This window comes from Prosopis cineraria, unplaced genomic scaffold (assembly GCF_029017545.1).
Source record: "Prosopis cineraria cultivar Desert tree isolate PC_DT_omini unplaced genomic scaffold, ASM2901754v1 PC8, whole genome shotgun sequence".
In the NCBI taxonomy this organism is placed as follows: domain Eukaryota; kingdom Viridiplantae; phylum Streptophyta; class Magnoliopsida; order Fabales; family Fabaceae; genus Prosopis; species Prosopis cineraria.
In genome coordinates, this window is record NW_026555339.1 from 9,639,927 (window position 1) to 9,712,015 (window position 72,089).

Below are 72,089 nucleotides of genomic sequence, written 5' to 3' on the forward strand. Positions count from 1 at the left end.
GTTACATCTATTACCTTTTTTATTGAATGTTTTGGCAAAATGTACTATCTTCAGTATATATGTCTTTTACTTAATATTTTGATAAAAGAACTCATTCTTGTTTGTAAAATTATATTATGTTGGATTGACAAGAAATTCATAAGTGTTTGAATAACTTTATTCAATGAAGTAATGCAAGGAAATTTGGTGAAGAAATTTTGAAATGTTAGTTGATTTTCATGCATGTTTAAAATTTTTTGATTAGACTAAATACAAAACGTTGGTTGTTAATAGTAATCCTGTTAGTCTTTGGCACGTTATGATACACTTAGTTAGTAGGGTAATTGTAGGACGTGCTAGCCCTATGTGAAGGCTAACACATATGAAATGAAGAGATAGTAATTCATGAGCACTGTACTCACGCTTGTTTCTATAAGCCTTGTGCCAATGCTTGTTCCGTGGCTTTTGGCCGTACTTGTTCATTTCGTGGCTTCTAGTCGTGCTTGGTTATTTACTCTCGTGAACCATGTGTCCATATTTTTTAATCGTTCTAACCAAATCCTATTAAAAAGTGAATTTTGAAACTTAAGTTTTCTTTAAATTTGATCTTTCAAAGCAAACTTTTATTTTTACCATATTTGAATTTTATATTGAGTTAAATAATTCTCAAAGTGTTTATACATATGTTAATGTTTGAAATGGAACTTGAATTTCTAATAAATTGTAATTGAATTCATGCATTCATGGTTTTTACATTTACATAACTGTTGATATATATATATATATATATATATGAGGTATGTGCTTATATGATTATTTTTAATTGATTATTTTATTATTTTATAAAAGACTCATTGATGTTCTTTTTATTATTTTCATCAACTATAATTGAGACTTTATTCATTGAATTTTTTTTGTCAAATTGTATAGCTGATCTTATACCTTCAGATGATTATTAAGGGGTTTATTGCCAAATTGAAATTGGAGCATTATTCAAGTTAGTCGCTATTCATTGTAAGGCTTGAATTTATATATTACATTTTGTAAATTCTATTTCATTTTAGGTACTCTACATAAACTATAGTGAAGGTTCTCATTTACTACTTATATTGTTAGTTTGCTGATAGGAGCTAACCTCTTTGTTGACATTTTTAGTTGTCAAATGTTATTGTAGAACTTTCAGAAAGTTCAATTTTTTTCAAAGGAATGTTTTATCAAAATTTCTATTAAATTTATGACTTTGTTAGCATGAAAAACATATATATGTAATAATTTTATCCTGTGCTAGTCACCCCTAAGTTTTGGGGCATGACGGTGCCAACCTGAATAAGCCTAAAATTTTTTTGTAGTAGGCTTGAGAGTTAAATATTTTTTTTACTTTGATCTTATTTGGGCTATTTAAATAAGTTTAAAAAAATTCAGGCCAAGCTAAACCAGATTAGGCATAGCCTGAATACTCGTATTCTTTTTTATTATTAATAAAATTAAATTAAAATTAGATAACAATTGAAAAAAATCATTTTTAAGATGAAAATTAAAATTAACTAAAATAAAAGGTAAAATAAATAATATTTTAGATTTCCAGTATTTGGACAAGCTTGAGAAAGCCTATAAGTCCAAGTTAATAGGGCCAAAGTTTGTTATATGGCCTCTTTTATAAATTTATTAGGTTTCCATATACTGTTGTTGACTTAAGGATATTGTAAGTTCTTGGATAAAAATCTTGTGCGTGTTTTTGCACCTTATATTTGCTTTCTTTTTATTTTTGACAGTCAACATTAATGGACATTAGTTTAATTTAACAGTTTGAGCACTTTTGCACCCACATCATCAATATTTTGGGCACTCTTACACCATCCTTCACATTAGGCACTATTGGAGAAAAAAGTTGTGAGTATTTTTACCTTTTAATCCTTATTGTAGTTAAGATTTATGAGATTTTTAATCTAGATTTTTAAGATTTTTGAATTGTAGATTTTTTTTTGGGTAAGAGAAGGGGCTAAAGCCCAAAGAAAATAAAGTACAACTAATTAAAAAAAAATCAACCCCTCTCAAAGCCAAATCCACACTCGTCAACTAAGTAAAGAAGACCATCTCAAATTTTCTCTCAAATCATCGCTCCACTCCTTTTTTCACAAAACCATCAGCATGTAAGCTCTTTAAGTAAGTGGGAGATCGTGAGTCCGATCCCATTTGTAATCTCAAATCATTAATGCCTGCCTTTTAATTCAAGAAAAAAAATTCTCATATTCCTCGCTTTCCATAACACCTAATAGGTCACACCAAAAATCATTCTCCATTCAAAACCACATCCCTCTTTCTTTTTCTCCCACAAATTCACCATTACCTACTCCCCAAATTACAATTCAAAATAATTGCTACCATAAGTAACTCAGCATCCAAGACAACTATACTTCCCTTTATTAGATGATAATAGGAACAAATGATAATCATCTGTTCCCATTATCATCTGATACCCTTGCTTTGCAGCAATCACTCATCACATGAACTACTGATTTAGTTTGACCATAAGCTTTACACTCAGAAGCAGCTCCCCACCTCCTCTACCTCAATATAATTCTGCAGCGTGAAACCTCTCCTTGATCATTAACCAATGACCACAAAAACATCTAAATCCTCTAATACCAAGCTATTTTCAAATTGATTGCCAAATTCTATCTTTACTACCCCACAACTGATTCATTAGTAACTTAAAGGTATTTTTAATAGAAAATTCACCTTGTTGACCTCCTTTCTAACACAATCGATCCCTCTTCTCCCCAACAACAGGTTTTACCACAAAAAGCAACTTGTTTCCAGCTTTAATAGGAATCAAACCACTTAGCAAATCCCATTTCCATTCACGTTCACCTACCTCATTCAAAGTATCGCATACCCTTCACTCCGTTTCTTCAAAGAAGCACTACCACTCCATTTTTTATATAAAAAAGGAGAGGAAGAAGCACTACCTTTCCTCCCTTTTCTTTTCTTTTTATTTTTTAAAGAAATAAGAGGTAGTGCTCCCTCTCTTGACCCATGCATCATCTTGTAATGCTTCTCTTATAATCAAAACACTATCTCTAGTTTTAAATAGTTCCAGAGCTTGTGTGATTTAAAAAAAGCATTACGAGAGCCTTTTTTGTAGCAGTGACGTCTTTATAATAAATACAAGAGGAAAAAGTATAAACAATGTAGTTAGTGTTGAAATTGTTTGGAGTTCTTCACTAAGATTGCTGTTATAAGTTTCATAATATGATGGTGGAAGATTTTTGTGGAAGTGGGTAAACTATATTACATGCACAGAATCATAGGATTCAAAATCCTTTGAGATATTATCAACATTATATATAATACATGTAGGCAACATACAAAAAAATAAATGTCACATGTCTTCAATTTCATATGTATTCAATATGCCACATGTCATCATTTGGTCCATTTCTACAATTAAATGGCTAAGATCTGCCTGCCACCAAGACTTCAAGAAATCAAAAATTTATAGGATCTGAATGCCAAAACAAAAATAATAATAATAATAATAATAATAATAATAATAATAATAATAATAACAACAACACAGGACATCCATGAGTCACTCAATTCCCTTAAGAAGTTCAGTATGCCATCATCAGTTGTCCAAGTATGATGGTGTCCAACTGGTCTACTAAATGAGGCTTTCTCTTCGTAAGCTCTGCGGATGCATGTTTCATAGTTGGACGAGAATATGGATTTTCATTCAAGCAAGCAAGTGCTAATTTTGCAATTGATATCACTTCACCAACAACTAGGTTTGTAGGTGAAAGACATTTATCCACCACATCCTTTAATGGCAACTCATAGAATGTTGGAATCTTTGTCAAAGAACAAACAAACTCACTTGGATGCCTTCTTAACAAGATTTCCCATGCAAGAACTCTAAAACTATAAACATCACTTTTCTCATTTGCTTGCATAGTGAATGCAATCTCTGCATTATACATTTTACAGTATGAAAATTGTTATATTACAATGTAAAGAATTATAACACAAGTTGTTTGGATACAAAGAAATGGTCCTAACCTAGAGTAGCATAACTAAAGGTGCCAACAAATTAGGTCATGTTTGAGTCAAGCTTTAAAAACTTGGCTATTCCAAAATCAATGATGTGACCTTCTTGATATTTTGAATCTAACAAAATATTCTTGCTTGATATGTCATGATGGATTATAGGACATGAGAGATTATAATGCAAATAGAATAATGCATTAACCACATCTTTAACAATACTCACCCTTTTGTTCTAATCAAGCGCAATTGCATGCTTATCATTCTTTAAAATCTTATCCAAGCCACCACCTTTTAAGAACTCATATACGAAGAAGGAGAGTTGTGAGTTTGAAAAAAAAACCAAGTAACTTCACTATGTTACGATGTTCGAGTTCTATCAAAACTTGAATTTAAGTTGAAAATGCTTTAAAATTGGATAAATTCGCATTAGAACTTATATGAAGTTTTTTTAAAAAAGTGATCAACTAACAACTCATCCTTGTAAACACTTCCTTGTCCTCCCACTCCAATGAGATATTTTTCATGAAAATCCTCTGTAGCTTCAACAACTTTTTCATGCAATATTTCCCTGCCAAAACCCCATATGGAGGAAGAAGCTATAGTAAGTGCCTTCCGATGATGACCTTTTGTCCCTTTTAAGTTTTGAATCATAATATATGTTGAAATTCTAATAGCTACAAGCAAAAGAGCACACAAACAAAGTAGCAACGGCATCAATAATTGTGGTATTTTGTTATTGCCAAGTTTATTGCAAAATTGCAAGCCTGTGACATTACCATATAAACTTGTGTTGTTCCTCAGTGCTTCAAATGTAATATTTTGAAAGATTGGATTGTTTGGTAGTGAGCCAGCTAGTTGTATGATATGTCGACAAATAACAAGCTTGCCATTTGTTCAAAACTAGATAGAATGGTGTTAGAGAGAATATTATGTGAGAGGTTCAATATTTCCAACATCTTTAAAGTTTCAAGTGTTGTTGGTATTCTTCCTCCCAATATGTTCTCACTTAGGTCAAGCTCTTAAAGAGCCAGTAACTAACTAAACTCTAAGGGAATGCTTCCCTCAAATTTATTTTTACTCAAATTCAAGTACCATAGCTTGTGCAATCCTCCAAGCTCTTAGGAATGGAGCCAATAAAATCATTTGCTTCCAACTTTAATTCCTCAAGTTGACTTAGTGATCATGTTTCTATAGGAACAATGCCTAACAGTCGATTATGACTCAAAAAGAGTCTATTCAATGAGTTTAACTTTCCCAATTCCTTTGGAATTTCTTCAGTCAAGTGATTTGATGAGAGCATGATTTCACCAAGATTGATGGCATCTCTTAACTCTGGAGGGATCCTACCTGAGAGATTGTTGTTGGAAATCTTTAGGATTATGAGATTATGGCACTTTCCCCAGTTGGGTGAAAGTTGACCATAAAACTCATTACTGCTTAGATCAATGAATTGCAAATTTAGGTAATTACCAAAATCACTTGTTATGTTTCCAACCAATTGGTTATCTTTAAGTTTTAGTTTAAGCAAACTCGAGCAATTTTTTAATGTTCTTGGAATCAGACCAGTGAATTTGTTTGCAAAAGCATCAAAGGTTTCTAATGATCCACCAAGGCAAACATTTTGTGGTAAATGGCCAATGAAATTATTCTAAAAAAGGAGCAACATACTTAAGTTGGTAACTTTGTTCATCTCCATCGGAATTCTACCACTGAGTTTGTTCATACCCAATCTTAGGAATTTGAGCTTTGTCAAATTTTCCAAGGAACCAGGAATTGGACCAAAGAGACTATTATTTCCAAGCTAAAAGGCTTTTAGATTGATCAGATTTCCTAAAGATGAAGGAATTGGTTCGTGAAGTCTGTTAGCCCACAAAACCAACCAGGTGAGATTTGTATGGTTTCCAAAGAAAAGGGGGATAGGTCCATATAATAAGTAATTATGTGCTAATGAAAAGTAGGTGAGAGAATGGAGTTTCTCAAATAAATTTAGAAGGAATAAGACCTAAGAGTTTGTGGTGTTTGAGGTTTAGAATTTGCAATTTGGTCAAATTTCCAATTGTGGAAGGGATACTTCCACTAAAAAAATATTTTTTGATAAATCAAGTGTTATGAGTAACACTATTGTCGAATAGTACTAAAATTAATAAAATTAGATTTTGTAATAAAACACAACTTATGTCGTCTTTCTAAGAGTCAATGAATTAACTATTTGAATTATGATTATGAAAAGATAAATAGTAGGGGGATTTTTTATGATGGAATTAATTTAAAAAACTAAATTAAAATTAAATAAATAAAAAAATTCAACCGAGAAAATTATCAAATACAAGTAGTACAATCAATTACAACCCAATCACTTAAACTTGATCTTCCTCATCCACAAAATAAATTAATTTTATTTAACTTTATTATTCTTGTTTCATTATATATTTCTCAAATTATCATTCAAGAATTGAACAATAAATTAAGTTATAGATTAATTAAAATCTCTCTTAACTAATAACCTAACAACTGTTCTAAGTTAGCCACATCAAAAACAAAGCATGAATATTCACTCAAGCCAAGCCAAATTACTTTTATGATGCTATATCAATCAATTATAGCAAGTAAAACCTCAGATAAAATTTATAACTCAAAAATCATACAATAAAGCTACTCTAATAAGCAATAACAATTAAAGCATAAAATTTAGAGGTACAGAAAAGAAAAGTAAATTGGAATAAAACTAAAATGAAATATTTCTTGAATGTCAAAGAATTTGATTAAAATTTAAGATGATGGTTTATGATTGATCACACCAATAATTTAACTCTCCATAAAACTAAAAATCAAACAGTATAAGATGAGAGTGTGAGAGGCCATCGCCTATATTGAAAGAAAGAAGAATTGCTTGTGTGAAAAGTATTTTTATAAAAAAATTAAAAATAATCTATATAATTACTTTGCACGTCAACCAACTATTGCCATCAAAAGTATTGTCATAAAAAAATAAAAATAATTAAATTTTTTAAAAAATATTTTTATAAAAATTAATTTACATAATTACTTTTAGTAGCAAAATTTATTGCCACTAAAGGTATTTATAGATAGAATGAGAAATAAATTATATATAAGATTAATAATGATTACTTTTAAAAATAATGACCTTGTTAAGCTAGTATTTTAATAATGACAAAAAGTCACCGCTAAAGATATATGATCACCACCAAAAACTAATGATCAATGTGTGTGTGTGTGTAATTTTACTATTAAGCATTTTATTTTGTTTCCTTTTTAAATATGCATTCATACTTTGAAGTTTTACTTCATGTAAGATATTTTTCTTTTTACTTACTCCCTCCGTTTAAAAATTTAAAATATTTTTAATTAAATTTTACCTCCAATACAGTACTTATCTACTTTCAAACTAATCCTATACTTTCATATCTACTCTTATTAAATACCCTATAATAAATATAAAATTATTCATTAATAAGGACACTTTAAAAAAAATAATAATTACACATTGAAAGAATAAAAATATCTTACATTAGAGTAACCATTAACCTCTGTAAGGAGATAGATTATTTAAAAAAATAAATTACACTATCCATGAGTTATATGAAAAATATAAAATTGCATATATATGATCACTCCAAATTCAAAAATGAAACTAAGTTTTTTCGGATGAGACTACCTTTGAGTTTTTATCTCTACCCCTTCTCACGCGAATTATCATGATTATTATAAATATTTTGCCGACCGATTAATATTATGTGTCTGTTAAAATTTCGTTCTAATTTTTTCCTTTACTTTCTCAACGTTAGCGGGTGCTACCTCGTTTACCTTTAGGAACATTACAGCGACCCAGAGAGAGGAATAGTGGGATAAGCCTTTTGGAATACTGGCAAAAAAAAAAAAAAAGGCCTTTTGGAACGTGAAATCAATTATTTGGCCCCTTTTTATTATATTAATTAATGTTGGATTGAATATATAACAATATGGTAGACAGTGTAGGGGGATTATGACCTGAATAATAATAATCTTGGAGCAGGATCTACTGTGTTTTTCTCTAATAATTTGAATAAATTGGGTTGATTTGACTAAATCACATGTGGTCCTTTTGTTTTGAAAATATCATTTCGCATGAGATTTTTTTTTAATGAAACCTACACTAATTATTTACTTTCTTTCAATAAACGTATTGTTTTACACAAGATGTGTTCTCTTAAAAATATTTTTTGCAAGTGAAAAATAAAGTTACCTTGTCATACCATTGTCGCTATATTAAAAATATATTAATTGTCAGAGCTGCCACTAAACTCAACTGTTGTTCCGATCTAATTACATGATTGTTAAAAACTGTAAGCTATATTAGAAATATTTCACAACTCACTAGAAAATGCAAGGTAAGCCAGTTAAAATTATATTTTGTTTCCAGCTGCATTGTGAATGTTTCTAACCGATACTTTTTAGTTTTTAATAGTCAAGAAGGAAAAGTACTTCTAATAATGATATGGACTTTATGAATCGTGGATTTAGCGCAAATCACCACGGCGTACGTTAGTAACAAAATGTCTAGTAGGACTATTAGAAATTCATTTTACTGCTTACAAAAATGAGATGAAATTTTAAAAAGTAGATGAACGATTAAGTTGTAGTAACTTTAATTCAGATCCACGCAAACCATAATTCAAGCCTTCAAGTAACTCATACATGATACAGCTATATAAGATAAGCTTACAAGGAAATTAGACTAGAAATGGAACACAATGTATACTAACAATCAAGCTAAATAAATTACTAAATAAAAACATCAGCTTTCCATTAACTGTCTGATTGTGATTGTGGGAAACTGATCTGCTAAAGGAAATTTTGGCATCACAAGGCTCGTGGATATTTGTTCCATCGTAGGACGATGTTGTGGGCTTTTGTTCACACAAGAAAATGCCATTTTTGCTATCAACATCAGCTTCTCAATCTCAGGTTTCTTGGCTTGAGGAAGACGTGGGTCCAACAAATCCTTCAATGGCAAATCGTAGGTTGTTGGTGTCTCCATCATAGAAATAATAAACTCCGCCGGATGCATTCCCATAATGATTTCCAAAGTTAGTACTCCAAAGCTATAAACATCACACTTCTCATTTGCCTCCATAAGAAAAGCAATCTCTACAATATATCAAAATAAAATAAGCAATGATTCTAATTAAGCACACGTATAAGCAACATAGAGTTGATAATAGTAAAATAAAATAGGCCTAACCTGGAGCAGCATACCCAAAGGTTCCCACAAATGTTGTCATATTTTTTGAGTTTGGATTCAGAAACTTAGCGGCTCCAAAATCGATAAGACGAGCTTCTTGCTTTTCCACATCTAGAAGAACATTTTTGCTTGATATGTCGCGGTGAACTATAGGAATTGAACATCCATGATGCATGTGACATAAAGCATCAGCAACCCCTTTTACAATGTTCACCCTATTGCTCCAGTCAAGTTCAATGGCTTTGATGTCATTCTTCAATATGCTATCCAAGCTACCACCTTCCACAAACTCATAAACCAGAAAAGAGAATTGTGCTTTTGAACAGAACCCATACAGCTTCACAACATTCTGATGTTTGACTTCTGTCAAGGCTTCAACCTCTCTTGTAAATGCGTCAAGGTTCAAGATTTCTCCATCTGGCATTGAATGAAGCTTCTTCACAGCAACAATATGACCTGTGGGAAACTCTGCTTTATAAACACTTCCATGGCCTCCCTTGCCAATGAGATATTTATCATCAAAATGATCTGTAGCTTCAATGACACTTTCATACATTATTTGCCTATCAGATCTCCAAGTATAAAAGAGATCTTGAGTTAATGCTAATTCACCTTCGCTTCTTGCTTTTCTTGTCTGTCTGTAACAAATGTATGAAAGTCCACTAACCACTACTAGTATCAGGAGGGCTAGAGAGAGGAACAATATCAGCAACTTGACTCTCCTGCTCAGACGGGAATGGTGAATCTCGTTGAATTCATTACAAGGATTTAAGCCAGTGACATTACCACATAAGCCCTTATTGTTCCTCAATGCTTCAAATGTAATATTATGAAAAGCTAGATTGTTCGGAAGGGAGCCCTCCAATTGGTTGTATGATATGTCAACAGAAGTCAAAGAATACATCTTTTCAAATATGGATGGAATGGTTCCAGAGAGATTATTATGGGAGAGATTCAATGATATCAGTCCTGCCAAGTCTCCAAGATGTGTTGGAATTGTTCCGTTCAACAAATTCTCATTAAGATCAAGTTCTTCAAGGACTTTTAGTTCACCTAACTCCGAGGGAATGTTCCCCAGAAATTTGTTTTTCCTCAAATTCAAGACCCTTAAACTTCCTAATCTCCCAAGCTCTTTTGTGATTGAGCCTCTAAAGTTATTTGCTTCTAACTCTAAACTTTCAAGTTTAGTTAGTTTTCCTATTTCACTAGGAACCTTACCGGCGAATTGATTGTGGCTCAAAGAAAGTTTGGTCAATGAAACTAACTTTCCCAATTCTTTTGGAATTTGTCCTTTCAAATGATTTGAAGAGAGGTTAAGCTCAACAAGATTGGTTGCTTCTCCTAATTCTGGGGGTATACCACCAGAAATGTTGTTGTTGGAAATCTTGAGGCTAGTAAGATTAGCACACTTTCCCCAACTTGGTGAAAGCTGACCATACAACAGATTGCCACTTAAGTCAATGTAATTCAAATTTGGGTACATACCAAAATCATTTTCTATATTTCCAACCAATTGGTGACCATCAAGCCTGAGTCTAAAAAGGCTAGAGCAATTTTTCAATGATCTTGGGATTGGACCAGTGAAATGGTTACGTGGAGAGGCACTAAATCTTTCTAGTTTTCCACCTTGACAAATTTGGTGAGGCAAATGACCAGTGAAATCATTTTCAGCAAGCTGTAAATATTTCAAGTTGGTAAGGCTATCCAACTGGGGTGAAACGCTACCACTAAATTTGTTGCTAAACAATTGCAGAGAAGTGAGCTTTGTCAAGTTTCCTAGAGCGGAAGGAACATGCCCGGAAAGGTTGTTTTGAAAGAGGCCAAGTCTATCCAAATGGACCAAATTTCCTATAGAAAAAGGAATCGGTCCAACAAGATGGTTTTGTGAAAGCAACAAGGTGGTAAGCTTTGTCAAGTTCCCTATGGAGGGTGGAATTGGACCGCTGAGTTCATTATCACTCAATTGAATGTCAGTCAAGGAATAGAGGTTTCCAATTTCATCAGGAATGGGACCACTGTGACTGTTGTTGTATAGGTAAAGGAATACTAACTTGCTCAAGTTTCCAATTGTAGAAGGGATTGGACCCGATCACAACTCATTGTCAGACAAATCAAGCATTAAAAGACTACTCAGCATTCCGATTTCTTGAGGAATGGAGCCAGAAAGATTATTACTTTGAAGGCTCAGGTCTGTCAAATTTCTCAAGTTCCCAATTTCTTGGGGGATTGACCCAGAGAGATTACAATGCCCAACATGAAGCAGAGATAGAGAACTCAAAGCCCCTATTTCTTTAGGTATAGGACCGGCAAGAAAATTATAGGACATTTCAATTTAGCCACACTAGTCAAGTTACCAATCTGGGAGGGAATATTTCCAGAAAACAGATTGTGACTTATATCAAAGTAATTGAGGGTAGGGAATGATGAGAAGTTGAGATTTTGAAGCCTACCTTGTAGCTCAAGACTTGTAAGATTGATCATGGAGACTGACATGGACTCGTCACATGTAATCCCTTTCCAGTTTCTGCATGGACTGGTGCCATTTTTCCAAGAAGACAATGTGTTCTGGCTTGGCTTGTCAAGACTAGCTTTCCACTTCAACAAAGCACTAGCTGCACTTTCAACTTCGTCGGCTTCAGCAGAGAGATTTACAAAGGCACAGAAGAATATGAATAGAATCCAACATGACGCTGGAAGCTTAGCTGAATGATCACTTCGAGACATGGCTCTTTTGGGTGATTGAAAAGATTCAAATGTTGAATGCTTGAGTTGGTGGTTGTAAATGGCAGGTCTTAGGTGCTTTTATAGAACGCGTTTAATTACTGTTATATATGTAACGTGATCAATGTATGTGAAATTAAAAAGCATATGAATCCGTCAACTTTCCTATTGCCGTTTGACCGTTTCATATCGATAATAGAGACAGAGCTAGAGACAATATGTGATCTTTTGGAAGCTTAGGCTGAGAATATACTTCGCTTTCATCTCCTGAAGCATCTTAGAATGAAGAAAGCTTCAAAAGACAAGGTAAAATGATATGCAAAGAACGTAGTGAAACTAGTGATGAATGACTGCTAGAGGAAATTTATATCGTTAAGGATTAATTATTGTCAAAATCTGAATGACAAAAAGCCTGAATAAACTATTGATATAGAATAAGTTATTATTAAAATTTAAATGGATACTTGTTAATAAAAAATTAAATCAAATTGACAAGTATTAATTCGAGTTTTGACAATAAATAATTCTTGATTGATATAAATTTTTTCTAACGACTCTTAATTAATATTTTTCCTAGGAATCTATTGACATGATTGATGAGATATAGCAATTAATCACACATTATAGATTGATAAGGTATATTAGGAAGTAATATTAATTAATTAAGAAGCAACGTAAAGTAAGGAAAAATTACTCCTCTAACTTTACATAGTGTTTTAGTTTGGATTCTTAATTTTAAAAAGTATTTTTTTATCCTCTAACTTTAATATTATTAGTTTAGTTTCATTAATTGAAAACAATGATATTGTAATTTTAAATGCTAACGAAAAATTTACAAATAATTATTTTTATACTGATCATTATTATTTTATTTTATAAATTAAATTTAATATATCAACACTTGAGACTGCTTTGTTAGCATTTAATATATAATGCCAATATTTTTTTATTAATAAAGTTAATGATGTTAAAGTTGAAGAACTGAAAATATATTTTGTAAAACTAAAAGATCTAACTGAAACCTCATGTAATATTGTGTTGTATAGAGGTGAAAATCAACTTTGAAGGCTAAAACAATGGTTTTATGAAAATATATTCAAATATCCGTATTACATCTTAAAGTTAATTATGAATTCAAGATTATTGTTTTTTTTTACTATCCAAACACCCCTATAATTAATTTTGGCATGTAACATGGGTGGTTGAATATATTTTTACAAAACCATGATTTTATAAGATTTTTAATTCTACTTTTTTAATTATATTCAAAATCAATCTTATTAATCAATTTCAGAAATAAACTATATCATAAAAACATAATCAATTATATAAATCAATTTTATCCTATCTTAATCCAAACACACCTATTAAACAATCATATGCACTTTTCCTGTAAAGTTATTTCATTGTAAGGAATGTAGTTGAAATAGGAGAGTTTATTTCAGTTTTGGTTTGTTTATACATGCAGGAAATGAACAGAGCCCGACGCGTTTAGCCTCCATGTAACCAGAATGTGAAAGTTAAGAAGTAAGCCGAGGAAAAGACAGAAGCAAGTGGCCGTTAAACACCAAACAAATTAGAGGAAACTCATCTGTCTTTTCATAGAGTTGTTAAAGCATTAAAGGAAACTCATCTGTGTTTTCATAGGGTTGTTAAAGCATTATTTTTTTTTTTTTTATATACATGTTAAATTTAAGAGGCATCATCCAGTATTCTGAGGGAAAATTTGGGTTCTTTGCCTGCTCCACCCCCAAACTAATATGAATTCTACTTTAAAAAGATCTCACAGCATTATAGATATTTATAAAAAGCATTATAAATATCTATAGAAAGCTCTTTAAAGGCTTTTTCATCGCTACTGCACTCCTCAAAGATTGAACACACGATCTCAAAAAATGTTGACCGAGCCCCAGCCACTGTGGCCCAGCACCCATTGGTTGTTAAAGCATAATTATTATTATTTTTTTTGGACCAGCGTTAAAGCATTATTATTCAGCCCAATTTTTTCCAAAAATCTGCTTTGGTAACCCGTACGGCCACTTTCTCATGGTGTTTCATATCACTTTAGTCTACAGTACGTACACTCTTGCGATAAAACGTACACCAAAAGTCAGATATAATTGGAGAGAAACAGCGCGATCTTTAAACTTTTCAAGAGAACTTAAGTTGGTAGAGTACAACATATTATTTATAATTTGTTTAACAAAAACATAGCATTTAGATAATATTAAATATAAATTAATTTTAATATTAATAATAGTAGAGAGAGAGAAAAAAGAAATTCAATATACATTTTATTATAAAAATAAAATCAATTAAAAAAATGATACATAAAATTTTATTTAAATTACTTAAAATATTTTAATTGGATAGACTACAAATGATGTAGTGCACCTAATCTCATGCAAAGAATCTATCAAAATTATTGAATCTTAGTGGAATCAATTTGTGTGAAACTCACACATTTGGATCTTTTCCATACTTTCTTAATATATCTCTTCATATATAATCTCATCCATTTATTTAATTATTATTTTGGCTTAATGGTGTGAGATGGCTAATTATAACATTAAAATAAATATGTTATTCACTATCGTTACTTTAATACTCTTGAAAATAAGATCACAATATTTATTAATGATAATCATTAAATGAATATTATATTTATTTAAATATTATAATTAACAATCTCACACTATTAAATCAAAATATTAACTAAATGAATGAATGAAATTGAGTATGAAAAGATGTTTTGAGAGAGAGAGTATGAAGAGGATTTAAATATTGAAACTCACCACTTTAATAGAGAACACTACTTTTTTTTTTCTTTTTCAAGTAAAATGTACTTCTCAAACATTGGTCAAAGCATTAATCAAATAAATTTTGTGGGACAAAAACTTGTTCTCATCATTTCTTTTAAGGACACTTTTTTGAAAAGTCAAAAGTAACCAAAAAAAATTCCGTAACCACCTTAATTATGATTTTACATTGACCTAATTATCCTCACATCTATAGTTTTTTTTTTTTTCCTTGGCACCATGATCTTTTTGTTGGTGGTTTGCGTTGTGTAAAATGTAAGAAATAAGTCGTACTATTCATCGCTCATAAATCAGGTGAGTCTTGTTAGAAATTTTATGTTATATATAAATATATAAATTGAATGATTAATTTTGGGTTCATGTTTATTAAACAATACTTGCGATTATTTCATTCTATAGCAATTCACGTGTCACATCGAGTATTCTCATTGGTGAAATTGAATTTGTAAAGTCAAAGAGATCTCTCAACCAATAAACTATTTCAGGAGCTTTGGACTTGATTTTATGATATTCATGCTTTCATTTTCGTGTTGTGAAAATAAAGGGTTGTTCATAGTATCGTAATAAGTTCTATATCAAGAAGCCTCCTAAGTGAACTTGGATTTTATAATTTCTAGGGGCTCTTCTATTTGATATGGTAGTTCTTTAAAATGAGCTTTTTGAATTGTGCTCATGACACTATGTTATTTTTTCTTGCACCTAATAATCCAATAATTATCAAAGTATTATTGTTCTGAACCCTTGGTCGAAATTTTGTTGTCCATCCCTAAAATCTTGTCAAATACGTCAATATTTCTCAATTATACTTACATTTCATCTATATATTTAGATAGTATTTAAGGCTTACCAATAAATGATTTTCAATTCCAAAAAAGAAAAAGAAAAAGGGGGGAATGCAATAATTTTTACCCTATTGACGAAGAATAATCACCAACACTCATATGTTAGTATAATAAATAACAAAAACGTCATCTATCAGTTTTTGTTTACCACTTATTTAATTTCTATTATTGATAAATATGGCATCAATATATATAAAGTCAAATCACTTACCCGTATTCAGTCATTAACCATTAAAATGATGTTTAAACTATTGACGGAGAATAATCACCAACATTCACATGTGATATATATATATATATAACTAAAATCGTCATCCATCAGTTTTTGTTTACCATTTATTTAAGGTCTTTTATTTATAAATAATATGGCATCAATACGCACACACAAACACAACCAAATTACTTACCCGTATTCAGTCATTAACTATTGAAATGATGTTTTATTGAGAGTTATTCAAGTTGTGTTTCTCTTAAATATATTTGAATATTTACGTACGCTAATGTCAAAGCAAACGTTAACAATACATGAAAAGCAATCGCGTTGGTTTGTAAAAAGAGAAAGAAAGTGGACCTGCGTACATATTTAATAAATTAGCTTTTTTTTAATTAGGTTATATGCCATAATTTACTGAAAAAGGCGATATTATATATAGACAAGTGAAGAAGAAGATTATGGGAAAATGGCATTTAAGGATCTCTAAGAACATTAATTATTGTTAGGGACCTTAAAATTATAAAATTTTCATAAAAGACTGGCCCGTCATGGTTAGCTGGGATTAACAAATTTTTGATTGAATTTCTTCAATACTCATTTTCCACATTTTCAATAGTGTTCAGTTTTTTATTTTTTCAGTCATCACCTTAATAAATTTTCAATACTCATCTTCCATGATTTCAATACTGAAAAGAATTAAAGTGTTTTTTAGTATTGAAAGCCTAGAAGATAAGTATTGAAAACTCTTATGAAATTGCATCATGATGCATGGCATTTTAAACAAGAAAATTGATGGTTTTGAGGCATAGAAGAAGAAGAAGCAGCAGCAGTGGAGATTGAAGCTTTTAAAGCCAAATTCACTCTGATTAACTTGTGTTCTCTCTAGTTTGATGATTTTATTGTTGGATTTAGCTTTGTAGCTAATCTTGTGTGGTTGGTTTTCTTTTTTAACCTAGCTAGATCTTTTAAATGTGAATTGCAGCTTGTATTCATCATTTATTTAGTTATTCAATCTTGCTTATTAGCGTCTACTTCATGGTTGACCACCATTGAGTATGAATTTAGAGATTTAGGCTTATCTTGATAAAGGGGATCTTAATTGGACCACATAATTGATTAATTGATATGGGATTTTTTTTTTCTTGGCCAAGCGTGATATTGGATTGACTCTATTGTAATTTGCAATTAAAATAGACAACATACACACACAAAAATAAGGGCCTTATATCATCGTTGTAAAGTGAGGTTGAACTGAAATACCTCTCGAATAATTAGGAGACATACTAAATCCGTTCCTATTCATAAGGTTTGTGAAATTTTTCACCTGCTTTAATAAGAAAAATTACTATGTTGTTTTTTTGCTAATTTTTGTCCCAACTTCCCAATTATATATATTAAAAATGGAGAGGGAAATTATAGATCAGATCACCTGGTTATATGTGCAATAATGCTTTATTAAGTAAGGGTAAATTGGGGAGATTATTCTAACTTCTTGTTCAACACCTTAAAATAAGAAGAGAAAATCGCTAGTAAATCCCTCCTTGAAGTCAAAATTGTGTTGGAGAACCAAAAGATCAGGGTGCAAGCAAATAAATTTAGAATTTCATAGTCATTTAATACCATGATTGTATATTTATTATGTGAACCGAATGAAATGATTAGTAATTCTAGATTGCTTTTAGCCATTTATAGTTGTGTGGTTCGATTGCAGATCAATTCTTGGGTTAATTTTAATTCATTTAATCAATTAATTACGTCTTCCTCTAATTAAATGAATGCATGTGTGAAGTTAATACTCAATGAGTTAGTACTGAGTTCTCATGAAAGACATACACTACTCATTACTTTATTACTCGATACAGATCATGCACTCATATAATTGTAAGCACAAATACATCATGTGCCTATTAGACTGATGATCCTGATGCATTTATCTGAAACTAGCTGACTTCACCATATGATCAGCTTTCTTGTTATGGAACAGGAGCCAGCTTCATCTCCTTTCTCTGCTATCCTTAAAGGTGTTTGTGAGTGTTTTGTTTTTACTTAAAGGGAAAATGACAATTAGGGATCCCATAAAAATATTAATGGCAATTATTGACCTTGAATTATTAAAATCTAATTAATAAACCATAGTCCTTGCAATTAAAAAAAAATGCAAATAGTTGGTAAATCAATAAAATACAATTGGTATTATTTGTATTGTTAGATGAAAATTTATGAGTCAACTGTAAATCTCAATTTTTCATTGTCAATATCAGATAAACTACTTGAAAAATAAAGAAAATATACTTAGAATTATTTGTAAATGTTAGTTGAAAATTTATAAAAGTTAATTGTGAATTACAAGCCAATTACTTGTGATTTTTGCTATCAATATATCACTATTAGAAAAATATAAATTAGTGAGGAAATTTAGCGAGGGATCGTCTATTCCTCTCTAAAATACTAAGTTAGCGAGGGATGTTAATTTCATAGCTTGATCTTAAAATTAGCGAAAAAATTAGCGAGGGACTATCAATCCCTATCTAAAATAAGAGAATTAATGAAAAAAATAGCGAGAAACTATTCTAAAATAAAAGAATTAGTGAGGAAAATAACGAGGAACTATCAATTCCTCTCTAAAATAAAAGAATTAGCAAGAAAAATAGTGAGAGACTGTCAATCTCTCTCTAAAATAAGATAATTAGCGAGGAATTTAGCAAGAGATTCTATCCCTAGCTAATTACTATAAAAAAATTAAATTTTGACAATGATTTTAAATTATATGTTTAATTATTTTCATTTAAAAATAATAATTAAATTTAAAAATTAACTAAAATATTCATAATAAAATTATTTAATATTTTCTTTATTTTAAGTTGATTTTTATTAATAAAATAATATTTTATTAAAAATATAATATAAAGAATAATTTAAATAAAATATAAATATTTTTAACATATTAATAATTGAAAATAAAATTTAATATGTATATGTGTGTATTTTTATAATATATTATTTGATATATTTATGTAGTTAAATAATATATATATATATATACATATTTAATTTCTTATATAATGTTTGTAGGTGCCTTTCCGTTCAACTGGTAAAGAATGAGAGCATAAAGCTTAGAAGGTATGAGGTCAAGGGTTCAAACCTTGGCTTTAGCATAAACATGATGAATATATGATATAGTAAGGAGCAAGTAACATGGTACAAGATAGACAATAATATGTGTCGCACATGTGGTGGGTGATAGGGCACGAGATGGTAGGTGACATAGTAGTTAACAAAGCATAAGGTTGTTGGTGACATGTCACAAGTTGACATCACACATGGCGGGTGATGTGTGCATAATTATTTTTAAATATAAACATATTTAGCGAGGGATTAGTGAGGGATTAATTCCTCGCTAAAGTTATCAAATTTTGAATAGTATTAAAGAGGGATCAGTGAGAGATTCAAGGACTGAATTCCTTGCTAAATCCCTCACTAATTAGCGAGGAAAATACAATTTCTCGCTAAATTTAACGAGCCCTTTTTTAGCTACAAATTTAACGAAGGACAAAATTCTTAACTAAAATACAATTTAGCTACGACAAATGACATTTAGCGAGAGATTCGTCCCTTGCTAAATTTCATTTTTCTAGTAGTGTATAGATAATCACTTGCAAAATCAACAAAAGACACTTGAGATTGTTTATAATATCAATGAGAATTTATAATAGTCAGTTGTTAATTTCAAGTCAATCACTTGTAATTTTTTGCTATCATTTAAAAAATCAACAAAAAATACTTGACAATTTTTGTAGCATTAATTAGGAATTTGTAAAAATCCGTTGTAAATATCAGTAAAAATTATGGTTTCTTATTAAAATTTTAATAATTTAGAGTCTCTAATTGTCCTTAATGTTCTTATGGGTTCTTAATTATTATTTTCCTAGTGTTAAATTTCCTTCAATTAATTCAGCCCACTGGATCTTGAAAAACAATAAAATAACAAATTATATAAAACTAATAAGACATTTAGGTCCAATTTTAGGCATATTTAAGCATATTTGGGACATAAAAGTGGGCATTTTATAAGAATAAAATGGACCTCGTCAAGTATCATTTATCTAGCAAACTGCTAGAAGACAGGAAACTTGGGCCTTTTTAACTGATAAGACATTAGTTTGTACAAAGCATCAGTCCAAAGAGAAAGGACAATGAAGAATTGAAAATTGATATCAATAAAAAATGTTTATTATTTATTAAGTTAAATATAAACAATATCCGTATTATTTATAAAATAACTGTAAAATGTATGACTTACAATACATTTTGTATATTAATAGTATTATAAAATATGGCACTTATAGCAAGTGGTAAATATAATGTTCATAAAGCATGAAGAACATTACTCATTTCAAGCTCGACATGACACACACACACACACACACAAGGTTAGATAATCCTAGGCGAAATATGTTTTGAGATTGAAATCTTTATCTGTATTGTTACACAAATCGCTTTTAAGTTATTTATTATAATTGTTGATTTATCAATTGGTAAACAGTGCAATTTATATGCGGTTACCTCTCATCCAAACCATAAATGTGTGAAAGGCTAACTAATCCTTAATCCAATGGCTTCACTATTAATTAATCAACCCTAAATTTAAGGAAAAAATGTCGATGCTTAACTTCACCTGCTTAAAGAACTTGCTTCCAATTATAGTAGTGGTTAGTACTAATGGACTTTAATTTTTTTCTAAGGAACTTTAGAAGTATTAATAGGAAACAGCTAGTTAGAAGATAAATAATATTTTTTACTATGCATTCGTGTCCTTTCTATTCATGACCAATGTATTGACAAACACTAAATATATAGGTACGCCTCTCAACAAGAATTTAAACCTTAATTTGACATATAATTATTGATTAGCCCTTTTTGTTAGACCCAATTCATGTTGATAGAATAAAGGATAAATCATGTATTAAAAAAATACACATGTTTTAATTTAATTGAAAGTAAATAGTATAACTATTAAAAATAGTAAATATATAAATTAAGTGCATGACTTTATTCCTAAACTTAATTGTATGATTTTAGTAATAAATCCGTAATTCTGGATTTGCTGAAATGATACTAGAAGTTGCGGATACGGATATTATTTCCTTGTGAACACTACCAAAAAAAACTATTATTTTTTAGGGTTACAAATGCTAAAATATACGTTATTGACCGTTAAGATTAATTTTATCAAGACTTTATGCTAGACTGCCAGTTCAAAAGGCTTAAAAGGTTTAGACTTTGTTTGGACATATGCCAACGAGGAGGCCGATTTTGTTTTGGAAAAGAAGACAAGGATAATGATTCCAACGAATAAGGCTGTCTTTGTTCACATCTCTTTTTACTATTCAAAATAAAAAGTGGAGAGGAATGATACAAAGTAATAACTTTATTCATATTCATATGATGCAATGAATTGCCAATTAATTTGTGAAAGTTTGCTCAAGAGGGAGTACATTGAACTTTATAAAAATTTGGCTAATACAAATAAAATTAAAGAGTTGAGTTTAGAATGATATTACCAATCATACTAAAGGAAAAGGAAGATAAGCTTCCTCAAATATTTATCCTAGTTCAGCTCCAATCACTTGAGCTTACAACCAATTCTCAAGTACTACTTGAGATTTTCTCTACTAATTCCACCAAGATTAATCAAAGCTCTTGGTAACTTCAGTATAATTCTAGACTCACACTAAAGTCTAAATCACTCCTTCTTACAAATGTAATGATATAACCTTTTTAAACTCTTTAAGTTTAAGATCCTCTATTTAAAAAATGAAAAAAAAAATATATGAACAAAGTAAGTTTAAAAATGAACTACTTTTGTCAAATACTCTAAGAGTTGATATACGATTAATGAAAACTCTCTCACAATAAGTGTAAATGTAGAAAGTTGGTAAAAAAATAAATGAAAATAACTCGTATATTACATTCGTATGCGTTGATGTTCACTATCTTCATAAATGCTTTAATTTATAGTTGGGCTTTATAAATAACCCGTTGGACTCATGAATATAGCTATTAGAGTCATTATCTTCTCTCCTCTAATTTTCTCCAAAATGAGGCAATAAATAGTTCTTTATAGCAGAGCTTTCTCTCTCGCGGTAAGTAAAGAAAAGTCATGTTTATTTGCATTAAATGTTCTAACAAGGTAGGTGAGAGACTTTTTCAAAAAAACGAGCTATTTAAGAATAAAGGATTTTTGAATAAAATCAATAAGAGCTCCAATTCATCTCAAAGCTATGTTTAGAATAATTATAGAGAGATTACATTACTACAACAACACTCATAGAAAGTGAAAGAAAGAAATTAGAAAGTGTTTCGAACATGCTCTATTATTCATGCAAGAGATGGAGCAAGACACAATATGCTTATTTAATTTTGAAATAATGAAGAACAAACCAACAAGCAAGCAGAGAGAGATCTTTTGAAGTAAGGAGATTACATCGGAAGAAGTTTATGTACACATTAATCCAAAAAATCTTTATGTGAGAATAAGTAAAGCTTTTCCCAATAAGTTATTCCTGAGTAAGATATTCATGAATAATTAGTTAGAAAGTTATACATTGAGAGTATCTTGAAGGAAAGAAGCATTATTCTGGAAATAAAATAGCTATTCCCAAATGAGCAGTTTCAAAATAAGCTAATGAGAGGATATTGGAATAAGAAACATGTATGGGAATAAGCTATTTCAGCACTAAGGATGCTTATTTTGAAATAAGGACCAATTTTTAAAAAAAAGAAAGGCTCTTAGAATTTGTATTATTGATTTTAAATTCATTTGAGATGCCTTATAGGCAACACAAGAGGTCTTTAAAGAATTAAAATCAATCAAATACTTAATATTAAGAGAGAAACAATTTAAGAAAGAATTCTAGAGGTGTTTAAGTGTTTCTTGGCTGTTTGGGAATAAAGCTGAGAGCTAGAATTTTGAAGCAATGAACATGAATTCTCCTTACAAATCATTAACATATATTTATTAAACCTGTAACACACACAATTGTCTCATTTTATTATCATCAAAACCATAGTTTAACAATTTCAATTTGAGAGTCGTTGCTACAAATGTAAATAGCAAACAATTCTGACCCCTATCTTATCATGGGAGTTGTTGCAAGCATTATGGAGCCAAATTTATAATTTCAAAATGGTACTTTTCTTTTATCACTTTTGTGCAAAAGTATCTAATATCTTAAAATTTATGGGAGTTGTTGCAAGCATTATGGAGCCAAATTTATAATTTCAAAATGGTACTTTCTTTTATCAATTTTGTGCAAAACGTATCTAATATGTTAAAATTTTTTATGGTGCACCATATTTTCCTTTAATAATTAAAAACAGTATAATATTAATTTACTATTAACAAATATTAATTTTAATAGTTAATTGACTAAAAATTACAGAAAAGACTTAAAAGACAAAGAAATAAATAAATACCTTATAAAAATATTGATTAAGTTCTCAAAATTATAATTAAAATCAAGAGGCATGTTATTATTACCATGAAATAAACTAAAATATATTTTGCCGAACCACTTTGGTTAATGGATGATTATCGTATTATCATTGTAGGCAATGACATCTATAATTAATTAAAAATTAATATATTTTAAATAATATTTAATTAAATATTAACACACATTAATATTTAATAATTTTTATTAATGTTATTGTCAGCATAATAATCTAATAATCATCCAACAGTTGTGTCTCAACCACCTATTCGTATTTATAGAAGGTGAGTCAGTATGCTAATTACTCACCCTCAAATCAGCCCTTCTCATAGGTTCTTGTTGAATCCGAATCATTAAATAATTGTAGAAGTAATATTTTAATAGGATTCAAAAAAGCAAAAGCAGCAAAGCAAGTCCACAAAAATATATATGTATTTGATTTGTATTTTTAGGATTAAACAAAAGGATTCACAAATAAAAGTACTAATGCTACAACCAACCCATAAATTGTTTAAAACTTACATAAAAGCCAGACTAAGCAATAAAGTACCCCGTATTTTTCCCTTTGCCTCGGGTTGTCTCACGATCCCTTCTACAGCTTGACCTGTAGCAGTACCTTAACCAAACCCAAGTCCAATAGAAGCAAGCTCGACGGCCAACCCAGCAGCAATAACCAAAGCAGCTTCATGATACGTTCCTTGCACCCAAATAAAGAAAAGAAATAGTTAATGATGCAATCAACCAACCAATTTATGACTTAATTATTCCATCATTAAGATTTATCAGTCGAAATAATTAAGAATTCGAATTGAAAAAAATATATTTATTGAACTAATAAGATTTTTCGAACTATCAAAAAGACTTCGATATTTATTTTTTAGTTTCTATCCACATAGTTTTTGTGAATCCCTACAATTTTTGTCTTATCTTACTTTCCATTTCCAAAACCATTCTTTGAATTCTTCGTTCTTTTTCTTGATTTAATCTCTTAATCATTCAAGATTCAATTCACAATTCTAGATACTAGATAAAATGGAAGGACTTCTATTTTTGAATCCGTATCTAAATTTACAACAGTAGGAAAAATTTAAATATATGTTTAGTTCATATATAAACTAGTTAATATCTAATATCACATATACATGTGTTTTTACATACCGTAAACCTATTATTCTTGTTTACGTTCATTGGATTCGAGAATTTTTTTTTTTTGAAACATCCACCAAAACAAAGGGCTATGTTATAGTGATTAGATTCTATACACCTAGTTTGACCCCTCCACTCCTACCTTTTTTTTTTTTAATCTCGTTTTTAAGCCTTATCTTCCTTTTATTTATCACAAGCCCATATGGATAAAATCAATGTAAATCAATTCGGTAGACTGAATTATTGCATAGAAATGTCAGCATTTGAGGTGATCTAAGTTCATGTAATTTTATTTTTTATTTATTCCAATTTAATCAATCACTGAATTGAATGACTGAATGAATGAAAGGAGAATTCGTTCTATATAACAGCTTTTTAATCACACGGTAAAGGAGATACCATACAAATTTTATTTGTATTATTTCAAATTATGAATCCTAATATTAATTATATTAATAGAATATGTCATAGAATATAAATAAATTAGATAAATTAATATAAATAATTAGTATAATATAATTAATTCTAATTAGAATTTTGTTATTCTAATAGAATATTATTAAGTATTATTAATTTTATATTCTATTTATGGATTATAGAATAAGGAATAAAAAAAATTTTCAGCTCGGCTAGGTACTAACCCAGCCAGGCCTTTTTTGTTGCCATGAATTCTGGATAAAAATGATTTATTTGATCTGAAAAAAAAAAAGAATACTTATTATTGAAACAAGATCACAACATAAGATGTCATTTTTTATTACTCTTTCCCTTTTTTTGATAAAGTATCTAAAAGAAAAAATAAAAAAAGAATGGAACTAAGGATTCTTACACAATGCATTTTTCTGTTATAACTTAGGTAATTTTGTCGAGATGTATCGGTCAAAACACCTTTACTTTAGCAAAACAAAATCCCAAATCAAATGGGTTCTCTTTTCTTAATTTCATTAGATCTCCTACGAAACAACATCAACACTATAAATTTATGATTTTTATCCTATTTCTAATTCCTTGTTGGTGTTAGACAACAAGTTGCATTTATATACAATAATCGCATTGAAGCGGGTATAGTTTAGTAGTAAAAGTGTGATTCATTCTATAGATCCTTACTAGTTAAGGGATCCCTCATTTGATTCATATTCCAATCAAAAAATTTATTTCTTATCTTAAAAGATATAGAAAAGTTTTCTTTTATCGTAACTACATCTTCCATTTTTTTTTTTTATAGGAGATATTGAAGCAAAATAGCTATTAATGATTACTTTAGTTTACTAGAGATATCGACATATTTTTTTTAGCTCGATGAAAATTCATCACTAATGGTTAGGATATCTATTCTGATTTAATGATGGAATTTACAATGAAAAATTTCATCCAAAGCTTTCTCTCATATTTCATCGTAATTCTGTCACAAATTATTTTTAATTTAATTTTATTATTTATAATAAATACTTATATATAATTTTCATTATGCTATAAATAAATAATTTAAAAATTATAATTTAAATAATTTTAAATTATTTTCTATTATTAATAAAATTTAAATTGGTACACTTAATTAATTATTTGAAAATAAAATAGAATAAAATACTTAGAAAATGAAAATTTAAAACTATTATATCTTATATAGATACAAATGATAATATAATATATTATGATAATAAAATATGTTCAATTTAATATTTAATTTATATTCAAAACAATAATTTTTTAAATAAATATAATAGAAATAATCTATCTATATAAATTATTTTTCCATATTAATAAATAAATATAATGTTAAAAAATAAGTAAATTTAATACTACATTTAATAATAATTTAAATAATATATTTATTAATTATGTGTGTGGTTAAGTATTATATATTTAATTTATCAATTAAGATTGAAGATTCTTTTAGCTCAATTGGCAAAAGGTGAACTAAAGGCATATGAAAGTATGAGGTTGCAAGTTTGAACCTAGCCAAGGTATAATTGAGTATTAATAATATTTGACATGGTAGTGACAAATGATGTGGCAATGATGTAGCAGGTGAACGAGTCACTGGGTGACTAGGACATGGTAGTAAGGTGGTATGGTCCACTAATGATTAGGGTGGTGAGTGAGGTGGCATAGTCCACCAGGTGACGTGACAATAATATTTTGATCCACTTAATAAATTTGCGATGAAATTAATGACGAAATAAGTTTGTAGAAAATTAGTAATGAAATGTATTCTGTCAGAAAGTCAGAATAACTTTATTCTTATTTAATAACGAAAATTTTTTGTTGCGATTCTGTCAGACAATTGGTGACGAAATGCAATTTCATCACTAATTAGTGACGGAATTGCAAATTCCGTTACTACAAATTAGTGACAGTGTTTCTTGAAGAAAATATTTTGTCACTAATTCTGTCATTAATTTGTTTGATGAGAAATTTTTGATGATTAACGATAAATTTTCTGTCATTAATCAGCTATTTTTTTTTTTTGGGTAGTGTATTGAGAGTCATTCAAGTCGTGTTTGTCATAATATAATTGAATATTTACGTACGATAATATCAAAGCAAACTTTAACAGCACATGAAAAGCAATCACGTTGCTTCGTAAAAAGAGAAGAGAAAGAAAGAGGACCTGCATATTTAATAAATTAGTTTTTTTTCAATTACGTTATATGCAAATATTGGCCGGAAAAGGTGATATTATATATCATAATGCAATGAAACATTTATAGACAAGTGGAGAAGAAGATTATGGGAAAATGGCATTTAAGACCTTCTAAAGAACATTAATTTTTCAAGTGTTTTTAGTATTGAAAGACTAGAAGAAAATATTGAAAACTCTGATGAAATTGCACCATGATGCGTGGCATCGAGCTAATATGTATGCTTAACGAGAAAATTAATTGATGGTTTTCAGGCATAGAAGAAACAAGAAGAAATTTGAGCTAGATTCAGTGGAGATTGAAGCTTTTTAGCCAAAATCACTCCGATTAACTTATATTCTCTCGTTTGCATGATTTTATTGTTGGATTTAGCTTTGTAGTTAATCTTATGTTGTGGTTTTTTCTTTTAAACCTAAATAGATCTTTTAAAAATCTTTTTGTGAATTACAGCTTGTATTCATCATTAGTTGTGTTTAATGGTAGTTTTAGTTATTCAATCTTGCTTGCTAGTGTCTACTTCATGGTTGACTACCATTGAGTATTTAGAGATTTAGCCTTATCTTGATAAAGGGGATCTAATTGGACCCCAGAATATTGATTAAGTGATATCGGATTTTTTTTTTTTTCCGGCCAAGCGCGATATGGGATTGACTCTCATTGTAATTTGCAATTAAATAGACACACGCCACACATATAAGGGCCTTATATAATCGTTGAAAGTGAGCTTGAATTGAAATACCTCTTGAGTAATTAGGAGACATACTACATTCGTTCCTATTCATAAGATGTTTGGGAAATCTTTCGCCTGCTTTAAGAAAAATTACTATGTGTGATTTTGTTAATTTTTTTATCCCAACTTCCCGATTATGTACTCTTATTAAAAATGGAGAGGGAAATTATAGATCACCTGGTTATATGTGCAATAATGCTTTATAAGTAAGGGTAAACTGGGGAGATAATTCTAACTTTTTTTTCAACGCCTTAAATAAGAATAGAAATTGCTAGTAAGTCGCTCTTGGGTCAAATTGTGCTGGAGAACTACAGCATCAAGATGCAAGCAATAAGTTTGGAATTTATTTTCATTTAATACCATGATTTATATATATTATGTTTAATGCAATCGAATGTAAGGATTAGTAATTCTAGACTGCTCTTAGCCATTTATAGTTGTGTGTTTTGATCAATTCTTGTGTTAATTTTGATCCATTGAATCAATTAATTACGTCTTGCTCAAATTAAATGAATGCATGTGTAAAGTTAATACTCAATGAGTTACACTGAGTTCTCATGAAAGCGATACCCCACTCATCTCTTATTACTTGATACAGATCATGCACTTACAGAATTGTAAGTGGCAAACGTCATGTGCCTGTTAAACTGACAATCCTGATGCATTTATCTGAAACTAGCTCACTTCACCATATGATCAGCTTTCTTGTTATGGAACAGGAGCCATTTCACCTTCTTTCTCTGCTATCCTTTGTGTCTGAGTGTTTTGGTTTTCACATACAGGGAAAATGGCAATTAGGGATCCCATAAAATATTAATGACAACGACAGACTCTAAATTATTAAATTCAAATAATAAACCACGTCCTTGCAATTAAAAAAATGCAAATTTAGTTGGTAATCAATAAAAACAATTGGAATTATTTGTTTTGTCAGATGATAATTTATGAATCAATTGTGAATTTTAAACCAATCACTGATGAGTTTTCTATTGCTTATAAAAATTAGCAAAAAATACGTGAAAATTTTTTGTAGTATTTAATTAGAAATTTATAAAAATTTGTTGTGAATATCAAACTAATCAACAAAAAAAATAATTTCTTGCAAGTAAGAATTATAGTTTGTTATTGAAATTTCAATAATTTAGAATTTCTAATTGTCCATTAATATTCTTATAGGTTTTCTAATTATCATGTCCCATTGTTAAATTTCCTTGAATTTTCAGCCCATTGAATCTTGCAAAACAAGAAATAACAAATTATGTAAAACTAATAAGACATTTAGGTCCAATAGTACGCATATTTAAGTGTATTTTGGGCATAAAATGGGCCTTGTGAATTATCATTTATCTAGTAACTGTTAAAAGGCAGAATCTTGGGCTTTTAAAACTAACAAGACGTAGTTTCGTACAAAGCATCATTTAAAGAGAAAAGACAATGAAGAATTGAAAATTGATATTCCGTCCGTTGAAAATATAAATTATTTTATTAAATTTATTTATTAATAAAGTAGTTATTTATTTTAAATTAATTCTATCTTTTTATTTTTTATCCCTATTAAATACTCTATAATAAATATAAAATTATTATCAATAGAAGCACTTTCGAAAAAAAGGCAATAATTACACCTCAAAACTAAAAATATTTTATATTTTTTAACATTCAACTTTTCAAAAAATACTTTATATTTTTTAACGGAGGGAGTATCAATAAAAATATTTATTATTTATTAAATTAAATATAAACAATATCCTATAACGCCATGTCCGCATCAGCATATAATTGTGTTATTGTTCACATCAACATAATTAATACCGTTAATGCCATATTAGCACCCTTCTAAAAGTGTAGGGACCTAAAGTGTAGGCGAAAAAAACTGTAAGGATTTATAATATCAAAAATAAAGTGTAGGGATCAATAATAAATTGTGTGCGAAGTGTAAGGAGTGAAAATTATGTTTTCTCACAATATTAGTATAAAATATGGAACTTATCACAAGTGGTAAATAATGTTCATACAGCATGAAGAACATTACTCGTTTCAAGCTCGACATGACGCGCGCGCGAGTTAGATAATCCAAGGCGAAATATGTTTTAGGGATTGAAATCTTTATCTGTATTATTACACAAATCGCTGTTAATCTATTTATTCTAATTGTTGATTTATCATTTTGTAAATAGTGCAACTTAGATATACTAACAATAGCTAAGACTCAAGATATAGTCCTACCTCAATTCACCCAAATTGCGGTTACCTCTCATCAAAACCGTAAATGCGTAAAATGCTAACTAACCCTTAGTCTAATGGCTTCACTATTAATTAATCACCCCTAAATTTAAGGAAAAATTTTTTGATGCTTTACTTCACCTGCTTAAAGAACTTGCTTCCAATTATATTTGTAGTCAGTACTAATGGACTTTAATTTTCTAAGAAACATTAGAAGTATTAATAGAAAAAATCTAGTTCGAAGATAAATAATATTTTTTTACTATGTATTGATGTCCTTTCTATTCATGATGGAGGTATTGACAAACACTTAATATGAGTATATCTTTTAATAAGAATTTAAATTTTAGTTTGACATATAATTAGTTATTAATATTTTTTTTCTAAACCTAATTTCTGTTGGTAGATAGAGGATAAATCACATATAAAAAAACACGCATGTTTTAATTTAATTGGGAGCAAATAGCATAAGTATATAAAGTTAAGGGCATGACTTTTTTCCTAAACTTAATTGTGTGATTTTAATAATAAATCCGTAATTCTGGATTTGCTGAAATGATGCTAAAAGTTGCGGATGCAGGCATTGTTTTCTTGTGAACGCTAGTAAAAAAATCATTATATTTTAGGGTCACAAAGTCCAAAATATGCATCATTGACCATCAATATTATAGCTCAAAAGGAGAAAAAGGTTTAGAATTTGTTTGGACACATAGCCAACAAGGTGGCCCACTAATTTTGGAAGAAAGACAAAGGCAGTAATTCCAACGAAGACTCATTGTTTCCATCTCTTTTTACCTATTCAAGATAAAATGTGGAGGGAAATGACATAAAGTAACAACTTTGTTCATATTCATACGATATAATGTATTGCCAATTAAATTTGAATTTGAGAATCGTTACTCCAAATGTAAATGGCAAACAAATCTGCCGCCTATCTTATCATGGGAATTGCTGTAAGCATTATTGAGCCAAATTTATAATTTCAAAAAAGTGCAAGGGCATTTTTTTTCTTTCATCAATTCATGCAAGAATATATGGTATCTTAAACTTTTTTGTAGTATACAAGACTTCTCTTTAACAATTAAAAACGGTATAATGTTACTTCTATCATTAGCAAAATTAATTTTAATAGTTAATTGATTAAAAAATTATAGAAAATACTTAAAACACGATAAATTATAAATAAGTACCTTATAAAAATTAATATTAATTAAGTTCTCAAAATTATAAATAAATACCAAGAGGTAAATGTTATTTCTTACCTTTGTCAAAAAAAATGTTATTTCTTACCACGAAATAAACCAAAATATAATTTTCACTAACCACTTTGGCTAATAGATGATTACTGGATCATCATTGTTGGCAGTGATATCAATAATTAATTAAAAATTAATATATTTTTTTAATAATATTTTTATTAAATATTAACACTTTAATATTTAACAATTTTTACCATTGTTATTGCCAGTAATAATAATCCAATAATCACCAATAGTTTGTCAAAGTGATTGATCAAACTAATATTTTAGTATTTTAAATGGGTAAAAAATAATATTAGTATCTTGAAATTTATTTGTAATTTAAGGGACGTAATTGATTTTAATTTTCTTATAAGGCCCTTTAATATAATTTTTAATATTATTTTCTGTAATTTTCGGTTAGGAAAAACTTGTACTGTTTTTGAATAATGTTGAAAGGGGACATTGAACCTTGAAAAAATTTAACATTCCATGACGTTCTTGCATGAATAGTTGATGGACAATCTATAGTGTTTAACCCTTACATAAACATCTATTTGTCCACTTCCTCTTTTAGAAAGTTGCAGGGAAATTAAAATCAATAATTTGGGTAGGTTGAGCTTATGTGAATTAGTCTCAATTTGTTCTGAGCTTAAAGTACCTAAACATATAAAAAAAAAAACTTATGCATATAGTCAAGCTTGATCCCAACACATTAGCCTATTGGGCTAACTTAAGTGCCCAAGTTCTTAAATATTATTTTATTTTTTAACCAATATCAATTTTTATCTTAAAAAATTAGGATTTCAATTTTATCTCATTTGACTTTTATTTATTAATAAAAAAATTATGGTATTTGGCCTTATTCTAGTGGCCTAAATAAGCTCAAAATGAAAAATATTTTTCAAACTCTCAAACTTAACCTTAAAATTTTTTGAACTTATTTAAATTAACCCGTCAGGTTTAGTCTAAATTATCGGTGGGAAGGGAAACAATGTGATATTTAGAAGCTTACAGATAGATCACTTGTAGTCATGAATAATCTCCTCTTCACATATTTCTCCTTGTCTAGTTAACCCAGAAATTAAACTTTCGAGTTCAGTAAAAAACATTAGTTCCTCACAATTAACATGGTGAACAAATAGAATTATCTTTAATTAAACTGTGAGAATGATTCAACTAATGAACAGTCTAACAAAAAACTGTCAGATAGGTCATTTCATATATTAATTAGGACTTAGTGACGCTTTTTAACTCACCCATGCTAAAATATGTTTTCGCAACGCATTCAGTAATTCGCCCCCACCCAAAAAAAAGGGTGGCTTGGCCGAAGCTTTTTGGTAAAAAGGATGTTTGTTGTTCAAATATTTCAGAAGTTTTGACATTCTTTTCGATGCTTTTCTGCTTTTCTCTTTTCACAATGAAACTATTACTTAATTGATTGACTGAAAAATGAGTTATATTTCCATATATTCAAAAAAAATAAATGAGTTATATTGTTTATTATGATGTAAATAACTTAGTGCAACTTTTATCAATTGTGTTATGCTGTTATTGATTTTCATGAAATTTATATTAATATCGATGATATTTCATTAATTGTTTTACAAAGGAAATATGTTGTTTATCACAAAAGGGCCTGCCATCTTCATGGTAGACCATCCTTCCAAAGCAAGTAATGATTGTTTTTCAAAAGCAAGATAATTTAACATGTTCATAATACTGAGCTGGAAAATTTAACGAATCTTTTTGTTGTGCTTTTGCTGTGGTTATCGATGTTTGGATGGACATGTCACAACAGTAATTTAAATAATAATTTGTATGGGACCGTTGTTATCAACAACAGTTGATGCTAAGAGATGCCTTTTACATTTTTATTTAACTGACTCAATATGTCAAGGCACAAACTCAAACTTTAGAGTAAGATAATTTAACTTTTTTGATCAGTTAAATCAATCATATGTCAATAATGTTTTAAAAGTGTCTTAAATATAAAACATGTTCTTCCAAAAGAATTAACTTATTCAATTATATTGAAAAATATTTGAAATCAAATCCAAATATCCATCAAATATTTTATACATGGTTTGTAATATAAAATAAAACACACATATTCCTATCTTGAGCATCTATTAATTTAAAAGTATAAAAAAATTAAAAAAAAGTTACACTGAAATGACACAAATTTTTTATAGGGGAACAATATTCCCCAAATCTAAAATTTATTGTTTAGTCCTCTAACTAATGTATGCTTTTCCTAATGGACCGCAGCTAAATGTTTATACACACACACACATATTGGTTTTGTAATTTTTGATAGTGTTCATGCCTTTTGATTATGTCCGCGTTATAGGAAAAGAAAAGTACATAGAGAGAAATTTAATCATACAAATTATTTTTTTAATAATGTATGTACTCCCTCCATTTAAAAATATAAGATATTTTTTGATGAGTTAGATATTAAAAAATATAAAATATTTTTAGTCTTTCGAGATATAATTGTTATCTTCTTTTCAAAAGTTACTATATTAATAATAACTTTATATTTATTGTAGGGTATTTAATAAAAATAAATATAAAAAAAATAATGTTAGTTTAAAGATAGGTAACTACTTTATTAAAATAAAATTTAATTAAAATATATTATATTTTTTAATAAAGAGAATATAATATATATTTATGTTACCATTCAAATTCAATATTTGATTGTGGGATCCAACTAGAAGGTGGTAAGAGACAAAAGCGAACGTTAAAAAAATGTTTTGAAATCTTGCAATCCATCTTTCAGTAAAAATTTTTAATTAAAATATAATTGTTATTACATTAATGTCTTAAGACTTCGAGTCATTGCCCCAACCTTTTTATTGCTTTCTAAATTTTATAGAATGAATAATATAAAAGACCAATAAAATTTGTGGAAAATACTTTAAAAAGGATAAAATATATAACGTTAAACGAGGCTTCTTTAATTCACAAAATATATTGTTTATGAAATCCGATAGACACATAATCTCTCCTTTTCGACAAACACGAAGAAGCTATTTCAACTTTTGGACTTCTGGTATGACCCTTTACCACTTTTTCCATTCTGTGGAGGAAAATATAGTAACAAGGGATATTGTTGTTACATACATTTGGAATCTTGCCTACTTTAGAATTTTTTTTATAAAAATAATGTACATGTAGAAAACATATAAAATGGACGTGTTACTTTTATTACATTGAAAAATTTTGAACACTAAACCTCAGCTATTATAATGATCCCTTTAATTTGGGCTTTAAAATGGACATGTTATAATTTTTTTATATAAAAATTAACTATTAAAGATCCATTTCTGTTTACTTTTTTTTTAAAAAAAAACATATAGTAACTACTTCCCCGCCACTATTGTATCACGATCTAATTGTTAATATCTCTTAATTAAGCTTCAATGGGGGGATTAAAATCCAATTTTGAATAGTTAAGGAGAGCAATATTTTTAAAATAGAGAGAATACAGGTACATTGAAAACAAAAACTCTTAATTTCTTTGATTTAAAATATTTTTATCAATAAATGTGACGAGCACTTATAACAGTTGATACTCCTCACAAAAATTATTTTCCAAGTTTGAATAGTTAAACAGAGAAATATTTTTAAAATAGAGAAAATACATGTACATTAAAAACAAAAACTCTTAATTTCTTTGATTTAAAATATTTTTATCAATAAATCTGATGAGCACTTATAATAATTGATACTCCTCACAAAAATGATTGTTTTTTAAATGAGATCTAAGCGGATGAAATTTATTTATTTTTAATTTGAATCACTATTTTTAAACTGATATATAGAAAACATTTATGTTTTATATTTAATTATTGGTAGAATAAGTTATTTAAAATTTAAAAATAAATGAAATAAGATATCAGCCACCCAATTCTATCACGGACCTGAGCTCATTATATATAGATGATATATATTAGCATCCGATGCATTGCATTACAGTTTCCAGACACCATGACGGCTTTCTTCTTCGTCGCTCCTCTCACTCTTCTTTTTACCTTCTTTCTGCAACTCACTCATGCCACAAAAATGGTTAGAACACTTTGCTTCTGCACACACACACACACACACACACACACACGTATAATCATCACCTTTATCATTTGCTTGTATCAGCTTTTTGAACTGGCTGGCCATAATATATAATCTGTATTTTTTTTTTTTGTTTTACAGTCGCATGTTGTATACTTGGGATCACATTCTCATGGTCCAGAACCTTCTTCTACTGATATGGACTTTGCTACAAATTCTCATCATGATTTGCTCGCTTCTGTCATGGGAAGGTGTTGAATCATTTTAATCTGAGCCCTGATTTTGTGTTTTGTGTGCGCGCGCGCGTGTCAGCATCTCCTGACTAATTTCGAGAGCAAGAATCTAATTAAAATGACAATTCATTAACGTTAATATATGTTATGTTTGATGACAGCCATGAGAAGGCCAGAGAAGCTTTGATTTACTCTTACAACAAACATATCAATGGCTTTGCGGCATCGCTTGAAGAAAAAGAAGCACAAGAGCTCAAAAGTGAGATTATTATTTTGGAAAAATTACAATCAAGTCCCAATAAAGAATTTTTTTATTTTTCAATTTATTTACAAGTGATTTGCCATGAGCACAAGTCTAAATTAAAGTGAGAGTTCAGCCTTTTACCGGTCAAGAATCCTTCATAGGTAGTCTTTTTCAAGACACTAGACTCTTATTAAAAGCACCAATACGAGTATAAAAAAAAAAATCATTTCAAAACATTAACTTATTGAGTGAAAAAATTTCTTATATTTATAAATCCTATTCTATTTGTGAAATTCCTGAGACTCATGACATGGTTGGAACTTGTAAATAATTAATTTTCTCATATGGGATTAATATATAATTCTCCCAATTATTTTCCCTTCATTATCGTTAAATATTTACGGCTTTAAAAATGTTTCCCATTGCAGAAAAGCCAAATGTGGTGTCTGTGTTCTCCACCAAAGTGCATAAATTGCACACAACCAGGTCCTATGAATTTCTGGGACTTGAGAAAAATATAAGAGTTAGAGGCCAATCTGCTTGGATTAAGGCAAGATTTGGTCAGAATACGATCATCGCAAACATTGATACAGGTAATTAATTATTTAATAAATTTAAGTATTAAATGCTCTATCGTTTGTCTGCTTAATTATTTGATAAGACTATATATGTTGTCTTCTAATGAATAGGTGTTTGGCCTGAATCAAAAAGCTTTAACGACAAAGGATATGGTCCCGTCCCAGCAAAGTGGCGTGGAAATGGGACCTGTGAGATTGACAGGTTACCAGGCTCAAAGAGAAGCCCCTGTAACAGGTCTTTCTATATATTTTGTCTTTTTCTTTCATTATATAGAGCTATCATTTTCATTGATTCATGTTTATCTACACTTTTTATTTAAAAAGTTATTCTTAATAAATTTATATGATGAGCATGTTTGGCATGTCAATTGGCGCATGCATTTGCCTCTCTAAAGAAATGATAATTCCTCGTGTACATTGAAGGTATTGATCCAAGGGTGATGCTCTCAATGTCAAGAGTGACTAGGGCTATAGTTTCAATTGAGTCACTACACAAACATAACCTTCCGACTTTGTTAAGGTGCTAGGTGGAAAGCCTAGTCTCCTGATAAAACCCTAATCTAGCTTCCATTTTCATATAGTCTTGAGGAAAAGTGGGGATGGGGGGAGAGAGAGTTGAGAGATGTGTGGCCTTATGTAATGATCATATAAGATTACAAATTGGTATGGCATCTATATTGATAAGAACATGGTAGAAAATTGTTAGTTTTGTCATGTGCAAAAAATGTCATTGCAGGTGCTTGTAAGAAACTGTGAGCAAATAGTTTTAAACGTTGTGAAAAAAGATAGAAGAAAACTAAAAGGACATTTAAAGAAGTGGTCAATTGAGATCTCTTAGTTAATTGATTTTTATGAGGATAATTAGTTTCAGACAAATGACATCATAATAGGATCCATATAGGCAACCTCATGATAAGCAGGCTTGTTATTGTTGCTACTGCCACAGCACTTTAAGATTTATTGGCGTTGTTGCTTATAAAGTGGTCCTCAATGAGAATAATAATGACACCAGTCTTTATTATTGTTGCGGTAATTTACAATTGAAAAGAAAATAAAAAAGAAATTAGTATGCACATCGAGTCACCGACACTTATTTTATCGGGGTTTTTTTCCCAAGCACGATAGAGTTGGTAGGGTCAAATTCCAAAGATGAGTAAACTCTTCTTTATCATATTAAATAATGAAATTTAATCACCAACATTAAAGATTATTTACATCACATCACTAATCTATGAAACTTTTTTAAAAAGTTGATTTAAAAGCCGTACTAACAATGGCGGAGCGTGAGGGGGACAAATGCACCCCTCACATGGAGGAAATTACATAGGTGGCATGCAAAACAACTCTAAACTTATCAAAAAAAAAATATTTGAGTTCAAAATCTTCTTAAATAAATGATATTTTAATTCATATTTCATAAATTTAAATCAAAAATTTATACTCATTAGATATATTAAAAAATTAAATCAAGAGTTGTTTATTTTATAATAAAATCCAAGCAAAACAAATTAAAGTGGTCCTTTTGGGTGATAGTTTTCTTTTTTCTTTTTCAAATTAAGCTCTATATCAATTTTCTCAACACATTTTTTTGCCCAAACAAATTCTTAGAATATTTTTTTCAAATAAAAATATGCATAATTTTACTTATTTTATTATATTTTTCTCTAATGTAATTATTTTTTAAAATTTTTATAATATTTTTTAAATTATTAATTTTTAAATTAAGTTGTCTAGCACCCCCACTCAAGATCTTGGCTTTGCCAGACACTGCCAAAAATAAATAAAATAAAATAAATAGTAGCTGACACATAGGTAACCATGAAAGCGATAAAATATTGTATCGTCTTCTTATAGCTTAGCAGAGATTTGTATGTACCGTATAACATTACGAAGTCGAATCAGGAAGCTGATAGGAGCAAGAGTGTTCTACAAAGGATACGAAGCACACGAGGGCACGGTGATTAAGTCGCCTCACAGCGCGCGTGACATCGTAGGGCATGGTACTCATACCCTATCGACGGCGGCCGGCAACTTCGTCCGAGGAGCTAGCGTCCTTAACAACGGTGATGGCACGGCGAAGGGTGGGTCCCCCAGAGCTCGAGTGGTGGCCTACAAGGCATGTTGGTCTCCGACAGACGCATCAGGATGCAACGAGGCGGATTTGCTGGCTGCATTCGATCAAGCCATAAACGACGGCGTCGAAGTCCTGTTTGTTTCGGCCGGAGGACAACGCCACTTCGCCGAGGATTTGTTAACGGACGGGATTTCAATCGGAGCCTACCATGCAACGGCCAAGGGCATAGTGGTAATTTCTTCTGCGGGTAATGAAGGACCTGACCCTGGAACTGTAAAAAATGTTGCACCTTGGGTCTTCACTGTTGCTGCTAGCACCATTGATCGAGACTTCAATGATAATGTTACTCTCGGTAACAACCAAAGCATTAAGGTCAGTGTGTGTATGTGTGCTGTGAGTTGGGCATTTAAAATGTGACTTGATTATAATTAATTTATGATTTCTTTTTAATTTCTATTCTGTTTAGGTTGATAGATTACATTTTTTGTAATTATTGTAAATTGATTTGATATTTATTAGGACACATCATTATTTTGTTCTATATAAACACGGCAGAATCTCCTTCTCTTTTCTTTGGATCTTTCTAGAATATTCTTTTTTCAAGCATGCTTATTTTCTTTTATGGTCATTGTATCAAAATTTGGATCAACTTACCCCAGTTGAATTAGGCCAGTATACAATTGCACTAGTATCTTGATCAAGCTAATAAAATATTTTGTTTTTGACTGGTTTGATAATGATTTGATTATAATTTTAATTATTAAATTTTGAACTAATATCTTGATCAATTCAACAATTAATTCAACTTTTAGTATCTTGTTTATGGTATGAGAGCAATTTAATCAAGTCCCTCCCTCTTTTTTTTTGTTTTGTTTTTTTTTTTTTTTTTTTGCTTTCAATATTTCAATATCTTTCTCTTAATTTTAACCATTTCTCTGTTTGTTTTGATAGTTCACCTCGAAGTTCTGCTTAATGATTCGTTTACGCAAGAATCATTCCTAGTTTTTCTATTGTGTCCATAGCCATATGATTGATTATTTATATGAACTTGGCTTTGGAATATACCAGGCGACAGGTCTGTCGTCAGGACTGCCATCTGATAAGTTCTATCCATTAATCCGAGGTCGTGATGCCAAGCTTCCTAATGTCACAGCTCAAGAAGCGTAAGATTAATATATATATATATATATACACACACACACACACCCACACATACAAACATTTCGAGGTTAATTAATTACGTTTTCTTTATCTGTTATAAAACATTGATTTATGATCTGATGAAACGAATGAACCATTATTGCAATGATTGTGAAGTGACCTATGCAATGCTGGAACACTAGATCCCAACAAAGTACGAGGCAAGATACTGATATGTCAACGAGGAAGGAGCCTAAGACCAGTTGACAAGGGTCAAAATGCTTTGCTTGCTGGTGCAGTGGCAATGATCTTAGAAAACGATGGAAAAAGTGGGGACACAGTTACTGCTGATCCTCAGGTCTTACCTGTGTCTGGTAATACCAATAAATCAGCTGGAACGGAAGGCACTGAATACTATGACATCACAAAGTAATTAATAATCTTTCACAGCATTATCCAAGTACTTGTTTACTTCCCGGGATCTTATTCGAGAAAGAATTTTTTGTTGTTTATTTAAAATTTATACCAACTAAATTTTGTCACAAATTTTTTTCTTTACCTTCTATTAAATATTAGCAAAATAAATAATATTATTAAAGCGTGCATGTTTAATAAGAATAAAATTAAAAATTTAATAAATTTTTAGATGAAGTATTAAGATTTTCTTTAATTTTATTGAAATATGTTAAAAATAATTTATAAATAAGATCAGAAAAAAATTATTGAGAATATGATTACTTATATATACTTATGTTTGTATATGTATTTATATTTTTTAAGGAACCCCGTTGCATCCATGGGCAAAGCAAAAACATTTCTGGGAATTCGACCGGCTCCAATAATGGCTTCATTCTCATCTAGGGGACCAAATGCCATTCAACCGTCACTTCTCAAGGTCTCTGCATTCTTCTACCACGTCATATCACGCGCGCGCGCGCGCGCGCATTCTTGATTATATATACAAATAATATTAGTCTTTGACTATTTTAATTCTTTTCAGCCTGACATTACTGCGCCTGGTTTGAACATACTTGCTTCTTATTCACTAGCCGCAAGTCCTAGTAATTTAGCATCAGATAAGCGTCGTTTTACGTTCAACATACTTTCTGGAACTTCAATGGCGTGCCCTCATGTGGCTGGCATTGTTGGTCTTCTCAAAACACGCCATCCTGATTGGAGTCCAGCAGCTATCAAATCAGCAATCATGACCACAGGTACATTTACATAAGATATCTATATATTTTTTTCAGAATCCTTGTGAATCAGGACCATTAAAGTATTTCTGAACGATAAAGCTAGACAGAGATATATAGAAAGAAAAGAGTGGATCTTGTCATGAACATAGGTCTAAATAGAAAACCCACCCTAAAAAATTAGCTTATTGGCAAAAACCCTTGCACCTGTAAATCCCACTCTGTTTGAAAGTCAATGTCCTTCCAGTTCACAACACTTCGCTTAACTAGAACCCTTCTGTGAGACTAACCTTACAATTAAAATACTAATATTATGAGCACAAATTAAAAAAAAAAGTCCATTCCAAAAAAACTAGTCCTGATAAGTAGGAGAGCTTCTCATACTTATAACTACCACTTCATTTATGATGCTCTTTAATGTAAGACTCGTAACGATCTTACTTATGCAGTATGAGTTTTGTAGAAAGGGAATTTGTGTGTTCCTTTCTTCCTTTTATTCTCTAATTTTATCATAAAGTAAATGCTTTTGTAAATTTTCTTGTGAATCTCCATAATATGCATATGTCATGTTTCTAACTTGAGTTCTAAACAACTGTTGAAAAACTATATGTGCCCTTTCATGCAGCGACCACTTTTGATAACACCAACAATTTGATTCGTGATGGTGTTAATGAAAAACCTGCGACTCCATTTGCTTATGGTTCGGGACATGTTCGACCAGACCTAGCACTAAATCCTGGACTTGTTTATGATCTGAGTGAATCAGATTACTTGAACTTCTTGTGTGGTTCTGGATATTCGGACTCATTAGTTGCATCCTTTAATTTCAACAAGATCTACAAATGTCCGAGGTCTTACAAGATAGAAGATTTCAACTATCCATCAATCTCAGTGTCTGTTTTGGAAGCAAAGCCTGTGACTGTAACTCGCACAGTTACAAATGTTGGGCGTGCAAGCACGTATAAGGCGACAGTGCAAGCACCAAAAGGAGTTAAGGTTGTTGTCCAGCCTGAGACTTTGAGTTTTAAGAAGACTGGTGAAAAGAAAAGATTTAAGGTCACTTTCCAAACGTCGAGGTTGTTTCAAAATGCAAGTTTTCCGTTTGGGGAGTTGTTATGGACAGATGGGAAGCACAGAGTTAGAAGTCCTATTGTTGTCTTACGCTCCGAGGAATAATGACTAATAAAGAACTTCAATCTTAGAAATATAGTATGATCTCTATTGTTTGTGAGGGACAGTGAAGTGTGAGCTTGTTTCTGGGTTTTATGTTGTCCCTGTGTGCGTTTTTCTATGACAATGATAATGTTTTGTCATTGTGTTTTTAAATGGGTTCACTTTACAGATTTGGTTTTTTTACATTCTTATTTGGTATTTTACTAATTAAATATGTTGAAGGCTTCAAGCAAGCCCAAAATCAATGTATCAATTTGGCCCTAAAAAAAATTCAATGTATCGATAAAATTTACACAAGTGATATTGTTGATAAACTATCAAAGCATGAATAGATTTATATTGACCCATCTATAAGATTCTACCGGTTTAGCCGTTTTTAAAATGACAACATTTTGGTGGAAAAATTAGAAATTTGACTAAAGTCTAAGGGAATTGTTATAAAAAAATTTCTATTTTAAAAATTAAAATAGATGTCTATATGATTTTTCAATGAATTCTTAGAAATGTGTTGTTTGAATTAATTTAAAAGTGATATAAAACGGTAAGAATGTTTTTGATATGAGAATGTTCAAATAATGAGTAGAGAGCTTCAAGTAACCGGTGGAGGGTCGTCTCTTCATTTATTTATCTTCATTTTCCTTCACTTCCTCACATCTCAACTATTCATAAATGTAGAGAGACCCTCCACCCCTTCAAATAAGGTAAATAAAGATATAGTTCTAGTCTTTAAGCTTAACAAAAATAAAATAGCATATTAACACAGGCCAAGATTCTCTCATTTTCCCCTCTCATCCTTTAATTTTCATCTCATCTTTTTAATTTCTAATCATCAGATCAAGATTATAATGGTCCCTATTTGATTCACTATACAATATTCTTTTTATTTTGTTTTACTGTTTTTTACTTGTTCATCTTAAATTTTAGCATTTTTAATTTTAATATTTTGTATTTTATTATAATTTAACATTTCAATAACAATTTTATAGGATATTAAATATAAACCATCCAAATTTTAATCTTAATCTAATATAATGATTAAAGAGAAAAAAAAGGGGAAGATGATGAAAAAGGGAAGAAAAAAGAATACGCACCCACTAATATATGGTGCATGTGCATTCAGAGTAAAATAAATATAAAAATATATGAATATAATAGAAAGTATGAATGTTTATGATGAGACATGGATCCCGCTGGCGGAAAGAAAAACGAAAAAAAGGAAAAAAAAAAGAATAAAGAAAGATATGGACCCTAACCTAAGCTACCCATGACATTATATTTTGGTATGTTGGAACGGGAACTTTGGAAATGTTTAATTCAATAATTAATATTAGTTATTATATTTTTTAAATTAAAATATTCGTTTGAATGTGTTCTTCATAAATCAAAATAAGATAGTGAATTAATTCTTTCAGAAACGGATTTTTTTTTATATTTTGGATAAAATATAAATAAGAGAACAAACGCCTGATTAAAAGCATACATTTTTTTTTGGGTTCAAAATTTAAAAAAGAATATTAATTTACTTAAAAAGGAAAAGTTGGTCTCCCACCCATCGAAAAGGCTCAATTAATTAAATTTTCTCGTTGACCAGAAAAGGAGCATCATGTACAAGCGGAACATGTTATACGTTTTTTCTCTCTCATAAATATACTGGAATGAAATGAAGTGAAAAAAACAATAAATTTAGTATGTAGTAAAAATTTCATGCGACAAACTAACAATAGATAAAGAAAAAAAATAAATGCTTTCACAATGAATCTAACTATAATCATAAGATGTAATGATCTAAAATTTTAAAATTTAATAAATTCTCTCTCTTTTAATATTTAATTTATTTATTTTAATTTTAAGATAAATGAAAAATAATAGTTTAATAAAATTGATACTGATTATTTATATGGATATTTAAAATTTAAATTTTATTTAAATTAAATGTTAATTTATTTTTTTTACTGGTAGAAAGTGCTAAAATGTTTTTGCTTTTCAATGATGATGATAGTGGTGGTAAAATAAAAATCTAGGGGGTCTTCGTTTGTAATTTTTCCATCAACTTTTATATATTATTTTTGTTTCTTTCTTCTTTGTCGGTCAGCTACGGACGAGGGAGAGAACTTGAACCTGCATCTGGAAATTTGGCCATCTCAACTCTTCTCTCCACCGTCTAGCTCGTCACCGGTGGTGTGGGTCACCGGAAATATTCTCTTTCCCTTCTGTCCTTCGCTCCTTCTCCTCTGTTCGTTTCTCTATTGTCGGTGTTATTGGAGCTTCTCTTCCGTCTGAGAGCAAGATATATTTTTTTGCTCAGAGCTTCAAACCCTCGATCCAGCCACTGTCCTTTGCTATTCAACATGCTGTTGACGAGAATAGGAGTTCCGCTTACCGTTGCTGTGATGTACGCCCAAAACCACAACGTTGTGGTACACATCGTGAGTTCTTCCCTCCCCTGTTCTGTGTTGAATTTCATTTTTTTTTCCCTTGATCTGTGCTTGCTGTGAATCTCCACTTTTGAGTATGGGTATTTAAATTTTTCTCCTTCCTTGCATTACCGCTGTTCTCACTGGTTCGGTGTGGCTGTGGGCACTATTGTTGGTTCATGATCTTCCACCTCTTCTGTTTCTGTTGATTTCTTCTTCTTTTTTTGACCTTTTCTGTCGAGGCTGAATCTGGGCAGAAGCTTAGAATTTTTCCCCTCATTGAGTCCCCTGTGCGCGCGTGTTTTAATGGTTGATGTTGTAATTTGTTACTCTTTGCTGAATCTAGGTGCGTGTGAGAGAGTGATTAGTGTGAAATTTATATTTGTTTTCTATTCAATGTGCTGTGAATTTATTTGAAGGTAGTTATTGTGCGGTGTAAGCAAGCTAGAATTTTTTTCATGGAAGAAGAGAAAGTAGTGTGGGCTTGAATTGTATTTAAATGATATTAATCTTGTGGAAGGAATGAACTTGGATTGCTTGAATAAGTTATGTATTGATGCTGTATAAATGTTAAAGGAATTGTGGGATGGGATACGAAGGAAGAGCTTAGTATTAGAAATTTGAATATTGGTATCTATAAGGTATTGGATAAAGAGTTTGTTTGGGGAAGTCTTGTTTGTTCATGTTTTTTTTTTTTCTCTCTAAAAATTTCAATAATTCTCATAAAGCATAATTGGTTCAGACGCTAATTACTTGTAAGTTTAATTTGAGTGTTACGAGAGATTTTGTCAATTATGAAGTTAATGTGTTATTAGCTGAATTCTTGAGAGCTGCATGATTAAACAGAGAAGTGAGTATGTAAAGTATTGAATGGATTGAAGAAATTGAGGTTTGGTTTTCTTTGGGTTTATATTGGTTCTTAATGATAAATTGATTTATTGGGAAGCGGCATAAATTTAAGAGTTGGTAATTGAAAATATTTGAACAAGAGATGATCTTTTAATCTATTGAGATAATCAAGTGTGATGAAGGTTTCATGGATTACATGACAATATGAAAGCTAATTATTTTCTATTCTAAAGCTTGGAAAATCATTAAGGAATGTGCTTAAAAGCACATGGTAGGTTTGATAAAAAAATAAGGATGTAGATTTTAAATGACTGGTGGTTTAGGGACAAGTCAAACTTTATCGTGCATTAGGCAAGACATTAGGTTGTTGAATAATTGGTGTAGATTTATTTAGTAGAGTTATTGCGAAAGAAATTTATTGTTATTCTTGTCTAGGTAATAGAGTAGTTAAAGGACAATTGAGAGGTTTATAAGGAACAAATTATTATCTTGGATGCTTATCAGGTAAGTGGATAATGTTTCAATCAACTTATATAACTGCAAAATTCTTTTTATCAAAATATTATTTGTAATAATTTGTAGTTATTAATACATATCTTTTTCTAGCACTGGTACTTGTTGATTAAATTACTTTATCTTTTGAAACTATAAGGTATGGTGAAGAATATTCATATCATGGCATGTACAAGTATTTTTCCTTACGAAATATATGTTCAAGATTTTTGAGATTATTATCAGCTTTGGTAATTTTAGTTACTCAACAAATGCATGCATGGACATTAATTATGAAATTTTATTTTGACAAGTTTTTAGTGTTTAAGTTATTCATACGAGTTTGACTGTAAAAATAAGAATTGTATTTTTATAGTGATGATTTTTTCGCATGTTTGAAAATAAATTTGAAGAGGATTTTATACAAAACATTACTTGTTAATGGCAGTTCCCTTAGCCTTTGGCTCGTCATGTTTATGACTAGCTAGTTCAATTTTTGTGAGTATTGTACTCACGTTTGTTATTCATGGGTCTTGTACCTATATTTGTTTTCGTGGTTTTAAGCCACGTTTGGTTAGCATTACCCTCGTGAATTGGGTGTTCATGTTTATTTCGTAGCTTCGGTTGCGTTTGGTTTCTTACCCTTATGGATTGTGTCCGCATTTGTTTTCGTAACATAAGTCGTGTTTAGTTATTTGTCTTTGTAGACTGTGTGTCTACGTCTGTGAATTGTTCTACTAAATCCCCTAAAATATAAATTTTTAATTCATTGATAATTTCACAATCTAATAGTTTTTAATTTGCAAATGTTGTTATTTTCATTTATGTATTTATTTAATTATTTTGACTTCTTAAGATCAAATATTAAAACTGCCTTGTGTTTATAGATTTTAAGTTCTTGATATTAAAGTTATATAGAGCTTTTATTCTGTGCTTACAAATTCATTTATATTGAATTACTTTTTCTTTAATTTATGTAACTATTATATTTTATTTGCTTTAATTTTGCAAAATCTTATGGTTGGGACGTTATTCATTGAAAAATTATTTTGGTCTTAGATAGTATAGCCGACACTGTAGTCCTGCTTTTCTATGAGGGAAGTTTTGCTGAGCTTGGCGGAGATTTGTTCTGTAAAGATTTTCTATTGATGTAAATATGAATTTATGAATTGTGTCATGAAAATATTATTAGGTGCTTTATATAGACTGTAGTTAGGGTTCTAATTTTCTTTGTTATATTGTCTATCTGTTGCTGAGGAGTAGAGTTCCATATTGTGGGGGTATAAATTGTAAAATTTTTGTTGTAAAAATTTTGAGAGATCTTACTTATATGGAAGGTGCTGTCAAATTTTTACAAAAAAGTTAATATTTTGGTCACTTGAAAAGTAAAATCAGATGTAGACAATTAGGCAGATAATAAGACAAATGTATTAATTTAAAACTTTTCTTAATTAAGGTTTTAAGGGATGAGTGTTTAAGTGTGCATCCCATGCCAATCACTCATATTTTGGAGTGTAACACAAGATTTCAACGAATACAATTTTCTACCTTTGTGCATCAGAAGTTAAAATTTTTGAGGCCCTTTTTTTTAAATCAAAGGCATGTTTAAAGTAAATTAAAATCAATAATATTTTATATGAGATTTTTCTTACAGAACATATTTTGTAGTTGACTAAACTAATAGATATAAATATTATTATATATGAGAAAATAACAATAATTTTTTTTGAATTATATAAATAATATTTTAACCGAAATGTCATAATCTCTTGAAATCTTTAAAATGATTTCTTTATCATTAGAGAGTTAATATAAAAGATTAAGTTATCCTTAATTGAAATAAAAATTTTAAACTTCAAAATAGATACTTCGCGCACTTAATTCGTAAATTTTGTTTTAAAATTCATAATTTTTTTTAAATAGCAAAAATTCAACAGTAATTTACAATTTTACATTTAAAATTTTGATATTTTTTAACTGTTGCAAATATCAATTATCATTTAAAAATTTTACTGAAAGATTCACAACATTTATTTTTAAATTCACAAGAATTCAATAGCAATTTGTAAGTTCATATTTGAAATTATGATAGTCCTTAAGTGTTGCAAAAATCAATTGTTATTTACAAGTTTTATTTTAATATTTACAATTTTTCTTACTAAAATTGTAAAAATTCAACAGCAATTTGCAAATTCATAAGTATCTGTTTTGAGGTTAAATTTTTATATTAATCAAGGGCAATTTAATCTTTTATATTAATTTTTTAATGATAGAAAAGTCTTTAAAAATTTTAGAAAAATTATAACACTTTGAAAGACTAAAATGTTATTTTTTCATTTTATATATATATATATATATATCTGACAAATGATAACTTACATACAGAGTTTTCAGTTTTGACTTACAGTTTATTCAGACTACACCCTCGGTACTTTAAGCAGCAGAAAATTACATATAATACATGAACACAAAATAAGGGACAAATATTTCGACATCGGTATGCAACCAGATAAACTACTTAATCATCAGTTTGATCCTCTCATGATAAGTTGTCCAATTGTGATGGTGTCAAACTGGTCCACCAAATCTGTTTTTGGCGTCATAAGCTTCATTGCTACTTGGTCCATGGTTGGACGAGACCATGGATTCTTATCCAAGCAAGCAAATGCCAATGTTGCTATCAACATTAACTCCTCAACAACTGATCCTGTCGGTCGAGGAAGCCTTCCATCCAATACATCCTTCAATGGCAAGTCATAGGTTGTTGGTGTCTCTGTCAAAGAAGCAATGAGCTCTCCAGGATGCATTCCCATTATGATCTCCAAAGTCAACACTCCAAAGCTGTAAACATCACACTTCTCATTCGCCTTGATAATATAAGTAATCTCTGCATAAACAAGTTTAGGGTAATGATATGAAGTAGAAAACATTAACTGGGTTAAATAATATTGTAATGAAGTAAGTGTAGTATTTTCTAACCTGGTGCAGCATAACCAAATGTACCTACGAAAGAGGTTATATTTTCTGACTCAGGATTTAGAAACTTTGCTGTTCCAAAATCAATGATCCGAGCTTCTTGATATTCTGAATCTAAAACAACATTCTTGCTTGATATGTCTCGATGAACGATAGGAATTGAACAGCCATGATGCATATGGAATAAAGCATTGGCCACACTTTTAACAAGGTTCATCCTCCTATTCCAATCAAGCTTAATGGCTTGTTCATCATTCTTTAGTATGTTATTCAAGCTGCCACCTTCCAAGAACTCATAAACCAAAAATGAGGAGCGTGAATTTGAGCAGAACCCATATAACTTGACAATGTTACGATGTTTGATTTCTGTCAGAGCTCGAATTTCACTTGTGAAAGCTGTTAGGTTGGAGATTTCCCCACTTGGCATTGAATGAAGCTTCTTCACAGCAACAACCAGACCTGTGGGCAACTCAGCCCTATAAATACTTCCTTGACCTCCCTTCCCAACAAGATATCTATCATCAAAATTCTTCGTGGCTTCTACAATATCTTGATACAATAATTCTCTTTCAGAACTCCAAACAAGAAAAAGATCTTCTTGGACTTCCTCGTCTTTGTTTCTTGCTTTCCTTGCCCCATGACAGAAAAAGGAAAACACTCCAGTCCCTACTAGCAATACTACAACACCCAATGGGAGGAATATTATCAGTAACTTGACTTTTTCACTCTTTTTATTACCATGTACATTATTTTGGGAAGAATCACTGCAAAGATGTAAACCAGTGACATTGCCACACAAGCCTTTGTTATTCTTCAATGCCGCAAATGTTTGGAAGGCATGATTGTTTGGAATAGGACCTTCTAATTGGTTATATGATATGTCAACAGAAGTCAAGGCTGATCTTCCATTAAAAGCGGATGAAATCTCGCCAGAGAAACTATTATGCGAGAGGTTCAATATTTGCAACTTGGGTAATGCTCCAATTGTTTTTGGTATTTTTCCACTCAAGAAATTTTCACTAAGATCAAGTTTTTCAAGATCTTGGAGCTGACCAAACTGCAGGGAAATGGGACCCTCAAATTTGTTTTTGCTCATGTTCAATTCCCTCAACATTTTCATGCCCCAAACCTTTTCTGTGATGGGACCACTGAATTTATTTCCTTCTAGCTCTAAAATTTCAAGATGATTCAATGATCCTATTTCTGGGGGAATCTTGCCTAAAAGTTGATTGTGGCTTAAAGAAAGTTTACTCAATGAGGTCAACTTCAACAAATTTGTTGGAATTTCTCCAACAAGATGATTTGAAGACAGGTCAAGTTCAAAAAGATTTGTTGCCCCCCCTATTCCTGAAGGTATCCTCCCAGAAATATTGTTGCTAGATATCTTGAACTGTGAGAGACTAGGACACTTGCCCCACGTGGATGAAAGATGGCCATAAAGTTTATTGCCACTTAAGTCAATGAATTCCAAATTTGGATATGTACCAAAAGAATTACTTATATCTTGAACCAATTGGTTATCGTTAAGTGTAAGTCTTTCAAGCTTAGAACAATTCTTCAAGCTTGTTGGAATCAGACCAGTGAAACTATTGCCAGGTGCTCCAAAACGCTCTAACATGCCACCAAGGCAAATATGTTGTGGCAAATGGCCAATGAAATTATTCCAACCCAGTTGTAAGTCGACCAAACTAGTAAGATTATCTACTTCTGGAGGAATGTGACCACTAAGGTTGTTGTGAAACAACACAAGCTGAGTGAGAGCTGTCAAATTTCCTATGGTGGATGGAATAGGTCCAGAAAGATTGTTCTCTCCAAGGTCAAGTATTTCTAAATTGACCAAGTTTCCAATAGAGGCAGGAATTGACCCAGATAGATTGTTTGTGTACAAATACAAACTTTGGAGATTTGTCAAGTTTCCTATGAAAGATGGGATTGGACCATAGAGATTATTATCTAGCAATTGAATATGCACAAGAGAATGTAGTTTCCCAAGTTCATTGGGAATACGACCAGTAAGACTGCAATCATAGAGGTATAGTTGCTTTAACTTCCTCAAGTTTCCTATTGCAGAAGGGATTTCACCAGATTGAAAAGGATTTTCTGACAAATCAAGTTGTGTGAGATTGCTAAGCCTACCAATCTCTTGAGGAATGGAACCAGAGAGTCTGTTAAGTCCCAGAATAAGATCAGTCAGACTACTCAAGTTCCCAATCTCAGGTGGAATAGAATCAGTGAGATTACAGACACTAATATCAAGCAAATTTAGAGTGCTCAGTGACCCTATTTCTTTAGGGATGGGACCCTCTAAGAAATTGTGAGACATGATCATTCTAAGAATACTGGACAAGTTACTAACTTGGGGCGGAATATTTCCAGAGAAGTTGTTGTAACTTATATCGAAGTGTACGAGGTTTGGTAAGGAGGAGAAGCTGAGATTTTGGAGCCTACCTTGAAGTCCAAGACTTGTAAGATTGATCATGGAAACTGAGAAGGACGACTCGTCGCATGAAATCCCTGTCCAGTTTCTGCATGGACTGGTACCATTCTTCCATGAAGACAAGATGGTTTGGCTGTCAAGTTTAAGGCTGGCTTTCCACTTCAACAGAGCACTTGCTTCGCCGTGAGGTTCTTCAGTGGCAGATGAGACACAGAAGAAGATGCAGAGAATACACCATAAAGCTGTAAGCTTAGTGGAATCACTTTCAGACATGGTTTCTGGGTATTGGAATTGTTGAATCAAGAAAGGTTCAAAGACTGAATTGATGGCTCTAAATGGTTCGTTTTAAGGTCTTAAATAGGAGGGAAAAGTTAAATTACTGTTACTCTTTTATGCAGGAGTGTAATAATAAGGAAAAATTACAATTGAGGATATTGGAAAGCTACTGATAACAATTAAAGACCAGAAAATTGTGAAATTAAATTTATGGACTATGGTTCTTTTTTTTTTATATAGTTTTAAAAAATAATCTTTTGACTAAAACATGCTTACCTCTCTTTGAAATGTACAATTACTTAGGGTACAGTGTCTTTTTGTTAAAAGATTAATTATTTTTTTAACTTATGAATGACCATGGTCCTTAAATTTAATTTCAGGATTTCATGGTTCCTAATCATTATTACTTATCTTCTTAGGTCTTTAATTGTGATTTTCCCAAATAATAAAGTTAGGTAGAGGATAAGAACAAAGAAAAAAAGAATGGGTTGGAAGGCAAAGGCCATACACTTCATAAAGTTGTAGGAAATATTTGGACACCAATGTGAACAACATATGCTCTGGTCTACTTTCCAGTTGATGTTTCACATCATATATTTTTCTTTAGATATTAAAGTGTGCTTGAGACAAAGACATGTTACATGAGAGTATTAATTGAAATGGTGAGATTACGAACCTCGTAATCATTAAGAAAAAAAGGGGCCATGCAGAAACACTCTGATCTTTGGACTATTTCCTTCTTCTTCTTCTTGTGTGTGTGTGTGTGTGTGTGTGTGGCTATACAGAAACACCACAAGACTATTTGTTTTTGCACTCTGGAAAAAAGAAGCATATATTCATAGTTTATTAACTTAACACCCTTTACATGCAGAAACATGGTAATCTTCGGGCCATTAAGTTAAGTGGTAAGGAATTTTCGCATCATTTACATAAGATTTTAAATTTAAATTCGAGTCTTGTAGTGGGAAAGGTACATTTTGGAAGAGCTTTAAGCCTAACCGGACAAAAATATGGATTAATAGACGTTGGAAAGTGGGTAAAAGTCTAAAAGAGAAGCAGAATTAAGAGGGATTAAACAAATGAAAATGACAAAGAAGAAAGAAAAATTAGTGAACGATGATACTCCTTTTATTAAAAAATTTAAGGTATTTTTTAAAAAATTAAATGTTTAAAAATGTAAAGTATTTTTAGTCTTTCGAGATATAATTATTACTTTTTTTCAAAAGTAATCCTATTAATAGTGACTTTATATTTAATGTAGGGTGTTTAATAGGGTAAATATAAAAGGATAAGGTTAATTTAAAAGTAGGTAACTAATTTTTTAAAAATGAGATTCGATTAAAAATATTTTATATTTTTCAATGAAGGGAGTATAAGAAATTTAACATGAAAAAACCTCTAATATAAGGGGTAAAAAACAAACATTAAATTTCCCATGTTATATCACTGCTTATCTATCATTTTCAATTGTTTAATATTATTTTTTAAATTGCACTTATCTTTTACATGTTTCCCAACAATGGTTAGGATGTCCGTTTGAATAGACTTAAATTGATGTTAAAAGCCTTACATTGAATAAATTGAACTTAATAATTAATACTTTCTTTGTCTCAGTTTATAAGGCAATATAATTTCATATAAAACTACATACTAATAAAACTATTTAAATATATTTTATAATCTTATTTTTCAAAACAAACATAAGTTTTTAAAAGTGTCCTTCTCAAAGAGAGAGATCAATATAATAAGAAGGGAAGGGTAACATTAAAAAATGTATATTTAATGAATTTTTTTATCAAATTATTTTATATTTTGAAACACCCAATTATTTTTAAAATTATTTTATAAATTGGGACTGGTGGAGTATATAATAAAACAAAAAGACTCAAAAACATGAGTATCGAAATTTTAAGTTAAAATATTATGAACCCTAATCCTCAGAACCCATTAATTCTCTTCCCGTCTATGGAGGGTTGCTTCCCATTATTAATAATAATAGATAATATCGGATCCTTTATTAAAAGTAAAAGTATTGGGATAAACATATCCTTTTACGTGGTCCTAATATTCACGCAAAAAATTGACATTGAGTAGACTCTTTTTTTTTTTTTCTTTTTTCTAGTTAACAACCACATTTCCAAATCTGTTTCACACGTTATTGACTTATTTTAAAATTTACGTATGAAAATAAATGTTGTTTCAAACAAATTTTCCAAAAAAATAAAATAAAAAATAACCTTCAAAAATCTTGACCACGTACGAAAGAGTCAAGCCTTCCTTGAACAACCCAATGAATAATTTTAAATTTTGCCTAACAACTTCTTTTTTATCTTTCCCCAAAAGTCCATAACAACCATCAATGATTATTATAACTTAAATCTTAATGACCAATTCTAGCTTAGCTTTCATTAGTGGCACTTTCCGGATTCGTGAAATCTGCGTTTCTTTCACACCATTTCTCCCATAATTCACACCCATTTTAAAAAGCATATATTAGTTTAATGAAAAAGGCGTCCAGCAATAATAAATAAAATCTAATCGACTAAAAGACTGCTTAGGGTTTAGGGCACAATCATGACAATAGGTAAATGATAAGAGTATCGGATTCTTGTGTATGAAAACCAAGATAAATACATTTACAATCCTGTATATATTTCGAAGAACAACATTGAGATAGTTGGATAGAGGTAAAAATAAAAAAGGGTTAATAATAGGGGTGAGCAAAATCAAACCAAAATCAAAGATCAAATCAAATTGAATTGAATTTAGTTTATTTGATTCGGTTTATTTAGTTATACGGTTCAATTTGATTTTCTTTCAATAAAAATTTTGGTTGATCACTTCGATTCAGTTTGAGAATTATTAAACCAAATAAATTAAACCGACCAAATTATATTTTTTTTCTTTTCATATTTTTAAAAAGGTGATTAAATTTTCATCTAGATGAGTAAAAAATATCTTTTTACCACTTGAAGTAGTAAATTTTTTTGCTTAATGTGATATTCTATTTTTTTTATTTCTATAATTTAATTTTTTAATATAAGAGTACTGAGTTTTATTAATTTTTTCATAAATTATAGTATAAGATTGTTATATTTTTGTTGGGCCTTCAACACCCAAAAAAAAATAAATAGAAGAATATATAAATAATAAGACTTCATAGACCCAAATAAAAGCTTATGAACTGAATAGACCGATCGAATCGAACCATTATAATTTAATTCGGCTTTAATTCAGTTTGATCAAGTATTTTGATTCATTCGATCCAAACATTTTGTGTAATTCGATCAATCTATTTTGGAGAAATTGAAACCGAATTTATTGAATTCTCATCCCTATTTAATAATAAAGGATTTAGATTATCGAAGATTATAGATCATTTTATATTAAGCCTCTAAAGTTGGTGAAGTTAATGTAAATATTGGGATAGATTTTATAGAGCACTTGATATATCATAAACTTACCTCGCATATCAAGTTGAGAGGACTTTAACAAGACTCAAACTAGTCCAAATCGAACAGGACAATGGGACACCTTTAGGTAAAAGTTATATCATCAATACTACTATATTCTTAGAGCTTGCACTAGTACTTGAGATGTCTGATTAAACTAATACAACCTCAATTGTTACTTGTTCAAAGTTCATTAGGATACTTTTGATTGGCTAATGTGAGAATTTGAAGCTTGCCCATCATTTTGCTAGGGATGAGATAGAGATATGCCCCTGGCCCTCACATAATTAATTTAGGCTTGATCTCTCAATTTTAAGGGGAAAAACAATACATTTGGGCTATTGTTTGAATGTTTGATCTTTAATAGGAATTATGTTTAAAAGACTAAATCATCCTTTAATTAAACTTGAATAGAATATTGTGAACCTTAAGCTGTGCCTAAGTTTAGGAAGTATAGAAAAAAAAATAATACTTTAAACAATTAAAATCCTTGTATTAAGGACCATGATGAAGGTTATAATAAGGATTTGAGGGAGTAACACATTAAAGAATAGGGTGACATTTCCAAAGATTTTGTGACCAAGTAACAAAGCTGTAAAAGTGTGTCTCTTTATCTCAATCAAGCAAACACAAAGGAAATTAGAAACAAAATTATCTTGCTTTTAACTTCTTTACTAACCTATTATCTTTTGAAATTGCTTATATATGCTTTAAACAGACCAAAGTTTCTCATGTAAATAATAAAGAAACATCTTATATTCCTTCTGGGAATTTGGAGTCCGAAGAACATACCTCCGTTGACGGGGCCGGATTACTACAATGAATCTAGGACTTATTAGTTTCACAGTAGATACACCAGACTTTTGGTCAATTTCAAAATGCATGAACCACGCATCCTTTATCTCGCACTATCAATGTTTGGGTAGTTATATAATTGATAAATTGTAATTTTATATATTTTTATCTTTTTAATTTAAACTTTTTAATATTTATTTGAGACTAATTGAGTTTAATTGGATATTATTTGAATTAACCAATGTTTAACTTTTAAATTTTAACTATTTAAATTTTGAATTTTAAATTATAAATGATCACTTTAATATTTTTGTATACTTGCTATTTGATTTTATTTTATTTATACAGATTTTATTTATTTAATTTAAAAGATATTAATGAAAATTATTTTGGATTAAAAAATGCAGGTATACTTAAAGATTAAGTCAATAATTAAATTTTAAAAACTTTATTTATGTTTATTTTAATTGTTTTTAATGTAGTTTTCAATTAAGATTTTGTTATTTTTATTAAAATATTATGTTTTTGGTGCACATGGGACGCTCCGCTTTCTTGGAATAAAAAGCAAAGAATAGAAACAGAGTGCAGAGACTTGTTCAAAAAAAGAAACAGAGTGCAGAGGGAGCAGGATTTCTAAAAAAACAGAGAGGCGGAATAGGATATGCTCTGCGTCATCTCCTTTGTTTCACTTTCAGTGATGGCTTCTATCTTCTTATACTGTACTGTTTGATTTGTAGTTTTACAAAGAACTAATTTTATTGATGTCATCAATTACAAACATGACCTTAAATTATAATTAGAATTTTTAATATTGAGAAAACATTTTATATAATTTTATTTTAATTTACTCTTTTTTATCTATTTTTAAATTTTATATTTTAATTGTTATTATTGATTATAGTAGGTTTAATGCATAATTTGTAGGTTATATATTTTATTTGAAATTTTATTTACTGTAATCGATTGATATAGTATTATAGGACTAATTTGGCTTGACTTGAGTGATTATCCTTGCTTTATTTCTGATATGGTTAAGATAAAAACAATTGTTAAGTTATAGGTTAATGACGATTTTAATTAATCCATAACTTAATTTAAAAAATATATATTAAAATCAAAATTGTGGAAGAAAAAGATTAAATTTAATTGATTGGATTGTAATTGACTATGCTACTTATATTCAATAATTTTCTAAGTTGAAGTTGCTTTAATTATTTAATTTTAATTTAGTTTTTTAATTAGTTTTGTCATAAAAAATTCTCCACTATTTATCTTTTTATAACCCTAATTTAAGTAGTTAAAGTTAATTTATTGACTTTTAGAGAGATAACTTAAGTTGTGCTTTATTATAAAATTTAATTTTTATTATTTTTAATATTATTTTGATGTTATTTGACAATAGTATCAATTATTTTGAAAGATAAAACTATAATTGCTTCGGTAACTTTCATATAACCAGTAACTCTAAATTACTTAAATAAAACAATTTACCCAACTTATATCAATTACTATTGGGTTCGGGTTTTTGCTTATGCGGTCCAATTCATCATTTTCCCATAATCCAACATTCCTAATGCAGTCGTACATGTGAGACCATAACCTTTTTATATTCCTAAACTGCCCTTCCCAAATTAATGATATACCCAAAATATCTAATAATTTTCACATTAAAAGAATAATGAAAAGAGTTGAATGAGTAAATCATGCGCCCATCAAATTTTCTAAATATAACAAGTTCCACATCTGAAACAACACAATACTCAAAAAACACACCATTAATCCATACTACATTACAAGCTAAGAGCACACACCGAAATTAATAACATATGATTTCTTAAAGAGAATTCTCAAACTTCACGATCACAATAGGACTCCTGACTACATGTTTTCCATCAGTCCATGATAGTTCTCCAAATGCAGAAGCTGAAGGTTGAGCTGAACTACTCGTAGCCTTCAAAGTAACCCGAAAGCTCTTCTTTTCCAGTGTTCTCTTGAAGCTCAAAGTTTTTGGGTTCACAATAACTTGAACTCCTTTAGGAGGTTTGACACTCACAGAGTACGTGCTTGCAGGCCCAACATTTGTGACAACACGAGTGACAATCACAGGTTGTACGCCAAGATGAGACAGAGAGATTGAAGGATAGTTCAAATCTGTGATCTTGTAAGACTTTGGACATTTGTAGGGCTTGTTAAAATTAAATGATGCAACTAATCTTTCCTCGTAACCAGAACCACATAAGAAGTTCAAATAATCAGAAGGCTTAAGGTCGTAAACAAGTCCAGGGTCTATTGCAAGGTTAGGACGAACATGTCCTGAACCATAAGCAAATGGAGTCGCTTCTGTATCGTTTACTCCGTCCAGAATTGGTCTGTTGGTATTATCAAGTGTGGTCGCTGCAAGGACATAGGTTTTGACAGTCAATATGATTACTTTTTAAAGAAAAAGAAATGCATAACATGAACATGAAGAGTTTATAAGAGAATTGAGTTTTAGAAGTTCATCCAAGAGGTAGCCTCTAACAACTTACGGATTACCTATCAATGAGCTCCACACATAAAAGGTATATGAGACAGATCATACTTACTAACTGAATCAACCATCATTGCTTGCTTAACAAGACTTACATGACCATAGTTTAATTTGATTTACTTATCACTATTAGAATGTATTAAAGAATCAAACATCGACTAACCTCAAGGCAGGTCCTATCAAATTAGCTTAACCTATTTTGATAGAAAGACAAACATAATATATACCCAATTTCACAAAAATTTTGATAATCACTACCTGTAGTCATGATAGCTGACTTGATTGCTGCCGGACTCCATGTAGGATGGCGAGTTTTGAGGAGACCGGCAATTCCGGCAACATGGGGGCATGCCATGGATGTTCCAGACAGGACATTGAACAGAAATCGACGCTTATCTGATAGCAAATTGGTGGGACTTGCACCGGCTGAATAAGCAGCAAGTATATTAAGACCTGGTGCAGTTACATCCGGCTGAAACCAAAAACGAAAAAACATTGAGGATTGAAAGAAACAAGTGAATAGCGAGTAATACATAGGTAAGAACATTGAAAATAACCTTGAGGAGTGAAGGCTGGATGACATTAGGTCCCCTAGATGAGAAAGAAGCCACAACTGGAGCTGGTCTTATTCCTAGCAACGTTTTTGCATTATCAAAGAATGCTAGAGGGTTTCTGCATAATTAAGTCAATGAAGCATCTTCATTTTTCCTTAAACGAGGTACAATTATGTGTGTGTATTAGATTGTATTAAAAAGTCCCACATTAATTAACTAAAGAACGAATTGAAGGTATATAACCTTAAGGCAAGTCCTATCAAATCAAATTTGTTTAAGCTATCTTGGTAGAAAGACAAGCCTAATGTATACCTAATTCAACAAAGTTTAAAAGTGCGCGTGTGATTACCCCACAAGGCTATCCGCTCTCTTAGTTTTATTTTTAAGACCAGAAGTGCCACAAAGTTGAGCGTCAGCAGTAACTGTGTTACCACTGAGAGCATCGTTTTCCAGAATCATTCCCACTGCTCCAGCAAGTGTTGCTTGCAAGCCCTTATCAACTGGTCTTATGCTCCTACCTCGCTGGCATATCAATATTTTTCCTCGTACTTTGTTAGGATCAAGTGTTCCAGCATTGCAAAGGTCACTACAGAAGAATTTACAAGTTATATATGTGTTAATGTACTGCATTAAAGGGTGTGCGTGTGTGTATGGCAAAGAAGTCATCATTTATAAAGCAAATCTTGAAAATTTTGTGATTACGCATTTTGATATGACGAATTGGGAAGTCTAGCATCGCCACCACGGATCGTAGGAGTTAATTGCTGAGGTGTACCTACTGTAATACTCGTTCCCTAAGATATGAACACAGATATGAGACACAGAACTAAATATAGGTTTTGTGCATTACATGGAGCTTGAAAATGAGCAGTATATTTATAAATACCAAAACTTTTTAATAAAATATAAATACACACATTGATATATTGGTACAATAGTTAACTACTCTTAGACCTTACACAGACACATTACACAACACTAATATATGTATGGTTTGACATCCATGTCTAACATGGAGATGCATGAACACTACAGATTTAGGGTGCCTGCTGCTCTGATCTCTCTGCTATCTCCATAACGCTCAAAATTTCAGTCCTTTATTTCAACTTATGGACAGAGAAATTTTATCTAATTCTCCTAAACGAAGAGCTGAGATTTGGAGCATCAATTGTATTTATAAGCGGACAGTCGACATCCCAAATCCAAAAAGTAATACAACAAAAACATAAATAGATAAATAAATACAATTGCTAAGAAGTACGGTACGAATTGTTTGTGACGAATTTTTCAACACGTATATTCTGTGATGGACTTGAATTTCACGCCATGAAAAACTTCTGTTACAAATTTAGTCACAATTTTTTCTGTTTGTTGACAAGTGATAGCTACTTTTGGGATGTTTCATACCTGGATGCGTTGGCCATTGCCGAGAGTGATGTTATCACTGAAGTCTCTATCAATGGAGCTAGCAGCAATAGTGAAGGTCCAAGGTGCGACATTCTTGACAGTTTCAGGTTCTGGCCCTTAATTACCTGCGGAGCAAACTACAACTATACTTTTGGAAACTGCATGGAAGGCTCCAATGGAGATGCCATCAGATAACAAATCTTCTGGGTAGTGCTGATTCCCACCAATGGAAACAGATATCACATCAACATTATCACTAATGGCTTGGTCAAATGCAGAAAGCAAATCTGCATCATGACATCCTGCTCCTTCCAATGGATCCCAACAAGCTTTATAGACTGCTAATCGAGCCCTGGGGGACCCACCCTTGGCCGTGCCATTACCGTTATTGAGCACACTTGCGTTTCGAACGAAGTTGCCGACAGCAGTTGATGCAGTGTGAGTACCGTGTCCTACAATGTCACGTGCACTACGATGATGTAATGGGTCGATTGGGCCAACGTCAGCCTCGTAGCCGTTGAGGAAGATTTTTGCTGCTAGGAGCTTCCTGATTCACGTTCATTTGTGTGTGCGTAATACATTGAGTGTAAGCAGAGATTGAATAAAAAAAAATATTGAGAATTAGAGGGAAATAGATAATCAGAGATTGATCAATGATATATAACCTGTTGCAGAGAGTTCTGTTAGAACGGCGAGGCAAATTGTGAATCTGACAAGTGGAACCTCCTTGCCACTTTGAGGGAACAGGGCCATATCCTCTGTCGTTGAAGCTCTTGGATTCAGGCCAAACACCTATTTAAAAACATAGTGTAATAATTAACCAATACACATAAACATATACTCCCTCTCCTCTGAATTATAGAGGAAATTTTTAAAACCCTATTTGGTCCTAATTAAACATAAGGCAAAGATGTAGTAGTTTTTTTTTTTTAAATATTAACCCTTAATAATTGCAACAAGTAGGTGGCAAACGTGTAATTCCTAGACACAATTTATTGTGACCCATAATTTTAGTCAACGGCAAAATTTAAAAGTAAACATTTTATTTTTACAAATTTAAAGATATTAATGATATTTCTTAATAATTGAGAAGTTAATTAACTTTGTCACATACTCCTCTGGTCCTATTTTATATTGTATAGCGATAAAATTAATTTTAATCTTATTTATAGGTCATTTCTCTAATTTCTATGTTCATCTTTACTTTTTTATCTTTATTAAATGTCAAAAAATTATTAAATATTTCTTTTAGTAGGAGTAGAGGTGAAAATTTATTAAATTTTAAGAAAGAATTAAAGAGGTTAAATGTTTTCTTTCATGCTAACAAATATGCTAAAAGTAACTTGTAAATAACTAAAATGTGTGATTAGGACAAGAGAGGGTGTGTGTGTGTCTCAAACAAACACACAAAATTAATAGGACATTTTCTTAGAGCCGGCAATATGGCTCAGGCTTGATGGGCGGCTTGTTTTTATAAAAGTTTGAACTTAAAAAAATCAAAATTTTTTAGAGTAATCAAGCCTCTAAATGTATTAGGCCATGAAAAAGTAAAATCAGGCAACTCACCAAGTCTCTTTTAATTTGTTTTTTCACCTTACATTAAATAAGACTATCTGAGTTTGTTCCTTGTTGCCCGTTATAATCAAGTTACTTGGTAATGTAGGATTAATTTTGATTCACTTTAGTGTCATCGGATTCAGTTCTTCAAAGATATCTGTACTTGTTGCCCTATATATTAAGGACAGATTACTATTTCGTCTGGCTTCATATAGTGTATAACCTTAAATTAAAAGATATTATCGCAACGGTTGCCGTTATTTGATTGATAAGTGGCAAGAAGCTTTGGGCGGTCCAAATGGAAAATTTCCTCAGTTCTATGCAGCATATATGTACTTTCTGCAGTTATCAATGTTTTGCAAGCAACAGTTCTACTTTTAACGGACATACATTGACAGATTATTCATTTTCCTACTGTATTATATTAAGGTGGATGATAATTCTTTCTACTTTCCTTTTTGGAGTTATTTTAAATTGTGATTTATTTTTTAGAAAATAGATTATGAATCGATGATTATCTGTATATTTTTTTTTATTTATTATATAAACTATAACATTGAATTTTATTTGATTTTTTTAAAATAAACAAAACGGGCTTATGGATCTAACTTTAAACCTTTTAAATGAAGGTAGAGTTTCGAAAAAACGACAACTGCTCCCCATTCCCCGGCTCTACACTTCCTATAAGAAGAAAATGTGACAAGCATGTGGGGTATGTGGGCCCCACTTTTCTGGGGGAACCCAGTCCCGTAGCTTTTCGCTTAACAGTTCTCCGAATGAAAATCAAACAGACAAAATGAAGGTAATATAATTACCAGTATCAATGACACCGATGATTGAATTTTGACCAAATCTTCCCTTGATCCAAGCTGAGTCTGCTCTAACTCTTCCTTTTCTTTCTTGACCCAGAAACTCCCACGATCTTGTTGTGTGAAGTGTATGCATTTTGCTCAAGAACACTGACACTACATTTGGCTTTTCTGTACCAATTCCAGAAACACTATCTAATTAATCACAATCAATGCAAACAAAGTCTGATGAACTGATCATACAAAACTGAACAATTCACTCACTTTTGATCTCTGTAGCTACTTCGTCTTCAAGCAATGCAGCAAACCCATTTATGTGTCTATTATAAGAGTAAATGATAGCTTCTTTGGCCTTCTCATGGCTGTCAAAGGAAGCATACAAGCACACACACACACAGAGTTAAATTCATCAGAATCAGATTCTATAGCTTCTTCCTGGTATCATTTTGAACAGAAGGATCATGGATTTAATTCTATACCTTCCCAAGAAGGAGCCCAGAAAATCATAATGGGAATTCGTGGCAGATTCCATATCAGCAGAGGAAGGGTCTGGGCCATGAGAATGTGATCCAAAGTATACAATGTAAGACTGCAAAACACAATGAGAAACCAAAGATTAATAATATACAATGTAAGACTGCAAAACACAATAAGAAACCAAAGATTAATAAGTGAAACAAACATGCTTGATTAGATGACAAGTTTCATGATCAGAAACTCGAAGTGAGTAGTGAAGAAGCAAAATGTGCTTGCCTTTCTCATGGCATGAGCAGGTTGAAGAAAGGAAGTGGAAAGAAGGAATGATGAAAGAAGAAGAGGGACAATGGAAGAAGCCATCATGTTTGAGGTTTGGGAGGTGTGCAACAAGAGAATTGGAGGTGTTTGTCTTATATATATATATATGTGTATGTATGTATGTATGTATACATATATATAAAGCTGTACCGTCCTCTCTACTTTTTTGGAAGAGAATAATTTTTTCTTTTTAATAAAGTTATGCAACGCCTCAAAGCCAACAGCTTTGTCTAATCGGGGTCAGGTTGGGTCGATATCCTTTCTGGCAGAAACTTTTACCATCAAACGCTGCTACATTTTCAGAATTCAAAATCAAGATCTCTAATTAAGGTGGTATAATTCCTTCCACGTTGAAGCCTTGTTGTTGGTAACCAATATAGCTGTTTCTTTGCTTTAATTTCTTTCCCTCCTTTTTTCGGAATATTTTTTTGACCAACTTTTTTTCCTTTTACTGGAATGACGAATAACCTGCTTCGGATGCTCATGGTTTTCAAGGGCTCCGTAAAACATGGAATCATAGAAGACGAAATGAACTCGTTTCTTTTCCATCAAATTTTATCAAAATTCTCAATTCTCCATCTATAAAAAAACACACATTATTTATAACTTACAAATAATACAATTCACTATTTAAAACTCGACTTCACACACAATGTCATAATCTAGTTTGCAAAAACATGATGATTATCAATGTGCATGTGGACAACATTTAGATTCTCTTTTGTTGAAAAATAATGTAATCTTCTTTTATTTGGGATCTAATTCGTTGGCTTTTGATCCAACGAGAGTTATAAAGTTATAATTCAGTGCAAAATGAAATGAAGGCGCTATGCAGGAGGGAATTTGTGAACCGGCCAGCTGGTTCAAACGGATAAACCAAAGATGGGACAATCATTCATAATATTTAACTTCTAAATTCTATTATGTTTCATCATCAACATAAAGTGAGTCGGTGGTGCAATACAATCGATCCTGGAAAAATATAGTAGCAATAATTAATAAAGGACCAGAGAACAAAATGATCTAGTATCTAGTTTGGATATATTAAACCTTTTCATCGAAACGTGACCATCTGGTCTTTAATTACAATTATATATCTCTTAATCATTGCCCTCCGTTCTTTCTTTCTTTCTTCTTCTTTTCTTCTTTTGTTTGGTTTATATTAAAAATCACTTGGCATTCAATAGCTTTATAAAAGCACCTATTTAACTTGTTCCTTTGATCATTGGATGTCCATGCATGTGATTGTATTTTCACGACCCAGAAGGTATCTGATTGGTCTAAACACAAATTAAGGTTAAGAAACTTTCTTTGTCCTATATTCTATGTCTTTTTGAAAAAATGAATAATTAAAAATAATAATTTAAAAATTCACAGCATAAATTTGCTACATTGGAGAAGCAAAGAATGGAATTGCTCTTATCCTAAGCTGTTGTTCTTTCACGATTCAGTTATTATTTATAATTTGTCCTCTGATTCTTCATTTGGTTCCTTTCTTTAAGCTTTGGTTTGCATGCCAACTTCAGTGATTAGGTTAAGTTTAATTAATTCAGAGGAAACTTTTCTAACATGATTTTTCCCTCTAAAAAATTCAACACAAACCTTCCTTAAATCGTGTTGAATTCCTTATTCCTATTCAACTCAGCTACGGCCACTAAATGTTATAATATTTCATTGTTGGATCTTTCAGTAAGCTTTTGTCCTCGGGAATATTTATCGTAAAAATAATAAAAGAATTCAATTCACAGATCAGGCTAAAAAATGCCTAGCTAACACTTTTCAATAAGATTTTAGATTCATTTATCGTCATTTACTACATTTTAAAAATTTTATTATTAAATTGTGGTAGTATTTGTTGTTAATTAAGATGTTTATGTCATTACAATATGCTCAAAAGAGATGTTATCATATAAATTTATTTTGAATATGGCTACATTTTATAATAATTAATGTGTAATAACACCTCACTTTAGAAAAAGCAACCTCGTTCCGAGTTCAAGATGATATTGAAATTTGGTGTATCGCTTGCAATATTATGATAAACCTTATTTCATATGCACGTAGCAAATCAAAAGAATGATATATGTACCAACAATCATCATTAATTGGATTCGATGAGTGAGACTTAAATTTTTTGAGGAGGAATGGTATTTATGGAATAAAAGATTGACTTACTTTAATATTAGGACAAAAAGATTTGAAAATATTAAAATAAGAATGAAAGGTCTTTTCAATGATTTGATACTCTTATCTCTTGATTTGCAACTTAGTAATTACAAATTTGCTAGTAAAATTTGTTTATTTGTAAAAGAAAAGGAAAAAAAATTAACTTGGTAAAGATGTTAATCATTAGCAAAGATCTTTGATCTCAAATGTCCTTAATTATGATATAGATTCTTTAATTTCTTGTAATTGCTACATTTTGTTCCTCTCATCTAGGCTTGGTCCAAAAACCTATATTGTTATAAATTATCTTTTTTATTTTTTTAATATATTTGATATTTTTATTTTAAAAAAACTTGTTAAAGATGTTATGATTTCTCATGGTTTAACACTCATATTCCCTAATTTGAAACTTTGTGACTACTAATTTGCAAGTGAAATTCATCTATTTACGAAAGAATAGGAATAGATTTAATGATTTCTAACAATTTTATGCACGTATTTCTTGATTTGCAAATTTTTAACCATTAATTTGCAAATGAAATTTGTGTGTGTGTGTGTGTATAAAGGAAAACAGACAATTTAAATTAAAATAAAACTTATGAATTTAGCATTATATACTTAATATAATTTTATTTAATCAAATCAAAACAAGTGAATTTTAATATATTAATACTATTAATAATAAAAATTTGTTATAAAATAAATAGTTTATTAAAAAGTCTACATGTCTTGATTTAACTGAAAACAAACATTTTAAGTTTATAAGGTTAACTATATAAATTTTTCCCTTTAACTTACCAAAGAGATTATAATTTCTAGCCGTTCAACACTACTCTTATTCCCTAATTTGCAATGAGATTGGTCATTTAATTATTACTATGAGGATATACTAGTAAAATTATTATTTGAATTAAATTAATTATTGAAGAACCTTTGCTATTTGAAAAACAAAATCTTATAGCAGCAACATACATCAGATAGTTATGTAAAATGTTACAAAGATATCAAGACAGAGATTCTAACTTTCTTTTGAGCCAAGGGATGTTACTATAATATTAAGTACAACTGTATGCATAGTATAGGGTTATTTTGAACGATGACACGTTATTATAAATTAATCTATAATAATGATCTCTTTAGAAAAGGCAACCTCGTTACGAAGGTATAATGACGATAGAGATTTCGTGCATCACAGTCACAGAACAGTTTTATTGCACATCAAATCAAAAGAATGGTTTATGCATCTTACCAAAAAAGAATGGTTCATGTAAGAAGTGTGAAAAGTATAATCCCGAATCAATAACTAATTATATCCGTTGCTTTATAGTCTAAAGTGCGTGTGTAGTGTTTCCTTCATTCCTTTCTTTTGTTTTAATTAATAATTAGCATCGCTTCTCTTACTTTATAAAATGCATAACTTTTTATTTTGATAATTAACATTGCAAAAAGCTATTAACTGAGTTTATATAATTTCTAATTGAGTTTCATCATATCATTTCAAAGTGAATATCGTTAATTGTCATTATTCTCTTTTAACTTGTAAGATCCCAAAATTCATTTCCCCATTTTTCTCAAGTAGAATATTTTATCATTTTATGGGAAAAATCAATTACATTCTATCGTTAACTTGTGTTATTGGTCATAAGTCATGATCAGTACATCAATATCTTAGTAGATAATTAAATTAAATATGATACCAAGTTCCAATATTCTAAGCAATGAGCAATAAATTAAAGTTTATTATTCTTTTTTTATAAATAAAGCTTATTATTTAACTCTATATATAATGCACGGAGAATGGTTTCCGCTTATCTAGTTTAATAATGTAGGAGTTTTTTTTTTTTTTTTTGGGCCCTGGAAAACCTTAATAATGTAGGAAGTTAGTTTTTTTTTTTCTTTTTTTTTTTTGGGGGAGGCAAAGGAGTTATTAGTTAACTGATTCACTTTGATTAAGAAATTTTGGTAAGTCATTGCTTGATTTTTTTTAAAGCCTTAACTCTTAACTTATCCATAAATTAAACTCCATACCTCCATCATAATTAACTAGGAGAGTAATTTACTAAGTGGGATTTATGTAAATTCAATATCTTAACAAGGTACTGAAAACCGAAACAATTATTAAAAATCCTTTAAAATATTAATTTAAGAAATAATGGTAAAAACTATAACCGAACAGTAAGTCATCACACTATAAATAAACAGAGCTTTTTTTTCATTCTTAAAAAATTCTGGGACTTATTTAAAAAACCACCCCTTTTCCCACCACTCCTGATACCTTGGAAAAGAAAAGAAAATCACAATACACTATTCAATAATTTGAATTCAAAAGGCATTGAGCTCTAAATGAGAGGGATTCTTACCATAGTAATTTCTTTTTCATTCATCATAATATTTAAACATGTTTATATTACTATTCAATAATGAGAGCTTATTATTTAAAGGAAACTTATTCCACTCAACTCTGTTACAGTGTTATTACTGTAAATCTCTTATATTACCATTAAAATAGTGTAATTCCATGCCAACTAATGAGAATAATGCTTATACAATTTTGAAAAGAATCTCATTCTTTGTGATTGTTTTTCAAAGTAAGATAATTTACTTGCCAGTATTGAGCTGGAAAGTTTAATGAATTATCTTTTTTTTTTTCGCTTTTTGCTTTATTTCCTTGTAATTATTATCTGCAAGCACATTTCCCAATCATAATTTGTAAGGCTAAAGTCTAATGTTCTAAAGATGTCAGATGTGAAAACGAATATTATGACAATATGACTTTATGTGTACTATATGTTCGATAAAACATCATGAAATTTCCCTTCTTGGAAAGTTAAACCGTTGTTTTTGTGGACCAGATGGTCAACTTTTTATGTATAGGGAAAAAGCAGTAATTTGGAAAATGGAGAGCTAAATGTTTAAAAGATAAAGAAATATTATTATATACATGTGTGTGTATGAAAAATGACATGGCTGAGAAAATGCAGCCAGTTCTAGCTTGGAGCACATATTGTCCCACCTATCATCTTAAAAGAAGATATGCTCTTCGGTGGGAAGTAATTGTGATCATAGCTTGTTTTAAACTTCATCCACTTGTACGTACATATGTATGGATTTAGGGTTTAAAACTGAGGGTTGACAATTCTTTATATTTTGGTGTTTTAAAGATTATTTTAGTAGTTTAGTTTAATATTTCATTTTGTTGTAAATAGTGGTGTCTTGTTTTTTATCTTTTGGTGTGTCGTCTACTGCTGCTACTACTACTATTGCTACTACTACTCCTCCTCTTCCTCCTACTACTCCTACTACTACTACTGCTACTGCTACTGCTACTAATTTTAGAAACCTATCATAATAATTTTCACTGTCGGATTTTGATGCAACCTGAAGATCTAGAGGTAATTTCGAAGAGATGAGTTTGAATTTAGAGCTTGGGAGGAAGAGGAATCATCTTAATGGTGGTGTAACCAATATTACTTAGGGTTTGCTTGGTTTCCTCCATTTTACGTTCAGAAAGTAAAATCTCACTCTTAGAAAGTTAAAAATTGTTTGGGTAAAATATTTTACAGGAAAGCACGTTCTGAAAGTACATTGAAATAGTAACTGAAAGTGAATTTCTGAAACGTAACTATTTAAAACTTTTAAAAAGTGGATTTAAAAAGTAGGATGTTATTTGACCATACTACCCTAAGTTTAATCTCTTATTTTTTTATTTAAAAATAGTTAATTCATTAAAAATATAATTATTATTTTAATAATAATAATTAAGTATCAATTTTTTTAGTATTATAAATTGAGTAATTAATCATATTAATTTTTAGCATTAATGTATAATAAAAATTACAAATATTTATTACATCTTTTAAAATTATAAATTAAAAATACAAATAATTAGAGATTAAATTTTTAGCATTATAGATCAAAATTTATGTTATTTATAATCTTTATTATATTTTTTAATATTTTGAATATATTATATTTGTATAATAAAAATTATAAATCATTATAAATTAATGTCCTTTTTGATAATTTTACATTTAAAAGTGCATTTCACTATCACAAACCAAATAACTTTCATTATATCAAACTGATTTTTAAAAAAATATATTCAAATATAAATTTTGTTACAACAACTGACTTTTATTAATTAACTTTTATTAAATAAAATTTTATTAAATAAACTTTTAACAAACTGAAAACCATACGCACACTTAATCACAATATAAGTGCTACGGAATCATTTTTCTTGTTCAGCAACGACGGGCCCTGTGTGTGTGTGTGTATCTACGGTCAAAATTGTGAATACTGGCCCAAGAAAATCCGATCAGGTTTAGTGGGCCTAATACCTGTTCTTGTGGAGGCCTAGTGAGGCTTGGCCTAAAATTAATAGCTTTGTTGTGTTTGTAAAAAAAAAAAAGGCTTTACTGTGTATTACTCTGGTTCTATTGATAAAGCACCTCCAACATATTTTGCCATATTCAAAAAAAAAATTTTAAAATTTATTAACTCTGTCTAAAAATTGAATAATTTTTTAACTTTATCCTCATTAAATATATATTTTCTTTAATAGTACATTTTCTCTTTCTAACATTCAATAGAAGTCATGAAAAAATTAGTAATAAAATTCAATAAGGTAACTTATAAATAAGATAAAAAAAATTTTCTCTACTTTATAAATAGGATTAAAGAAAGTATAACTTAAACTGATTTCTAAGCCCATGGAACTCTTTCTTCATATGAAGGCCTATGCCTTGTACTTACATGTTAAGTTTGAATCTCCACTTGAGATCCCAAAAAACCAAAAAAAAAAATCCCCACTATGAAAAGATGTTCATGTGCAGTGTCCACTTATTTTGAACAAGATTGTATTCAATGAATAAAAACACTTGTGAGTTGTAACACACTAAAATGTTTTTTTTTAAATAATTTAACTCAACCATAGTTGGGTTACAGTCACCCAACACATTTTTATATCAATAATTTCAATATAAAATATTTTATAATTAGCTTCAACTCACACACTATAACATTTCAGATAAATTTTTACCTCCCACATGCCATTAGGCTAAATCACATTTGTCCATCCTTATACTCCCAACAAGTAAACTAAATCACATTTGTCCATCCTTATACTCCCAACAAGTAAAATAAGCAATTTAATAAATTTTCAACACAAGCCAGTTATTTGGCCTTATAATCATGCCATTTTAACCAATCCAAAGTAAACCAAATATTAAAATTACAGTCATCCAAATTGTACCAAAAATAGAAATAGTTTGAAAGGCATGATTATATTTATATATTCATATAATTGACAATAAAAAAAGTCCTAATATTGGCAATATAACACATTATAAATCATAAATTAAATACCCAAAAGAGACAGTGGATCTATACCACTAAGCCTCTGGGACTCCTCCACGTGTCACTCGTGGCTCTTCTCTTGAAAATTGTTAACCACATAATGAGACTCAAAAGTCCCAGTAATCAAAACTAATTTATGATAGTGTATACAAACAGTTAAGTGTGTGCTTATTAAGTGAGAATTAAAATAATATAATTCCAACAAATATAAGAATATTACAATATACACAAACAACCATCCTTATATCCCTCCATTAACCTCGAGCCGTAGCCCTCACTCGGTGCTAAATTACCTGGCCAAAGGTAAATTAGCCCGAGCCCTTACAAGCCACCTATTGACCTCCAATAGGGGCGTACCACGTGGCACATAAATACAACAACAATGGCAAGTCTTCCAACACCTCTCACAATAATCAAACAAATTCATAATAATATTGCACAATATACAATATAAAAAAAATTCATAATTTTCTCAATAATCATCCAATTAACATGAAGTAACACTAATCATAAATTAAAAGCATGGTTACCTCGTGGCTTTTTCAATAAATTATTCCTTAAAATTTCTCTCTCACCACAATCTTCACCAGTAATACAATCTACAAATAACATATTATTTATAAATATTAGTTTCAATTTTTTTGAAACTAATAAAATAATTCTAATAATAGAATTAAAAATATAACATAATTCCTAATCTCAATCTTAATACAAATCTAGAGTCAATACTATTAAGTAAAATTTTTAACTCTTCTTTTAATTATCAATAAACATTAATAATCTAAAAATCAACTTCTAAACTAATTTTTATTATCAAAATTTTCTTTTTATTTCATAAATTCGTACCTAAAATACCCAAAAATTAAAAATTAAGTCTCTAGCTTAGAATCATAATCCTATAGTCATAATAATTCATTTCTCATCCCAAATAATCATCTAAACCTCAATAAATCAACATATATTTTCAGATCTAGTTTAGAATTCGATCCATAAGCCACAAATTTAAAGATCACCAATAAATTTATACTCTAGAATATTTATTATACTACTAACAACCTCAAAAACTATATTTATTCAACATAAATTCATCCCTCTTCCAGATCTTAAATTTTCTACCACTACAAAATCAGAAACCAAAGAAGAAGGATGACTAAGAAAAAATTTTAGAACACTT

General features: G+C 30.1%; 2 protein-coding genes, 1 long non-coding RNA gene and 2 pseudogenes across 3 annotated transcripts; 2 read left to right on the top strand and 3 right to left on the bottom strand.

Moving 5' to 3' along the window:
* Positions 1–8,821: 8,821 nt before the first annotated feature.
* On the bottom strand, positions 8,822–11,992 carry LOC129317270 (MDIS1-interacting receptor like kinase 2-like; annotated as a pseudogene).
* Positions 11,993–35,328: 23,336 nt separating this feature from the next.
* LOC129318238 (subtilisin-like protease Glyma18g48580) lies at positions 35,329–42,216 on the top strand. Its single transcript, XM_054962899.1, has 11 exons — positions 35,329–35,413; positions 35,555–35,664; positions 35,808–35,905; positions 36,319–36,483; positions 36,580–36,703; positions 38,371–38,914; positions 39,611–39,705; positions 39,860–40,111; positions 40,463–40,577; positions 40,683–40,896; positions 41,501–42,216. Exons 1-11 carry the CDS (start codon positions 35,336–35,338, stop codon positions 42,049–42,051), a joined length of 2,346 nt encoding a protein of 781 aa, XP_054818874.1. The 5' UTR covers positions 35,329–35,335; the 3' UTR covers positions 42,052–42,216.
* A 1,930-nt stretch (positions 42,217–44,146) lies between these two features.
* Positions 44,147–47,132, top strand: LOC129318239 (uncharacterized). Its single transcript, XR_008595213.1, has 2 exons — positions 44,147–44,474; positions 46,863–47,132. It is a non-coding gene; the product is annotated as an uncharacterized LOC129318239 (long non-coding RNA).
* Positions 47,133–48,160: 1,028 nt separating this feature from the next.
* On the bottom strand, positions 48,161–51,526 carry LOC129318235 (MDIS1-interacting receptor like kinase 2-like). Its single transcript, XM_054962897.1, has 2 exons — positions 48,783–51,526; positions 48,161–48,690 (listed from the first exon to the last, which is right to left on the bottom strand). The coding sequence occupies exons 1-2, from the start codon at positions 51,487–51,489 to the stop codon at positions 48,329–48,331; spliced, it is 3,069 nt and encodes a 1,022-aa protein (XP_054818872.1). The 5' UTR covers positions 51,490–51,526; the 3' UTR covers positions 48,161–48,328.
* A 5,901-nt stretch (positions 51,527–57,427) lies between these two features.
* Positions 57,428–63,443, bottom strand: LOC129318237 (subtilisin-like protease Glyma18g48580; annotated as a pseudogene).
* Positions 63,444–72,089: the final 8,646 nt, after the last annotated feature.

Bases quoted from the DNA above. Each gene is read 5' to 3' on its own strand.
- LOC129318238 (XM_054962899.1), top strand. From the start codon at position 35,336: ATGACGGCTTTCTTCTTCGTCGCTCCTCTCACTCTTCTTTTTACCTTC. The intron at 35,665-35,807 runs GTGTTGAATCAT...GTTTGATGACAG, and splicing joins CTCGCTTCTGTCATGGGAAG to CCATGAGAAGGCCAGAGAAG. The intron at 35,906-36,318 runs GTGAGATTATTA...TTCCCATTGCAG, and splicing joins AGAAGCACAAGAGCTCAAAA to AAAAGCCAAATGTGGTGTCT.
- LOC129318235 (XM_054962897.1), bottom strand. From the start codon at position 51,489: ATGTCTGAAAGTGATTCCACTAAGCTTACAGCTTTATGGTGTATTCTC. The intron at 48,691-48,782 runs GTTAGAAAATAC...TTGTTTATGCAG, and splicing joins ATTTGGTTATGCTGCACCAG to AGATTACTTATATTATCAAG.